Raw genomic sequence first — 72089 nt, forward strand, 5'->3', positions numbered from 1 at the left:
CTTCTTTTCGCCCTAGTTATGGAGCCGCTAGCAGAGGCAATTAGGGAAAATATAGGAGTCCAAGGCCTTCAGATACATGATACCCTGCAGAAGGTAGCGCTTTTCGCCGATGACCTCACCCTCTTCTTAACAAACCCGCTAGACTCTTTGCCCCCTCTCCTTGAAATTATTGATACCTTTGGTAAAATATCAAACTACAAAATTAATGTCGCTAAAACAGAGGCCTACACGATATTTGTTGGAGAGAAGGAACAGAGACATCTTAGGAGGTCTTATTCATTTAAGTGGTCTACGATCGGTATCAAACACTTAGGGATATTTCTGTCCCATGTAAAGGACACAGTGATACAGGAGAATTATGCAACTCTACTAAAGAGATTAGACCCTAAGCTGAAGTCTAAGAAATACGAGGAAATCTCATGGATGGGCAGAATAGCTGCCCTTAAAATGATGATCCTCCCCAAATTAACCTACATCATGAGGTGCATCCCCATCCCAGTCCCAGAACGGATCTTACGCGGTTTCCAAACCTTATTCAACTCATATGTTTGGGAAGGCAAGAGACAGAGAGTAGCGGCAGCCACGTTGCAGGCCCCAGTAACCAGAGGTGGGCTGGGCCTACCTAACGTTCAGCTATATCATCAGGCGGCCATGCTTACGCATGTCTCAGCGTGGGGACCTACCTTACCTCCTACTAGGTGGAGGGAACTAGAACAAGCTTCCCTCCCGGCATACATTGATCTTTCAGACCTACTCTGGGTCCCCCAACATTTAGCTACTCGAATACCAGTCTCAAACCAGCTTATCAAAGGTTGCCAAACAACTTGGTTCCAACTGAGACACAACCAATTGATAGCCCCGCATCCGTCCCCCATTCATCCTGTCCTGTCACTCCTACGGGAACTACCTAATGTCAAGCTAGCTCTCTGGAGAACCCATGAGATTACCTCCCTGGGTGACTTTTACCAGAATGAAACCCTCCTCACAAACCAAGATATGATAGCCAGATTTGGCATCCCTCGTCAGCTAGACTTTGACCTCACGAGACTTAGATCCCTTATGAAGGCTTGGGGATTTCTGACTGACAAGATTAGGGCCCCCACCATCTGGGAGATAAGATGGAAAACTAACCAACAACTATACAAACCCCTGACTGCTCACTACCAATCTCTTCTAGGGCTCCCTACCCTTGTAAAGACAAGGCATATGATCTCCTGGGAAACTGAATTGGGATTGACCTTCACTCCGTTGGACTGGTCTAGGGCTATACAACTAACCAAAGCTGCTCTCCATTGTGTCACTCTATACGAACTTTACTTCAAGATCATTACCAGATGGCACCTGGTGCCGACCAAGCTTCGCACTATATACCCTAGCCACTCTCCCCTGTGTTGGAGAGAATGTGGCGAGATTGGCACACCACTACATGTGTGGTGGTCGTGTGATCGACTGAGACCGCTCTGGTCTAAGACCTCTGCGATTTGCGCAGCACTGGAGCTCCCGACACCTGATGCCCCGAGCCTAGCCCTTTTACATATAGGGATAAAAAAGATTCCGAAATATAAGAGATATCTGTTGGTCTACCTGCTGACATCTGTAAAGATGCTGATAGCCAGAAACTGGAAGAAACAACAGCCCCCACGATGGCAAGCAGTGGTTGACCACTTGCACTACATCAAATCAATGGAAGACTATGTCTTCCGCATACACAACCAATCTGCTATCTTTAGTCAGATATGGGAACCTTGGGAAACACTCCTTAAATTGGCTACGTAACTCCCCCTTCCCTTGGCCATTGTTGGCCTGTTCTGGCTGGGTCCCTAGTCGTCCTGCGGGATGTGCCCCGCTGTTACTGAGCTGAGATACCGAGACATAAAATTCCCCCCCCCCCCTCCCACCTCTGATTCCTTCCCTTTCCCCTACCCCCCCCCCCCCCCTTTTTCATGTGAGGATATATAGAGTAGATCCTCGCACTCCACCTATCATACATATTTATTATGAACACCTATTAGTTTTCGCACATGACTGTCAGACATCTTAAGTATGGCATACACTGCGATACTTTAATTAAAATATGAAACTTTAATGGTTCCTTAGAATGACCAAAACATCACAACAGATATATTCGGCACGCATTAGGCAATATCTTTATTATGTTTATGAGTTTTATCCTAGATGCATTGTTCCTGATCGTAACTCATTCCTCCTCTACTTGACAGCGTGTAACCTCATTTCGATTTATGTCAAATGCTATTTGTGTTGTTTTTTGGTTTATGTACCCCACTTATTAATAAAAACTTATTTAAAATAAAAAAAAAAAAAAAAAAAAAAAAAAAAATGGTGCAAAAGAGTGCAAAAATGTCCAAAATATTGCAAACAATCCCAATGGGTTTCCACAATGGGATAGGAATACATTGAAAAATTAAAAATACACGTGTGAAAAAATGAAAAAAATAAAAAAAAAAGATGAAAATGATATTAAAATGCTGAAATAAGTCAGTGTTGTAACTCCTGGTGTATATATAAAAAGAGTGAACAAACTTGTTTGTTTGATAAAAGTTATCCTCAAATAGGATCCTAAATGCTCCTTATGTCTTCCTATCCAATCCTAAGTGTCCCTATGGAAATAAAACCAATAGTGTAGATTGTACAGATATGAGAGATATTATTGGAGTAGTGCTTACCAGCTGGGTCAACGCGTTTCGGCCCTAAATCAGGCCTTTATCAAGACTGGTTTCTTACTATAGCTGGTAGATTTAAGTACTGTTTGTTTGCCTGATTAGCATAATCTAGGCACCTTCTAAACCGGATGTGTAAAACCGGAAATAATGAATATATTTTCTTAACTCCTCTAAGTGTATTTTGCTATATACATGTAACTTCAGTTTGGTGTCCTTAACTGTTTATGCCTTCATTGTGTTATAACCATTTGAACATCTTGGTTAATATGTATTCATCTGCTCTGTGTGGTTTGTTATGGTCTTACCATATGTTTTTGTAGATCACTCAATCAGGATCGAGTGTATGTTAATCCCGTATTTTCTCGATCATGATTCGCTAAGGCCCCATTTTGGATCTGTTACACAATTGGCTATGCATATGTGGCCGTCAATTCTTGTAACCAATCGGTTGATACCTACTATCAGCTGATTGCGATATATGTATACAGGTGGCCCTCGGTTTACGCCGGTTCAATTTGCGCCGTTTCAGAATAACAACCTTTTTTTCAGTCATGGGACTGCTATTGAAATACATTAAAAATCAGTGCACTAATTAAAATAGCCAGTAGGTGGAGCTGTCCGCTTGTGTTTCAGCAAAGTTAAGCTAGTTTAACAGTCTGAAATTGATCTGTGTACACAGATCAGACAAGACCTATCGAGCAAGATCTTGCAGCCACTTCCCTATTATCTTCCTGTCCAGCTGCTTGAGATGAGGGTGCCTAACTGCCTATTAATCACTGCAGATTGAAATGCATAGAATAGGTGCAGAACCATCATTATCTAAAATGCTAACAATGCAGAGAACTGATTGCAGAAAAATGCAAGTAAAAAAACGTTTTTGTTCATTAAACTTAGTTTGATGATGATGCAGTCTGTTGTGTGATTATTTTATTAGGTGATGTTTAGCAAATGTTTTTGTTCATTAAAGGGACAGTCTAGGCCAAAATAAACTTTCATGATTCAGATAGAGCATGTCATTTTAAACAATTTTCCAATTTACTTTTATCACCAATTTTGCTTTGTTCTCTTGGTATTCTTAGTTGAAAGCTTAACCTAGGAGGTTCATATGCTAATTTCTTAGACCTTGAAGCCCACCTCTTACAGATTGCATTTTAACAGTTTTTCACCACTAGAGGGTATTAGTTCACATATTTCATATAGATAACACTGTGCTCGTGCACGTGAAGTAATCTGGGAGCAGGCACTGATTGGCTAGACTGCAAGTCTGTCAAAAGAACTGAAAAAAGGGGCAGTTTGCAGAGGCTTAGATACAAGATAATCACAGAGGTTAAAAGTATATTATTATAACTGTGTTGGTTATGCAAAACTGGGAAATGGGTAATAAAGGGATTATCTATCTTTTAAAACAATAACAATTCTATGGTAGACTGTCCCTTTAAACTTAGTTTGATGATGATGCAATCTATATTATTAGGTTTATAATGCTGTTTAGCATTTAAAGTCTTCATTTCAAACCTTTAAAAATAATGTATTAGGTGTTACTTATGACAATTTTGAGAGGGGCCTGGAACCTAACTCCCTCACTTCCCATTGACTTACATTATAAACTGGGTTTCAACTTACAACAGTTTCGATTTACAACCATTCCTCCTGGAACCTAACCCCGGCGTAAACTGAGGGCTACCTGTATATTGTGCGGACCAAAATAAGTGGCGGCCGTCAGATTGGGTCATCTAATCATGATCGAGTAGGGGTACTAACATAATCATATGACCGTGATTGGATAGATGTGACTCCGAGGTTCTATTATTTAAATACTTTGCCTGTTTTTCTCTTAAACTTCTAACACCTTCCGACAATCAACTTTTAAAAAAAATAGGAAAAAATCAACCTGAGCGATGCATTTTAAATGCTTGAAATGTATATCATATGGCTAATGTGAATAGTCTGCATGGAATGTGACACTGATTAGGTTAAAATAGGAAAAGTGGCTGAGTAATTTACTTTGGTTATATTTGTGCCATCATTCTGCAGATAATTATATTTCTGCCATAGAGTGTAGAAGTGATTTACTTATGGAATATATCAGTATTCTTGGTCTGAAAGGAATGCTTACAATATCCCCAAGGTCTATATTTACACAGGGATCTGTTTGACAATCCTGTGAAAACTAGGCTGAACTATTTTTGGTCAGCTATTAGATACTGCTTCAACCTAGTGGAGAGTTGTCAAAAAACACATCTACATTTCGGTGGATTATTAAACGCCAAATACAGAATATTATTTAACACTAATAGCTTATTAAAGTGAACAAAAGAGGAGGAATGTGTTCGACAGCTTCTTTTTACATCAGCTATCATGGGTTAATTGATGTATGGTCATAATAGTCAAATCATAATTTATGTGCCCTTGTAGTGTTATATAGCTATAATCGGATATGGAAACTATTACTCTAAAGTCTAAATATCAGTAGGGAAAGGTGACCTAAGGAGGGATAGATAATGATATAATAGAGGGATGGTATGAATGGGAATAGCTAATCTGTCTGGTGTGGGCATATTCTCCTTACAATACCTTAAAGGGACACTCAAGTCAAAATTAAACTTCATGATTCAGATAGAGCATGGAATTTTAAACAACTTTCCAATTTCCTTTCATTAACAAAATGTGCACAGTCTTTTAATATTTACACTTTTGAGTCACCAGCTCCTACTGAGCATGTGCAAGAGTTCACAGCATATACGTATATGCATTTGTGATTGGCTGATGGCTGTCACATGATACAGGGGGAGTGGAAATAGACATAACTTTGCAATTTATTTTAAAAAAATCTACTACTCATTTGAAGTTCAGACTAAGTGCTATTGCATTGTCTTCTTATCATGCATTTGTTGATTATGCAAATCTACTGTATTGACTGGTCCTTTAAGGGGAGATTAAATAATATGGTATATCATCATATAGACATTCTACACCAAATACAATTATTATTAGTTTTTATTTTTCCTTTTTTTGATTTAGGAATCACTTGGACACATCAGGTACATTTTTATTCTTTATTTTTTCTATCTTTCATGGGGAGTGTAAAACTTTTTGGATATCCTTTTGGACTATTTTCTGGACAACTTTCCGATAACCCATTCACATTATAATCTTTAATTAATCATTTGTTTTTACTCATTGGGATCCCTTTGATTGTTTTAATAATAGTTTGTTTTTATGATAGTTCTTATGAAGATAACATTTCTTTATAATAAATATATTTTATGTATTCACTTGCACATATTGGTTATTTGTACACTTCAGCCCTTTCATGTGGTGTTCTTCTTATAGAACACACTTCTTTAGAGTATATTGTATCTAAATAACTGTTGTCACCCTTTACCTCCCACACATTTTATCAATCTCAATTGTTAAAGGTGGAACATGCAATTTTAAGAGAGTTTCCAATTTTCTTCTATTATCGAATTGTGCAGTTTTTTTTTTATACACTACTGAGCATGTGCAAGAGTTTACAATGTATATGTATATGAGTCTGTGATTGGCTGATGCCTGTTACATGATACAGGTACACATTGAAGGACTTTTTATACATATATATAAAAAATAAACTACTGCTTGTCTTATTATGTGTTTGTTTATTATACAATACTACTGTATTTAACAGCCTGTTAATCTGTTTGCTTGGACACTTAACATTTCCAATTGAACATTATTATACAGTTACTGTTATACAGCTATTATTTTCCTTATCAATGCTTTAAATTGTATTTATCACCAATTAATCAATAGTCAGTATACACTTATCAACAAAAACTTTCCAATTTTTTTTTTTTTTTCTAATCATCTCATCCTATGAACTATATTAATATTTGGTGAACTGTACTTTGCTAGGAATATTTACAGTGTTAATCACTGTCCTGTCTAGTTTCCCTTACTTTATCCTGAGGATCATATTTATTAAAGGGACAGTCTACTCTAAAATGTGTATTGTTTAAAAAGATAGATAATTCCTTTATTACCCATTCCCCAGTTTTGCATAATTAACTGTTATATTAAAATAATTTTTACTTCTGTGATTACCTTGTATCTAAGCCTCTGCAGACTGCCTCCTTATCTCAGTTATATTTACTGACTTCCATTTTAACTAATTAGTGCCAACTCATGAATAACTCCACAGGAGTGAGCACAGTTTTTATCTATATCACACACATGAACGAGCAGTATCTTGCTGTGAAAAGCTATAAAAATGCCCTGAGATAAAGGTGGCCTGCAGGGACTTAAACAGGCAGAAATTTAGAGGTTTAAATGTTATAAAGTATATTATTATAACAATGTTGGCAGTGCAAAGCTGGGGTAGTAAAGGTGTTATCTATCTTTTTAAACAATAAAAAAATTGAGTAGACTGTCCCTTTAACAATTTAAGAGCTGCCTCTGATATGTGTCAATGTTCTCTATAAGATCATAGAAATGGAGAGGTTTAGCTTACTCAAAAGATATTTGAATTATTTTAGGCCAGTTGAATGTCTGTTGAAATGTCATTAGAAATACATTTATGAAAAAATAAGCATATTTTTATTTATTGATCCATAAGAACCGTTGAAAATATTAGGTATCTGTGACATATTTTAAAAGGTAATCTAAAATCTAAGATTGTAGCTAATATCACCATTATAGTATAAACTATATTCATCTATAAAAAAAAAAATCTAAAAAGACTTGGGGGCCGAATTATCAAGCTCTGAATGCCCCAGTAGTTATAATAATAAGTAGCTTTTTCATGCAATTGCAGCATTTTGAAGAAAACACTGGTTACATAATTTGCTTTTGGTCTTTAATGCTTCAGAATGTTTTTTAAATATCAGTGCTATGAATGCTGTGTAGAACTGCTTTTAAACATTTTCAGACAGATCCCCCCTCCCCTGAATTTATGTTTCCTTCCTTGGTACATAAAAGATGCGTCGCCCTTTGAGTGCTATGTCTGTATGTTTGTTTGTTTTTGATGACTCACATCATCATAACACTGGAATAAAAGCGCAGAACGAAGATCTCACTTAGATTTAACCACTACCATATGGATTTTCTTGTAGCCTGAAAAGCTATGAGACTCTTTTTAAACTTGTAAACAGGTAAGTTAAAGAAATGAATTGAGATAACAAATACAGATGCATTGTCGATAGTGCAAGCACTTTTATTTGTTACTAAAACTGGTTAATGTTTATCACACATATTTTGTAATTTAAAGCAAAAGAGTAAACAATTTATTTTGCATGTGTAGAATATAGATTGAGTATAATGTTCCCCTTCAGTATTTTGATTTCCAGGTAATTAAATAGTGCAGGTATTTAGTTATTTTAGGTGAAAACAAGAAATACAATATTTGTATGTAACATAATATGACTTTAGTGTAAATTTTTAGACATTTATGTAACTTTTTTTTATTGAAAATTATTCTTCAGTAAAGACATTGCATTTTTAGATGTTCAGAAATACCCTTCTAGCATTATATGTTGTATAAACCACTTTGTTGTATTTTAACCATATTTTTATTGCTATATTGATTTGATTTTTTAATATGTTACTATTTTGTGTCATTTTCAGAAAAAAGGGATATCAGGTTTACATTACAAATAATTAAAGGTGAATGAGAATATACAATCAAATTACATGATGGTAAGTACATTGGATTGTTTATTTAATAAATATATTTTATTAAAAACAGATGCATATGAATTCATATAACAAGTAGAGTTTTTATTAAATTTCAATTTATTATAAGCCATAATTAATCTTAATGTTTTTAAAATTGTATCCAACCAAACAAAATCTTCACTGAGGTACAAAGAAAAACCAAAGATAGAGCTAAAGATGCTTTTCATGGCCAAATATTTAGTTAAATCAAAAAAATCTAAGCAATAGCATAACAATGTTTCATAATATCAAACATACTATGACAAACATATTATTTGAAACAAATTATCCAGGTCACTTTTTAAATAAGCATTGTCACACTATGAAAAAGAGAGGTTACAGATCAAATTGTTCTTAATTCATATTTTGACAAAATATAACCAGTTTTTGTTTTCAGAACGAATATGTTTTTCCTAAAATCAGTGTAAGTGTCAAGTCACAAACTTTCATGATATGGCTAGAATATGCAATTTTTAAGATTTTGCAATGTATTTCTATAATCAAATTTGCTTTGTTTGTTCTTGGTTTCCTTTGCTGAAGTGTTTAACAGTGCTACAAACATTTTGGAAACACTTCTGCCAAAGATTGCTGAAAACGTTTGCATTTTGATAAACTCATTAGCCAAGCAGATTTATTAACAGGATTTGTTTTGAAAGTCTCTTAACTTGTATGTTCTATCATAAAAGTTTAATTTGAACTTTACAGTCCCATTAAATGCTAAAATGGTGATATTAACATAAATTAGCGCTGGATTATCATTATTCAATAACCTGAAATTGCAATATATTTTACTTACTTGCAAAAATATTTTAAATAATGGAATTCATTTTTAAGTATTAACTGTAATAATGAATATACTTTAAACAAACACAATCTGCAATATAAAGATTCATAATTTAAAAGTTCACTCAAAGTCTAGTACAAAAAAACCTTTCATGATTCAGATAGGGCATGTAATTTTAAACAACTTTCCAATTTACTTTTATCACCAATTTTGCTTTGTTCTCTTGATATTCTTAGTTGAAAGCTAAACCTAGGAGGTTCATATGCTAATTTTTTAGACCTTGAAGGCCGCCTCTATTCTGAAAGCATTTTAACAGATTTCACCAATAGAGGGTGTTAGTTCATGTGTGTCATTATAGATAACACTGTGCTCATGCACGTTGAGTTACCTAGGAGCCAACACTAATTGGCTAAAATGCAAGTCTGTCAAAAGAACTGAAATAAGGGGGCATTTTGCAGAGGCTTAGATACAAGGTAATCACAGAGGTAAAAACATATATTAATATAACTGTGTTGGTTATCCAAAATTAGGCAATGGGTAATAAAAGGTATTATCTATCTTTTAAAACAAAAAAAATCTGGTGTAAACTGTCCCTTTAAATAATTTTCCCACCTACACCTGAGCATGATGAGTCATTCTGTAATTATGCCCCTAGTCAGTCCAGAAAGGCTAATGATTTAAGGAACACCAAATTCAAGATTGAAGCCCCCCCAGAAAACGTTTAATTCTGCTTATTTAAAATAAAATAAAAAAAATCTTTTATCTGTATTTGTAAGCTTTAATATATTTAACCTTTTTTTATGTCACTGCCTCCAGTGAGACAGTGGGTCCTGCAAGATCTAGAAAACTGACCACAGCATTCTACGCATTGATTTCTTGATCAGTGTAGGAGCTCACTAATAATTGTTGCTAATTGTCTAAAGTAAAAGGATATAACAAACTTAAAGGGACATGATATTTGCTTCATTCTGTTGGTATTCTTTGTTCAAGGAGTAGCAATGCACTACTGGGAGCTAGCTGAACACTTCATCTCAGCTAATGACAAGAGGCATATTTGCAGCCACCTATCAGAAGTGCATTGCTGCTCCTGAACCTACCCAAGTATGGTTTTCAACAAAGGAAAGCAAGAGAACAAAGCAAACTAGATAATAGAGGCACATTGGAAAGGTGACAAATTGTATGCTCTGTCTGAATTATGAAAGTTTAATTTTGACTTTCATGAAAAGAGGCTTTTCAGGGATATGTCCCTTAACTGCAAAACAAAGCAAAGATTAAGGGCCAGATTATAAATGGAGTGCAAAATATCGCTAAAGTGATATTTGCGCTCTACTTTGTAATACCAGTGCACGCAAATGTGCGCTGGTATTACAGGTGAAGTCCAAACACGCAAATTTGCTTATTTGTGGGCACGTAAAAATTTAGTGCTCCACTTGTAATCTAGCCCTAAATGTTTATAAAACATTTGTTTTGTATGCAGATATTTTGTAATGCAATGTTTTTAATTACTGATATATACTGTGTATGTGTGTGTCTGTGTATGCATGTATGTGTCTGTCTATGTGTGTTTATGATTGTTAGTGTGTGTGTGCATATGTGTGTGTGTGTGTGTATGTATGTATGTATGTGTGTATTTGTTTGTGTGTTTATGATTGCATGTGTGTATGTATTTGTGTGTTTATGATTGTGTGCATGTGCGCGTGCGTGTCTGTGCATGTGTGTCTGTCTGTATATGTGTGAGTATGTGTCTGTTTATGTGCGCATGTCTGTGCATGTGCATTGTCTTACTTCATTGTAAATTTGTATTCACTTTAGTTTAGAGAAGATTGAACTGACTAGCTGATAGACATGACAAAAAGAGTTAGAACATTTGTGAAGAATCAGTGTTTAAAAGCTTTACTCAAATTGCTGTCCTCATCTGACAGCAGCCTGACATAACATAATTCTCCCTGTATCCTTTTCCTTCCCAGTCCATATCCATTTATACCTTCCCTTAGCAACCTAATTTCCTCACTTCCCTCTTAGTCATCAGTTTATTCTATTTCCCCATATTGCAGATAATATGTGATTACCAGTATCTGATAAGTGCATAGATAGTTCTACCTGTGCCCCATGCATATCGCTCTGTTATGGGTAGCTCTCCTTCCTTTTTCATTCTGTGCTCTTTATGTCTTTGTGCTTCTCATTATATAGGGTTGATTTATCATATGTCGAGCAGACATGATTTGCTATAGCAAATTATGTCCGCTCAACATCACTAAATGCAGACAGCTTAAGCTGTTTGCATTTATCTTTGCACAAGCATTTCTGGTGAAATACTTGCACAATGCAACCCCCTGCTCACTGCTGGCGGCCAACCGGCAGGGGCTGTCAATCATCCAGATCGGATCGGGATAATTTCAGAGCAGCCATCCTTTGACCGCTGCTTCTTAATTTCACTGCTTCATAAATAGGGCCCTATATGTTCCTCACTAAGTGCCCCTTCATGTTTTAACGTTTCTTTTTGTTTCCCTCTGCTGCCTGTATATAGATGTCTGTAACACACATAATTATACATTATAGCACAAAGGAGAAAGTATATACCAATTGTGTATTAAGTAGCATTCCTCTGCATTAACATATTTATTAAAGGGACAGCAAAGTCAAAATGTTGAAGAGTAAACCTAAATAGGATCAGAAGCAGCAATGTACTACTGGGAGCTAGCTCATCGGGTGAATAAACAACAAGAGGCACCAATTACCACCTAGCTCAAAGCAACCAACAAGGTTTACTATTCAACAAAGGATACAAAGAAAAAGTGTATCCTTTGTTGAAGAGTAAACCTTGTTTTTTTGCTTTAAACTAGGTGGTAATTGGTGCCTCTTGTTGTTTGTTCCCCCGATGAGCTAGCTCCCAGTAGTGCATTGCTGTTTCTGATCCTATTTAGGTTTAATCTTCAACAAAAGATAAAAAAGAACAAAGTAAATTTAGTAATAGAAGTAAACTGAAAAGTTGTTTTAAATTGCATGCTCTATCAGAATCATAAAAAAAAAATATTTGACTTTACTGTCTTTTTAAAGGAATAGTCTAGTCAAAATTAAACTTTCATGATTCTGATAGAGCAAGCAATTTTAAGCAACTTTCTCATTTACTCTTATTTTCAATTTTTCTTCATTCTCTTCATATCTTTATTTAAATGTAAGCTTAGGAGCCGACCCATTTTTTGTTCTAGAATCTGAGTAACGCTTGCTGATTGGTGGCTACATTTAGACACCAATCAGAAAGCACTACCCAGGTGCTGAACCAAAAATGGTCCGGCTCCTATGCTTACATTCTTGCTTTTTCAAATAAAGATACCATGAGAACGAAGAAAATTGATAATAAGAGTAAATTAAAAAGTTGCTTAAAATTCTATGCTCTATCTGAATCATGAAAGTTTAATTTTGACTAGACTATTCCTTTAACTAATGTTCATTCATTTAGTTTATAAAAAGAACCTATGTTCAAGCATTAAACATTGTTTTGAACTTTTAAACCTTTGTTAATTGTTATATATTGGAAAAACAGTGATTAACTAGAATACTTTCCCATCATATAAAACAAAGGAGTGAGTATAGGTCAAGCATGGCTAACAGAAGCGAAGACTCATCATGTGACAAATAAAAACTAATAATGCCAGTAAGGTAGAAAGCAACATGAAGAGAACAGCGTTAGATGGATTTGTAAGGGGGCAGGACATCTGTGCGCCCAGTTACATGAGAAAAAAAAGAAGGGGAAAAAAAACGCAGATGAAGAGCCCAGACGCCCAATCCATAAATGTTACTGTATCTGCACTGAAAAACTGTAACTGTTCTTGTCTGCAGGTTAAAAGGATATAACTGTTATTTTAATGTGGGTTTACTGGTTTTATCTGCTTCTTTGTATGTGGTGCTATGGGCTTCAAAAGTATAAGATTGCTAGGTTTTAACGTTCCTTGTATATCTGGGTGCAGGCTTGTGTGTGCGTTATCTATGTGTAGGGCCATAAGGTTTCATGTCTGTGTGATGCTGCCCCAATTTACACCAATTAGCATGACCACTACTTTTTTTTAAAGAAAGGTTCTAAACCTAGTCTTTGGAATAAACAAATCAGTTGTGCCCGTACAGCAAAATACCTGGTGTATCTGCGTAATTAATATTGGAGAAAACTATGTAATTAAAATTTTGTTTAATGGATTTAAGTGCTCTTGGGTTTTGGATATTTAGGCATAGATTGCGAGTGGAGAGACAAATTTCACTTTTTTGTGAGCGGGATACATTTGCGTGCACTGGTATTACAAGTTAGGCGCAATGCTTCCATAGCCTGGAAGCTTTCATAGGCTTCAATGGGAGCCTTGTTTTGAGATTGTGAGTCATGGGAGAGAACCTAGTGCGGCACAGGTGGTAAGTTGCGCAGTGTTGGGTAGCAAATTAAAAATATGGTATATATGTATATGAATGTATGCATATGCACATATTAACACATAAATATATATGTATATATGCATAAATATTTTAAGTGATAACACAGTCCCCATAGACCGCAATATAATGGCACTTTACGGGCGCACGTTAAACTAACGTTTCACTTGTAATCTAGCCCTTAATGTGTTTCTACAAGCTATACATCTGCCTCTTTGTATGTGTAAGGATACACTATGTTATAGCCTCCTGAGGGGTAGATTACGGGTGGCTCGCTAACTGTTGCGCATAAGCAATATTGTGTTTTTGCTCACGTCAGAAATAGTGCTTGTATTACAAGTTGAAAGTAATCACGAGATTCACATTTTATACTAGTCAGGTAGTGCTTTAAAATAAAAGTTACACCAAACACAACCTAAATAAATTTAAAATTACACTTGCCCTCATAAATACTATCTGATAAAAAATTATTCATATAAATATAAAAAAAAATTAAGGGTTCAAAAGGTATAGGGTACTGTATATATTACAGGGCCATATTGTATATACATTAATATGCATGTCTAAATATGTGTATGTATATATATATATATATATATATATATACATATATATATATATATATATATATATATATATATATATATATATATATATATGTGTGTGTGTGTGTGTGTACATATGTATTTATGTAGTTATGTGTTTTACTGTGTATATACTGTAGATATTTTACATTCCAATGTTCTTCACATACATGATAATGTAATTTTTATTTTTAATACATATTTGTATATATATATATATGTTCCTATAGCTATATAGGTATAGATATCTATTTTACATTAACATTATTACATTATCTAGCCCTATATAGGATTGAAGCAGAGCAAACAGGTTACTGGAGTATTGATGACCTATTCTTAAACTGCTCCGCCGCCCACTTAGTTCTGCAATCAAAACACACCCACTTGATAGTAATTGTATAATTTATACATATCCATAGCTTATTATACAGATTACAGCACCAAGCTCTTACACCTACCCCATAATATTGACAATACAAATCTCTGGAACACATTATGGGCATCTGGTTATTGCTACAACACAACATCAAATTAGGCAGACAAATAATATCTGAACCAATTCAATAATAATAATAATAATAATATATATATATATTTATATATATATTTATATATATATTTATATATATTTATATATATATATATATATATATATAAACTAAATGTTGGGTAGCATTTTATATGGTTGTCTATAGTCAGTAGAGGGTTAATAATACAGCAATACAATAACATTTATGTATACCATTATAATTAGAGGTAAAGCTTCCTAGACAGAATGGCATTGCCTTACATTTCCCAACCATAGAAAGTGCAATCTTGCCAACTTTGAATATCATCATTTGCAGTCATTTTTGATTTTCAGTTATATCACAGGAAGTATAGGGGGCGGACGTGCAAGGGCAGAGCTCTCCCGATTATAGGGAGATTTTGCACCTTATTTTCATTTATATACCCTAAAAGAACAGCCTACACATTTTTCCCTAAACATCCAACTTCTAAGTAAGGCAGAAAACTCAAACACGGAAACCGGGTTGCGGAGGGTTCCGTTGCGGACCTGAAGGTTCTTAAACAGTACTAGGAGATCGTTCTGAGGCTGGTAAGCCACACATCTGCTATTTCACAAGACCTTCTGCAGGAGATTGTTTCCCATTCACACGGCATAGGAGAGGATCATCTCTGACAGACTCGAGGACTCACTGCTTACCTGGGGCAGAAACTAAACCATCTTGAAGCGCCTCCGCAGTGAATATCCAGACAAGATCGCAACACTCTGATTCCAACAACCTGCCCACAGAACCCCAGCAGATCGCCTGCAAACGGTAAGCCCCCTGTATAGCCTTCACTAAAACTGTTGTCTCAGAGTGGGATCTTTTACTGCCTTGTACCTGTACCGCTTTCATTTTGGGCCTCCACTGGGATCATTACTAATGCCTCCAACAGCCCCAACGGGAACTACTGAGGGAGAAATTTTTCACAACACACAAGTCCTGAATGGCAGGGCAGAATTGTCTACCTAAGATTCACCCTCACTTTAAGGATTGCCACAGTCTGTCCTCACGGAGGCACATAGCCATATCTATATAACTCCATTGAGACTTTTAAAGCAGCACCACTGTTTTTGTTTCTCTGGTTGTTTTATATACATAAGACCCTTCAACTACAATATTACAGTATCTGCTACAAGGTTTCCTTGATTTTGTTCATGCCTCTCACATGCACGGAGGAACACTCTCCAAATAAAGTTTTCATCTTCATCAGACCCCTAATACATTTCGGTCCCTTAAACCTCTTCACTTCAAGTGTCCCATTATAAAACTAGGTCTGCCTTTCAGGGGTTTCATAAAGGGAATCACATATAACAAGCAAGTAGAAGAGGGGGAAGGCTGTAGAGAGAGGAGGGAGAGGGGAAGGATTAATAAGGGACAGCATGGAGGAAGCTGTGAAGCAGGAGAGAGGGAGATAAGACAGAAGGGAGAGGGGGAAAAAATAAAAAAAGAGAAGACAGACAACACTAAAATCTATCTTCTAACCTACATAAAGCACGTGGCTTTTCATATCCTACTGAAACCTAGGCTCCTCTCCTCCTTTCCCGCAGGACTTGTGTGCCTGCGGGTCATATCCCTACTCCTTTTACCGACTTTGTCTATTGGGGGCACCTCCCCAGGAGGGGAGCTACTCATATGGATGATCCCAGTCTACTGCAACCTATAAGCCACTGAAACTTTACTGGTTGATAAATTAACCTCCTTTTCTCACTTGGCCAACCTAACCTGGCCAGGCAGTGTTAACCACCGGAAGTAGGAGGTTCCAAATTCTCTCCCCCAGTCCCATCTCTACTGGGGAAGTCAAGTTCCAGAACATATATACATCTATTTTAACACAGGTGATAGACCAGTCTGACAAGATGAAGAAAAAACAAAAACACCAGGAGAACCCCAAACGGACTGTAGCAGACCATTTCAATAGTAAAAGTTGCTATGATCAAGAGACTTCTGACGATGACTCGAGAGACCCCACTGCCTCTCTCAAAGGCTCTCACAAAGCAGTTAATACAAGCATGGACCAACTTTCTCTCCCTCATTCATCGATACTTGATTCTATAAATGCTCTCTCCAACAAAATGGATACCCACTATACCTCCCTTAAGCAAGACCTCAGACAGTCAGTCAGTGAGCTTAAAAGAGACATATTCACCCTGGGTGAGCGCACGGAAACGCTGGAGAGGAAACACCCAGAGACGACATTGTCAGATTTTACAAGTAAGGAGAAAATCCTCAGAGCCTCCTTCACCAACAAAGCCTTGAGAGATCTGTACCAATCCATTCAAATCTTCCAGGACCTCTCGCCCCACACACTGGCTAAGAGACGGACATTACAACAGTTTACCCAAACTCTCCGACAGCATAGTGTGAAGTACAGATGGGGGATTCCCAGTAAAGGTCTTTGTTCAACATGGCGACCACTCTTACACTCTTTCCTCACTCGAGCAAGGCATGCAGCTTCTCCAGACTCTTGGACTGTCCCAAACTCCGGTTCTCAACAATAAGTCACCTGAGAACTCGGGGGCCCTCAATTCAGGAGCTCCTGTGTGGCAACCATCTCTCAAACCACCTCAACAGTTGAAAAGAAAAGACATAACCCACTCAAAGGACATACCTTGAACAATTTGTGCTGTTCTCTTTTCTCAAGTTTATCTCTTCCATGTCGTTATGAGTCATTAACTAGGATCAGTGAAGGCCTACGTAAGGGTACTCATCTTACCCTTTATTATTGGCAAATATCCTCTTCTGAGCTTTAATGATCCTATGAGAGACACTTCCATGACCGACCTTGCATTATCTAGTTTGCTAACTTTTTTAAAAAGGAAAGAAAAAAAGTCTATGCGCTGGAAATAGATCAAACTCACATAAATTGCAGGTTATCCCAAAAAACCTGAATAGTTACTATAAAAAAAGGGGGGGGGGGCGTATATGTGTGCGTCTGCGTGGTAACGCTGGCTTAAGATCTATATTAATGGCAATACTAAATAACAATATTAATATTGTTATTTAGTATTGCCATTAATATAGATCTTAAGCCAGCGTTACCACGCAGGTGCACACATATACGACCCCCCCCCCTTTTTTTTATATAATCTAGTTTGCTTCAATTGTTATTCTTGTATATCATGTGTTATTCAGTTCTTACAGGTTGTGATGATTAACTATCCAGTTCCTCTTAGATTTGGTTATGTATGTGTTTTATATCTCCCATCTAACCAAGCAAGTAGTGAGAAGGGTCTTATACTGAACTCTTAACTAACGCTCTGTTCTAGGAATCATCTCTCTTTATTCAAGATCAAGATACAGGTAATTGTTTTGAGGTTATACATGACTGGCCTTTACTTTAATCTATATATTTGTTGTGTCAACTGGTCAGTTGCACTACTCACCAGGGTCTATATACCCTACTGCACACATGCTCACTTCCCCTGTAATGTCGGTTCTACCTTAATGCAGTACCTTTTGGGCCCAATTCCCCCTCCCCGACCCCCCCCTTTAGTACCCCCTATTGATTGGAGGTAATACTCTTGAACCCTTCATACCTACACCATTTAGTCTCACGTCCCACATAAGTAACCCTAGACAGGCTAGAAATTGCCTCTTCATTTTTTTATCCAGTAGACCTGGACTACAAATAGCTCTTAGCAATTAACAGCCTTACATACTTATAGCATTCTTAACACTCCCCCTTTTCGTTGAGATTGTAGAAAGGGACAGGCCCTGCACAAAATTTAAATCTGCATTTATCGCCTGGTTGAAAATGTATGAGATAATTGCTGTTCCTCTTCTGTTTAATCTTGTTAGGCCTACATATGATCTGATTTAGATCGTGGATTCATACCCGTAAGCATGCTATTGTATCTTCATGTTTATGTTACTCATTTTGATTTTATTTTTTTTATTTTTACTTGACATCATCTATGCAACACCTGCATTCCCCATTCTCCACTCACTTTCCTAATCCAACCCTCCTAACTGTTCGATGGTAAACCCTCTCCACTACCTTATGCAGGGGTTCACATTGGTAAGACTTCCCTGCCCTCATATCTACAACATCTGTGATTTGGGGGGCACTCCCGGACGCCCCCCCCCTCTACTAACCCCTTGCCACTCTTCCAACCGCCTCACGATACTCACCACACTCACCACTACCCGTACTGCAGCATACGTAGGACACTCTACACTACTGACACTCTCTCCTAGCCCACCTTCCCATTATAAATAGTCTCTACAAAAAAAAAAACCATCACAAGGATGGAACTGAGTTACTGACCCCTCTCGCGACCTAATGCTGGTGCCAGTCACTCAGTACCTGTACATAACATTCAATCCCATTTGAGATTGCTTTTGTATAATCTCTTCATCCTATTTACCCTCCCCGTAACTAAAGCGGCTCTTGACCGCTAATTTCCCTAAATTAGAAAACTGACATACCCAAGTTACTATTACTCTATTTGAACACAAAAGGTTATACTAGTCTCTTTGAAAAAGCCGAAAGGCAAAACATGTTAGGGGCATTAGGGTACTGGTGAGGAGTCCTAGGAGCTCCTGTATTTTTAGTATGCCTTATGCAGCCTATAGTCTTTATTTAAATAATATATTTAATTTAACTATTAATGGAGTGGCTTGAAGCTGGGCTAATTAGAATATAAGATCGTGCAAAGACCTTTTTGTATTTTCCAATATTGAACCACTTTTTGTTTGCTGATAAACCGGAAGATATTAGTGTTCACTTTATAATATAATTTAGGGGGCATTAGGGGGAATTAACTTGCTTTCTATATGATAGTTGGTGGGTAATTATGTGGTTATATAAGTTGATCTGCCTGATACACTGTTAATACAGTTACACATGAGTATTATTATATGCACCAACATCGGAGCTACTATCTACAGATAGAAAAGCACATTAGCTAAGCCCTATCTGTTGCTGTGAGTTTGAATTGTGAGCCGTTGTGAGTGGAGTTTATAAATGCTAGTTACCGGTAGGGTATTAAAGTTGTTTTTACTTATTCTCAAGCATAGACCGAGCAGCTGATATTAAAATTAACGAGTAACTTTATTATTACTCTATTATTTACTATACCATTGGTCTATCACAAAGCCAAAATAACATAATACCGTTGTCTAGACCAGTTTATACTTATAGCAGGGTATACTATTTGATGCAGGCTAGTTTGGTACAATCCAGTATATACATGTGGAAGTATTAATTTTCATGACTCACTTGAGCACTGTTCAGATGCTCTCACTTTCTTTGTCCAATATACATACAGACACTTGAGTCTCAGACAGCACACGATTATATCCTAACTGTGATAAGGGCACAGATATAATTTTGCCTATTACACCTCTGAGTTAGTAAGATGACGACACTGTTTCGTTAAATCACTGTGTGCACATTACTGTGGTAACTAACTCTTTTAGTTCTGCTACAATATAATGGTATTTTATGTCAATGATGGATATAACTATATATCTACAATAAAGTGGTTCAAGTTTTGTCCCAACAGTTATATCCAGCTCCTATTTAATTAATATTATTATTTCATTTATAATAGGCTCCTAAGAGTGTTTTTAATGTGTTTTTTTCCTATTTTAAATTGCGCTTCCAATAAAAGTTATATTTTAACCTCCATTAGTTGTCATTCATAAGTCAAGACTGCACATCACTTGTCTGACATTCTATATAGTATCCCTTCTTGGACACTGTTACGCACATTTAACCCCTTGAGTGCTATTTATGTAGTCTTTTTCAAGTGTAGGCAGTCTTAGCCTCTCTTGTCAGTTGTGAAATTGTGCTTTTACTACATAGCACCAAACCTTCCTATTACCATATAAAGTGACACAGTTCACTTATTATACAAGGAATCATAGGGGTATAGTATTCTTTTACAGTAGTGCCATTGGTTTTCCTCTTGTCTCCAGTATACCCAGTTTACAAACCATTCCTACCCACTCTAGAACAAGAGAGCTCTCCTTTCTACTCTTATCACCCCACATTTCCCCTTTATAGTGTGATACCCTTCCTGGAGTGGTATCCCCGAGCTGGTACACCATTGTGGGAAACAAAACTAATAATAGTAACCATCTGTTATATTATATAAAACAAAATAAAAATAAAATAAGGTTCAACTTGATTGATTCACATTGGTTACACCTTCTGACTCCACCTTGCAGTATAGTATACTTTACACCTCTCTGACGCTGGCTGCCTGTTACACGCTGATTGTTTATTTTCTGGACTTTCCGTTCTTCCTTACTCTAACAGATAACTAGTGTTGATCGTCTATAATAGGCACCTGCATATAGCTTGTCTTAGAATGTATGACTACTTGTACCTTGGATATTGTAATTGTAAACATTGTGATTTTCATGTTGATTTTCCTATACCTCAATAAAAAAACTTTTCTCAAAAAAAAAAAAAAATTTAAAGTATAAAAAGAATCTCTTTACTTTAGAATTTGTACCAGTAAACAGAAAACAGTCTGCATCACTAGCCATAATGTATTAAAGTGTCTAATTTAAACACTACCAATTGCAGCATGTGCATATATATTTATAAAACCTTTACTATTAATAGTCATTAATTCTTCCAAAAGACCATAAAAATAGAAGCATTTGAAATTGTAGTACCAGTATTAAATTAAGTTTAATATTGTTATATGCCAAGGTATTTCCCTCAGCAATCTTATAGATAAATGTATTAATGTTTAATGCATTCTGACCATTACTACTACTGTTTTGAGATTGGTCCCCAGAACTGCACTCCATACTCAAGGTGAGGTCTTACCAGGAATTTATATAGTGACATTATTATGCTTTCCTCTCTTGCATCAATGCCTCTTATAATACATGCTAGTATCAACTTAGCCTTAGAAGCCACTGCCCTGCATTGTGCACCCATCTTTAGCTTGTTATCTATTGCTGCTCCCAAATACCTTTCCTCCTCTGTTTGGCGAAGTCTTCTCCCATTTAAATAATAGGTCGCCTGCTTATTCTTACTTTGAAAAAATTTAGAATCTTGCATTTTTCCATTATTAAAGGGACAGTAAAGTCAAAATTAAACTTCTATGATTCAGATAGAGCATGCAATGTTAAACAACTTTTCAATTTACTTATATTATCAAAATTGCTTAGTTCTCTTAGGATCCTTTATAAAATAAATTAAGGAAGGCTCATAAAAATGTGCACATGCATTTCAATGTTCTTGCTTCTTCTGAGGCAGCCTTTGGTAGGGTGTCATCCAGGCAGTTTTCTCAGGTTGATATATTTTTGCTTGTTGGTTATTTTTATTGCCTTTTTTTTAGGCTCTTTTAGGGTCGATTTATTTTTTCAGTGAAATGTTGAACCCACCCTTTTATGTTATTACTCATGGACTCCACAGCTTGGATCGTGGACTCTCATCACTTGTATGAAAGAAAACATAATTTATGTTTACTTGTTAAATTCAATTCTTTCATAGTGGTGAGAGTTCACGTGACCCAATCCTGTTTTTTTCTGGAATGTTATTTTCCTTTTGTCCACACATCTTTTCTCCCTGCTCCTATTTTGTTGGCTCTTATTACTTTTCCTTGCTCTTTGTGTTTAGCTATACGTTAGACTGAGGTACTGGTGAGGTGGGATTTTATCAAGTTCTTGGGGTTTGGGAATCTTTACCTCCTCCTAGTGGTCGGGAAGAGTAATTCCCAGAAGTAATGGATCATGGACTCTCATCACCATGAAAGAAATTAATTTATCAGGTAAGTATAAATTATGTTATTTAGGTATGAGTAGTAAAACAACTTTTCTCTATACTTTTTTTAATAGCCTTGATTCAAGCCCAAATTGGATCATCCAAATGAGGCAAGTGGTAGGTTGAGTTTGGCTATTGAAAAACATTACAGCATACAAGATGTTAATTTGTTTTAAAAAATTTTTAGACTTGAATGATATGTTGCTCTATGCAAGATGGCAGAAATGTCTTGTAATTAGGTGTTTACTGTCTCTTTAAAGGGACAGTAAAGGGACATTTTTCTTTTGTGATTTAGACAGAGAATGCACTCTTAAAAAAAAAGTTTTCAATTTACTCCTGTTACCAAATTTACTTTTTTCTTATGGTATTCCTTGCTGAAGAGATATCTAGATCAGTGATTTTCAACCTTTTTATTGCCACTCCACATTTTTTTATATTAAAAAAATCCTGTGACACACCATCATCCCAAAATTTTACAAAATCACACATTGTAGTCTTATACAGCATATATATATATATATATATATATACTGTGTGTGTGTATATACTGTGTGTGTGTGTATATATATATATATATATATATATATATATATATATATATATATATATATATATATATATATATATATATATATATATATATATATATATATGGTATTGAACTCAAAAGCAGAAACTACTGGGGCTCACGTGATCCTACTGTTAAAGTCCCAAAGCCTTGGGGGCACCAGAATAAGAGTTTCACAATCAGTGTAGGATAAGCACCAATTTACGGCGGCACACCTGACGATCTCTCACGGCACACTAGATAGGTAACTTGCACAATTCTGGAGCGCTACATGACAGGAAACACAATTATCAGGTAATTGTAAATGAGCATACAACTGAAAAAAGATTGCTCTCCCCTGGGTTTTTAGGTTAAAGAGTTCCTGCTTTAAAAGGATATCAACAATGATAATATATTGCAACTAGAATAAACACATTCATACTAAATCTTTATTATTTTATACACAAAACCATTCATACCAGCAACGTAAACTATTAACACTTGAACCTGAATGATCCACCAAAATGATAACTACCTGTATATGAGTAAATAAACTGTGAGAATACTACAGCAGACAAAGAATAAATATCAGCTAAGCCCCTTCAATCCGGGAGCTGCTTTAATTGTAATATTACAGAGAATATCTGAACTGCCGAGTATCAACTGCGCAAATAAGGATATACGTTAAATCATAGGAATCAGGTAAGCAAGTTAAAAATGGAGAGACAAGTCGTCTCCTAGTAACCCCCAACTCGCGTTTCACAAGAACGCTTCCTCAGAGGGGGTCCTCTGATAACCTGATAATTGTGTTTTTCTTGCTTACACCCTGGGGCATAAAACCTAACATTAATATAATTAACACCATATATTACCAATTGTTTCACTAAGAGGTTCTTTATGCAGATTGTCTTATTGCTTTCCCCCCATCCTTTGTTCTTTTTTCATATGACAGGAACCACTACTGCCACCTACTGTTCTTGCAAATGAATAACATAGTTATAACACTTCTGCCATATATTGTTCTAGTCACGTGCACGCTCCTCCCTACTTGCTTTTCAACAAAGGATACCAAATGAGCAAAGTAAATTTGATAATAGAATTAAATCAGAAAGGTTTATTTTACACTCTCTGAATCATAAAAAACATTTTTATGTCCCTTTAATTGATTAAATTTAAAAAAAAAAAAAAACAAGAAAAAAAAAGAAATTTGCCATTCCTTGAAGCTACAAAACATGCAGGACTTCTAAATTACAGTATATTTACAGTAAAAGGTTTTTGTTTATTTTTTTTAAAATATATAACAATTATGTGTGTATTCAGGTACATGTATCAAAGTGATATGTCTTTCTATTCCTATTTAACCAATGAATTATTACACAGACTGCACACCTGTTTCTAACCATCCTGCTTCTCAGATACCATTCTCACAAATATAAGAGGAAGCTGTGAGAAAAAAATGCATAAATCTGTCATTCATTTCCTCAAACTATATGTTATGTTGTGAATCTTGAAGGTTTTTTTTTACATTATAACGTAGATGTAGGGCCAACAAAAAAGTAATTTTTCACCTTGGCAAACTGTTCAATGACAACTACTAAAAAAAAAAAAAAGATACAAAAACACAGGTGTCTTTGTTGACCACATTTTGGGGGGAAATTGCGATTGTTATATATTCGTTTATCAAATGACTAAATGGAAAACCCTTTACTGCTGTGAGATATAAATTTTCACATATAAATGCTGACAATAGCAAGATTCAATTATTTTTATCTTTGCTCCTTCAAAAAGAGATAATTTTCTGCAGAACAGATGTTCATGTGATGAAAAAAAAAAATATTTTCTGGTTTTATGTTTGTGTCACAGACCACCAAGAAAGCTCTGGGTGTTGTTCATATCAGTCAGGTAGCAATGTCCCTAGAGAATAGTTGCACACAAGCATTTCCTTATAGCCAACATTCTCTAAAAAAGCAAATTCTGTAAAAACAAAAGTCAAAATTAAAATTTAATTATTCAGATTGGACATGCATTTTTAATCAACTTTATTTTATCTATTTATCTTGTTCTCTTGTTACCCTGTGTTGAAGCATAAACCTAGGAGCAGCAATGCACTACTAGGAGCTAAACACATCGAATGAGCCACTGACAAGAGGCATATATATGCAGCCACTAATCGCCAACTAACTCCCAGTAATGCACTGCAGCTCTGAGCATACCTAGGTATGCATTTCAACAAAGGATACTGAGAGTACAAGCAAATTTTATAATATGCATAAATGTGAAAGTTGTTTAAAATTACATGCTTTATCGTAATCGTGATAGTTTAATTTTGACTTTACTGTTCTTTTAATGTTACTTAAAAATAATAATGTTCAGTTATTGTCATATAATGAAAATAAATCAATTTAACCCCTTCCCACCGTTAGAACGTTTCATGCTGTCTTAACTGTGCTGGGCTTTAGCGCCATTAGGACGGCATGGAACGTCCTATTGTCCTGAAGCCATAGAGGCTTGGTTAATGGAATCGTGGGCTGGAGGGCATGCCTAGCGTCATAGGCACTTCCCCCAGACCCGATCCCATCACTGAAATCACACAATCATGTGATTTCAATTTGTTTACATCGGAAAAGGTTAATTGATATACATGTTTTTGTTTTTTTATGTAAAGTAAACATTATTTGCATATTTACATTTTGTTATCTACCCTGGTTAATAAATGTATTCCAGTTATTTTCAATTTGTATAAATTCATTGTAAGCAAAAACACTAACATTCTATTTTTTTTTGTCTGCCAAGTAACTGAGACTTTCACTACCTACTTTTCAGATTGCATCATTGTGCCTTAGATGTGGCATCTTCACCTAACATCTGTTTCATCTACAGCGTTTCAACCATATTGATAACAAATAGATAGTCAGCCCTAAAAAAGTGTTTTCCATTACGTACATAAGAGATTTGCATCTCTGACACTAAAAGCAAACAGCTGCAGAGTGAACATGGCAACTGATAATTGTGTGCCAATTTCAATACGACCACAGACACATGACATACAAACAAAACCAAGATACAGAATCTTTAGTTTATACTAAACTTCACTAGATACCGTACATACGTAATACACTTGCGATATGCAAACTGTATAGAATAAAATGTAGTTTCTACGTCTGGCAGCTTATATGTAAAAATATAGCTGCTGGGCAGCACATGGCTCAGGATTTCAGAATGTCTGTTGCAGGCATCTAATTGGATGGGCTAAAACAGAGCAAATGCTCTGACTGGTGATTACTTTGAGAGTGGCTTTGCCTCTTTAAAAAGAGGTGTCACTTGCCCCCATTGTAGTGCTTATTTTGGGGTACAATGGCCCCTTTTACAGGTGATTGCTACTTCTATGAAACCACTCATTTGATTATGGGCAATCCTCTTTTACATGTGAGAGGTATTATGTGTATGGGCCGATGATCTAAAAGTCTCTGGGTTGGCGAGATTATATAAGAATACTCACCAATTCTTCTATTTCCCTGGTGGAATTCTATAAAGCCACTATATTACCCTGAAAACAGGGTGTCCAATTTTCTTTTTCTTTTTTTATAATATATTTGATTTGATTTTCAAAGTAAATAAACAGTGATGCACCTTACGGTGCTCAACACATCGCATAAACTTAGAAGCATAATAAAAGAAAAAAGAGCAATAAAAAGAATGCTAATGTAACCCGCATCTGGGTTAACTCATTACCTCTGCCACAAAATAAAGTAATACACAGGAACAGAGGTAAGAAACAATAAGAATATGAGAAGATATATAGATGTGTTCCAATTGGGGGTGGGGGGAAAAGGGAAGGGATGAGAAGGGGGTAGGGTGGTAGTGGGAGGCTCAGGGGAAGCAGAGGAGTGTTGTCCCACATTCTATCAAAGATAATCTGGAAGTTTTGAGCTTAGTAGTAGTAATACTCCTTGTATATAGGAGAATAGGGGCATGGGAGATTCCCTTAGAGCTGGATGTGGTGATCCCTATGTGTCTAGGCTCGGAAGCCAGTGGGTGTCAAACCTGGATTTCCACTCAGCCCATATTATTTCAAATAAGTCTACTTTTCCAACGGAAAAGAAAATATTCCTCTCCATTGAGTACATGTATGCCATAAGCTTAACTATATCTGACCATGGCGGGGGGTTCAACTTTTTCCAGAATCTAGCTATCAAAAGTTTTACTGCAGAGAAAAGGTAGATACATAAATATCCTTGATACCTAGGCAACTTACATGTACCTATATGAAGTAGGGCTATCTCCAGGGCTCTACGTAATACTATTCCAATACTGGAAAGTAGGGAGAAACAAGCGCCCCACAGTGGTTTAACCTTGGGGCAGCTCCACCAAATATGTGTCATATCACCAATCTGACTGCAGTCCAACATAGGGGTATGGTTGAGGGGAACAGTTTGGCTAATTTGGTCGGGACATATTACCAATGGGTGAGGAGTTTAAAGTATGTCTCATATATGGTGACACAATGAAGGGCTTGTTTTGTGAGTGTGAACATGTGCTGCCAGTCTTTACTAGGTATGGATATGTTAAGTTTTTGTTCCCACTTTAGAATATGGGAGGCTTTATCGTCTGGTGTGGCGCCATCCATTAAGTTATAATGGACGGACATAGGTTTCCCCAGTCAGAGCCCCTGCTTCCACCTAGTCTCCCAAAGAGTGAGTTGGCGAGTTGAAGAGGGCCGGAACCTCCAACTAGATAGCAGACTTGTTACTCTGGTGTGTGTGGGATTGGGACTGTGGCTCTAAGCTGGTGTAGTGTAGTAAATGAGTCTGCCTGACTGGTTGACCACATGTCTGCCACCCTCAAAATGCCCATGTGGCAGCATGTGAATCGGGTAGACCCATTAGGAGAACAGAGATGGATGTGATAGGGGAAGGGTGGGGTGCTATATGTTCATAGTGCCTAAGTTGTTCCCATGTGGTCAGACATTCTTTGAGGATAATGTTGTCTATTGCTAGAGTCCTTCTACAGTGTGGGGGGTCCATATAAGGTCTTTCAAGGACACTTGGTGGGGTAACGAGGCCTGTTCTAATGACCTCCACTTGCTGTTGGAATCGATGACCCATTGTGAAATGTGTGAGCATCGCTGCCTCAAATTATCGGGTTATGGATGGGGATGCACTCTAGGGTATTGGAGGGTTTTATGCACAATCCTAGGGGGCTTGCCTTGCCATATGTATCTGGTACATTCACTTTGAAACTGAAGTAGGCACCTAAATAAGTAAGTCAGCTTGGGGAGAAAGCTAATTTTAAGGGCTGCTACTCTCCCCAGCCATGATACAGATTTGCAGTTCCATTTATGTTTTAGGGATCTAAGTTCCGACAGAAGAGGCTGATAATTAGCTTTAACATTTGTAGGGATTTCATGTGACAACTCCTAAGTGTGTGAAATGGGAGGTCCTGATGACAAACATATTGATCTTGTATACATTTGGCCACTTCATCGGGAAAACCCCTCAGAAATACCTCTGTTTTATTTTGGTTAAGTTTAAAGTGGGAGAGACTACCAAACTTCTCTAAGGTTTCCAAAAGTCTAGGGATGGTTTGTAAAGGTTTGGAGGAAAAGACTGTCGTGTCATTGGCAAAAAGTGCCACCTTATGGGCCATTCCATGAATGGTTATTCCCTCAAGAGCACCGTCTTTTCTGATTTGAGCTGCCAGTGGCTCTATCGCTAGCGCAAATAGCAGACGAGAAAGGGGGCACCCCTGTCGCGTCCCTTTGGAAATGGGGAAGGGGGTGAGCTGAATCCCAGTCCTCTAATCGAGGCTATAGGGTGAGAGTAAAGTGCCTTAATGGCCTGGATCATTCGTACAGGAAACTGAAAAGTTTCCAGGAGCTTCCATAAGTACTCCCAACGAAGCCGGTCGAACGCTTTCTCAGCATCGAGGAAAATTACTTCTATGGGCCTATTTAATCTATTAGATTCCGTAAGAATATTTAACAGTCTCCTGGTGTTATCTGGGCCCTCCCTAACCGGAATAAATCCCACCTGATCGGAATCTATGAGGTCAGGTAACAGGTTAGTAATTCTGTTTGCTATTAATTTAGAGTAGATCTTAACATCCGAGTTGATCAATAAGATCGGTCTGTAATTTGTGCAAAGCACTGGGTCTTTATCTGGTTTGGGGATGGTAATTATGGTCGCCTCGAGGAACTCTTTGTGAAAAACGCCTTCAGTGTTTGCTAGATTGAAAAAACTAAACAGCAACGGGGATATTTCCTGTATGTAAGTTTTCTAAAAAATTGCTGTATACCCACCAGGTCCGGGGGCTTTAAGAGGTTTTACATTTTTAATGACACGTTTTATCTCTTGGAGTGAGAAGGGGCTAGTAAGGGACTCTTTTTGATCTGTGTTAAGGGAGGGAAGATGTAGAGAGTTTAAGAAAGAGCTTATAGCCTCAGGAGAGGCAGGATTAGTAGGCTCCTTATGTATATTATACAGTGATGAATACTATTCACTAAATTGCTGACCTATTTTGGGAATGGAGTCTAAAGCTCTGATCTCCTTTTTTAATAATGTGGATTCGAGAGGCGCCCACCCGCTGACTAAGTCTGTTGGCTAGGATGGTATCAGCTTTGTTACCTTTGGCGTACATGGTTTGTTTTAGTTTGAAGAGGTTAGCTTGGGTCCTTTTAAACTCAATCTGACTGATGTGGAGCCTAATTTCTTTAATTTTGTCCCTCAGGCCTAGTGTATCAGATGTACACTGTTGTTGTTCTAGTTCCCTTAGTTTGCAGTACACCTGTGAGAGAGATAGACTTGCCTGTTTCCGCAAGGACGCTTGTTTTTTTATGATGAGGCCTCTTATGGTGGCCTTAAAAGCCCCCCCATATTGTGTCATCCCTAAGCTGGGGGTTTCTTATTTGTCCTAATGGTAAATACAATTTACTTTCTCAGTTCTTCCCTGAAAGGGATGTCTGAGAGAATGTGGTGGGGGAGTCTCCAAGGGGGCCTGGACTGGGCTGTGTCAAGGGAGTGTATGTCAATCAGGAGTTGGTCATGATCCGACCAGTGACAGATAGAAATGGTGGCCGAGTTTACCAAATCAAGAGCATCCGCATGGGAAAAGATGTAGTCGAGTCTCGAATAGGTGGCATGCAGGTGAGAAAAGTGGGTGTAATCCCTCTCCGAAGGGTGAAACGACTGCCATATATCAAAGTAACTGTATTATGTCATTAAAGTTCTGAATCTACCACTTGCACCACATAGGGTGTTTTGTTTTGGCAGGTTTAGCTTTCCTATCTAATTTGTCATCCCATACCATATTAAAGTCTCCTGCTAGAATCACTCTGCCCTGTTTGAGTTCTATGTTCCCTAGAATTTTCTTCAGATATCTAGGCTTGAGTGTGTTCGGGAGGTATGTAGATATTAGTGTGTATGGGACAGGAGATGCATACAATACAAAAGTGCACAATGAAAATCATACAAAACAAATAATTTAACCATTCGCACAAAAATATGCAGGACAAATTTGTATTGCTATGGTGCATAATAAATCGTAACAGAACTGTTAACAATTTTGTGTAATTTGAATACAAATTTTGCGTTTTTCATACGATTTTTTTTTTATCTGCCACATTAATCTCCTGATTTCATAATCCACAAATCAAATGAGTATGATTAACAGAAAAAAGGCAATTTTCTGGGTTTAACAATTACATAACAGGTTGAAAGGCCTGTACGTTGATTTATCCCTATTAATAGTGTGTAGTGATGCTAATAGATTACGTGTGTGCAGTTAACCGGTTGTGCTGCATAAGCATAGTGATACTTGTGTATTCCTTTATAAGGGTTTTTTAATAATATCGGTATAGTGTGCATGGGTGCTTGGTATGTTGAAAAGTGTGTGGGGTTTATCATGTCAATTTGTCTGTGAAATTCAATAACTGAAAAATAGACCGTAAATGTATTAACTATTATAACTTTGGATTGTGATCAGAAAAACAGGACTTGCACACGTTAAACAGAGGACTGTTGTTAACGGAAACAATAATAAAAAAGTGCTGCCAATAAAAAAATTAAAATGGCTCTTTGTGATCACGTTAAATAAAAAAAAAAAAAGCTCATATGCAGCCATCAACTTACCACTAATTGTTATAAATTAGACTGTGATCAACCCCATAGTGACCATGTGACCACTTATTTGAAAGGGCAGACTCCCCTATTTCAAATGAGGGTTCACTTGCGCCTCTAGCCAAAGCAGAGAGGATAAACAGATTCTTAATTTTTTACAGCAATCATCTGCAACTTACAGGGGCATGCACACCTTCATTTCAAATGAGAGTCACTTGTAAGTCGCCTAGGGACTGAGATTCAAGCTTCCAAAGCCTTTTCCCTCAGCCCTGCTTTAGCAAGTAGTCATGCCCCTTGTGACATCACACAGTCTGCAGTGCAGAAACAGCAAATGGGAATGTAGTCTCCTTTTCCCCATATGCAGTTAGGGGTTCCCCAGGATCTGGATCAGAAGGACTTTCCTGGATAGTGAACCTGTGTTAGTTATCCTCACTGCAGGACAGATGTGCATGATGAGAATGCCTTGTCATGCACATCGATGAGGTTTTTAAAACACACGCTCTCTCATCTGAAATCTGTATCTAAAACTCACTTTAAAATATAAATACAGCCTCTATAATCTCAACCAATATACATAATATACCTTAGAGCCCTAGAATGTTCTTAATCCTACTTATATGAGCAGTCTCTGTATATTATACACCCAAAAATATCATAGAATAATTTTATAATCCCATTAGAAAAAACATAGTACAACAATACTTTTCTTCAGATACAGGGTTTAATAGTATACAGTATATGATGTTACATTTTAAAGGGGACAAATAACTTTTCCTATCTATTTAGGTGTATAATATACAGAGACTGCAGAATAATACATTTTGATCATTGGATTTATTTTATTCATTTTGTTGTTTTTATTGTTGTTGTTGTTTTAAATCTGTATATCTAATGAGTGACTTTATATTTGTTCATAATTACTATTTAGATGTCTTTGCTATTTAGTGCCTACACCTAAATACTTAGTTCAGACTGTAATAGATGGTTTGGGGGCATCAGTCTTGATCCAGGCAGCACAATTTGTTCCTCTACTAAAAATAAACTAATACATTTATATTTAAATCATCCTAGTAAAGGTGTAAAGATATCTCTATGACTATTTAAATCTCATTTGGTAATTATGTATCCAGTGATAGATAGAACTGTAAATGCATACTGTACACATGCATCTACATTGATTATTATAGTTTGTACATTGTGATATTTGCTGCCCCTTATGTAAAATTCCTATAGATGACAATGAAATCAATGGGGCTTTGTAAACATAACTCCTCAAGCACAAAAACCATTACAGAAATGAAACTCAAAATTAAATTCCAATAAACAATTTAATCATACATATCTTTAAAAAAAAAAAAAAAAAAAAATTATATATATATATATATATATATATATATACAGGTGGTCCTCGTTTTACAACGGTTCAATTTACACCGTTTCAGAATAACAACCTTTTTTTCCAGTCATGTGACTGCTATTGAAAACCATTGAGAAGCAGTGCATTTATTAAAATAGCCAGTAGGTGGAGCTGTCCGCTTGTGTTGCAGAAAAGCCAAGCAAGCTGAAATTAATCAGTTTAACCACACCTGAGCTATCGAGCAGATTTCAAAGGAACAAGATCTTCCTGTCGATAAATCAGTCAAGATTGGAATGCATAGAAAGAACTGTTTGCAGAAAAATGCAAGTGAAGTCTGTGTTGTGTGATTAATTTATTAGGTTTATAATGCTGTTTAGCAAATGTTTTTGTTCATTTAACATAGTTTAATTATATATTCTGTGTTGTGTTATTTTATTAGGTTTAGCATTTAAAGTTTTCATTTCAAAGCTTTAAAAATAATGTATTAGCTGTTACTTATGACAATTTTGAGAGGGGCCTGGAACCTATCTCCCTCACTTCCCATTAACTTACATTATAAACTGGGTTTCAATTTACAATGGTTTCGATTTACAACCATTCCTTCTGGAACCTAACCCCAGCATAAACTGAGGGCTACCTGTACACAGAAAAAGTACATCAAAAATAACCCTAAAGATTCCTGAAATAAAAACAATAGATGAATAGGTTTCCCCAATCATTATTACTAATGCAGACAGAACACCCAATATAAAGGAAAAATAACACTATCAAAAAATTAAAAACAAGATAAGAATAAATAAAATTATTATTACTTCTTCTACTACTACTGCTAATAATAATAAAATTAATAATAAAAAATATTAATATAGTTTAAGCAGAAATGAACCTCTAATATACCTATTAATAAACAAAATGGTTTACTAACCTCAGTATCATTGCTTTTACATAGGTATAATTTTTAATTTTTCTGTAACTTGTTTTTTTTTTTATTTCAATAATAATAGAAACACTGAAATAAGTCAATTTGCATTTGTATAGTATGTATAGATATAATGTATTTTTGTTTTACATTTATTTTTCAAGATGATTATATAATATAGTTTAACACCACGCTCTCAAATTTAGGAAACCCAGATCCTAACAGACGCAGAAAATGAAGACGGTTACATGCTTGTTACACCGGACTACTTTTTGGATGACCCAGGATCCTTTTGTGAGAAAAGTTTTGTCAGAAACTTTGCTGCATCTTTTCTGCCTCCAATTTATTGGTGTGTATTTTTTCTTGGCCTACTTGGAAATGGCCTGGTAATTATTATATATGTGTATTACAGAAGGTTAAAAACTATCACAGACACCTACCTTATAAATTTAGCAATCGCTGACCTCCTTTTTCTAGTAACTCTGCCTTTCTGGGCAATATCTGCTTCACATGACTGGATTTTTAAGACGGCTCTTTGTAAAATCGTTAACAGTATGTATACAATAAATGTGTACAGTGGAATGATGTTACTAGCCTGCATTAGTGTTGATAGATACATTGCCATAGTCCAGGCTACAAAAGCACAAAAACACAGAACCAGGAGAATTTTCTTTAGTAAATGTATATGTATTTTTGTATGGACTCTTGCAGTAATTCTAAGTCTACCTGAGATATTATATAGTAATGTAAAGGAAGACTCATATTCCAAATACTATTGTACTATGTCTTATCCTGTTGAGATACGCAAGTCACTAAAAGTCATTGCTCTTGGTTTGAAAGTCACAGTTGCCTTTTGCATTCCCTTTGTGATCATGATATTCTGTTATTCAATGATTATTCCAACTCTTGTACAAGCCAAAAGTTTTCAAAAGCATAAAGCACTTAAAGTAATTTTTGCTTTATTAACCGTATTTGTACTTTCTCAGCTACCTTATAATAGTCTGCTTATAGTTAAGGCATGGGATGCTTCAAATGCCACAGTTGCAGATTGTATGATTTCCAAAAATCTAGACATTGCATATAAAGTGACTCAGAGCATTGCTTTCCTTCATTGCTGTATGAATCCATTTATTTATGTTTTTGTGGGAGTTAAATTTAGGAATGATCTTTTCAAGATTTTAAAAATGTTTAGCTGCATTAGTGAAGACCAATGGAAAAAAATTCTTAAAGTTGAAAAATCAAAAGCACTTTCTGAAATGTTAGAAACAAAAACGGGTACTCTATCTTTGTAAATGTATGAAACAAAATACTAAAAAAAATGAAAAAAAAACTATGGCCTTGAAATGTATATATCTTTAAAATTAATTTGATTGAAGAAAAAAAAAATTAGATATGCAAAGTAGAGCCAAAATTGTGAAATAAAATATTTTCGTCTGTGAACTACTGCTGTACCTAAATTAAAATTGTCCTTAAAAGAACAAACTGGGTTAATTTTAAAAGTTTTATAAAATTAAAACTAACCATGAGAATTCCCCCCCCCCTATATTATGATATAATTTTGTACATAACAATTTGTTTATATGTGATAGCACTGTAATAGAAATGTGTGCTATGTAAAAGCATTTATGGAATTGTTTGTTTGTTTTTTATTCATTATCATTTGTGTTGAATAAAATTACATTTCATCTTTCCAATTAAATATTGGAAATTGTGTCTGTCTTAAGTATGTTTCATTTTTTTTCTATGAATCTTATTTCATTAAACATATTCATGTAAAGTATAGTTGCTGAAACTATGTATGAACAGAAAATCTATTGCTCCTATAAACCTCAATAAAAGTCACTAAAAGTTCAAATAAAATAAAAGATTTACCGTCTAGATTCACTAACAATGGTGAAGCCTCTTAAATTTGAGAAGTCCTTTGTTACGCTATTTAGACCATGGGTGCCAAACATTTTTGTATGGCCCGTGGAAGGGGACGATAAAGATAATACCTTAAAAGAAAATTATATTATAAACAAATGTGTAGTTACAACACAGTAGGTAGAAAATTACTGCTATTAATTAAAGGGACACTGTACCCAAAAATTTTCTTTCGTGATTCAGATTGAGCATGAAATTTTAAGCAACTTTCTAAGTTACTCCTATTATCAAATTTTCTTCATTCTCTTGGTATATTTATTTGAAATGCAAGAATGTAAGTTTAGATGCTGGCCCATTTTTGGTGAACAACCTGGGTTGTCCTTGCTGATTGGTGGATAAATTCATTCAAGTGCTGTCCAGAGTACTGAAACCAAAAAAAGCTTAGATGCCTTCTTTTTCAAATAATGATAGCAAGAGAACGAAGAAAATTTGATAATAGGAGTAAATTAGAAAGTTGCTTAAAATTGCATGCTCTTTCTGAATTACAAAAGAGAAAATTTGGGTACAGTGTCCCTTTAACCTAACTGTAAATACTACTCAGATTTATAACACTTATTATTACATATACACATTTAATTATCCAATGAGAAATGTACAGTTGCTTTTTTGGCAACAAATTAATAATGTCTGTTTTTGGTGCAGTTAGGCTCGGGGCCACACAAAACCCTTTCGGAGGATAGTATGTGGCTCCTGGTCTGTAGTTTGGTTGGATCTTCTATAGACACATGTTATGTTCTGATGGATATCTATAGCCGTGATTCAGACACTACTGACAAATATATTCAGAACTCATTATTTAATCTTTAAATCATCTAAGTGTTTGACCAAAGTTTCAGATCAAAAATATATTCGCTTATTAAAAAAAACGTAATTGCCAAAAAGTATTTAATTATGTGTAGAATAAAACATAATTTCACTAATTTTCGTCAGCTTTTCATATCTTTTATCTCCCAAAACTGTGTTTTTTTCCCACATTGAGCACTGGAATGTGTCTTGCAGTGTTAAAGGGACATAAAACCCAAAAAACTTTCTTTCAAATTTCAGATAGAACATACAATTTTAAACAACTTTTCAATGTACTTCTATTCATAAACTTTTCTTTGTTTTTTGTTATCCTTTGTTGAAAAGCAGCAAGGCAAGTACAGAAGCGGGCACGTGTCTGGAGCATTATGTGGCAGCAGTTTTGTAATAATGTTATACATTAACAAGAGCACAAGATGGCAGCACTATTTCCTGTATGTAGTGCTCCAGACATGAACACGCTACCTATCTAGATATCACTTCAACAAAGAATAACATGAGAACAATGCAAATTTGATAACAGACATAAATTGGAAACTTTTTTTTTAAATTGCATTCTCTATCTGAATCATGAAATATTGTTTTGTTTGTTTTATGTACCTTTAAGAGCATTGACAATGCAACATTCTACACGATTACTGCTTGATAAGTGCATGGGCTCATTTATTGCTCTCTCTTATTGGTTACAGAAAAGAAAATAAGATAAACCATTTTCAAATTACTAATGTTTCTTTAACTAAACCTGAAATGCAATTTTCTTTTCTGTGTTGCAATTTTTTTTTTTTTATGAGTAATAGCAATATAACTATTTTATTAAAAGGAATAATAATGTTAAAGGGACACTGTACCCAATTTTTTATTTTTTAATTTAGAAAGAGCATGCAATTTTAAGCAACTTTCTAATTTACTCCTATTATCAATTTTTCTTCGTTCGCTTGCTATCATTATTTGAAAAAGAAGGCATCTAAGCTTTTTTTTGGTTTCAGTACTCTGGACAGCACTTTTTTATTGGTGGATGAATTTATCCACGAATCAGCAAGGACAACCCAGGTTGATCACCAAAAATGGGCCGGCATCTAAACTTACATTCTTGCATTTCAAATAACGATACCAAGAGAATGAAGAACATTTGTAAATAGGAGTAAATTAGAAAGTTGCTTAAAATTTCATGCTCAATCTGAATCACGAAAGAAAATTTTTGGGTACAGTGTCCCTTTAACTTTAAAAAAATTAAAAATAATTTTAAATCCCACATTCTCATTTTAGGCTTGATCCTGTACACTGTGGAAGGTGTCCCTATCAGCCAATCAGCCCATTTATTTAACCATTCCCATACAAATAAATATATTATTGTTCTTTTTTTGTAGCTTTCTGTAGCTAATTAATACATTTAAGCAACATATATACACACATGTATCCATTTTTTTCACAGCTATGATTTTTTTTTTAATTCTACAATCTATAATACAATCTTTAAATAGTATCTCTATAAATGCAAAAAAATAAACAACAATATGATTTTATTTACTTTTTACATTGATTGTGATACTATGAAGAAAAAACAACTAATTTAAAACATTTTCACACATTTTATTCGATTGGTGGAATTACATTTTAGCTAGGAAAATAAAATAATCCTTGGGTAAATACATTTACAAACCTTGTGGGTAAGAAGCCAACAGTGTCCTTTTCTTCAAATTCAATCAGATCCCCAGCTAAGCTCTTTCATGATTAATAAAAGAAAACAAAATATCTATCAATCATAACTGTGAAACAAGTTATAAATATAGTCTTTATCTGCTACTACTAAAACATTTGCTTTATTACAAAGCAAAGCAAGCAGTGCACTAAATATTCAGTTTACAAGCTTTTTTATCTGTATTGTGTATTTATATAGAAGCCACAACTTATAGTGTGAGAAAAGATACAGGTTCAGTATTCTGCACGCAACTTGCTTTCAGTTTTACATACAGTTGGTCAAAAAGTTTAATTCACATGATTATTTTGAGAGTAACTCATTTCCATCAGATTGATGTGGTTATAATTGTGTCCTCTTGTTGGTTTAATTTTATATTGTGAGGTAGAATTTGACATTCTGACCCCAGTTTTCTGACTCATATCTTATGGGATTTTTCTAGAGATTTATTTTAATGTGGTATCTGAAAAACAGACTTTCTTTAGCTACAGGTTAATAGTTCACACACATTTTAAAGAATATTTTAATGTTACAGAAAATACATTTGTATCATGTTTACTGTATGTAAAATTAAATGATGGTGTATCAGATGTATTCATAATTAATATATTTTGAATTGAGGTTCAGTATATTAGTGCACTTCCAGATTATCACCCTAGATGTAACTCCAATTTATATACAACAAATAAAAGAACAAACTAATCAATTAAAGGTTAATAATGTCATATTATGTGAAATGTTATGTCTCGATAAACATTCTTTTTTTATGGTAAAAAAAAGTGCAGTAGACATTAAATATATAATAAAAGAATGTGGGATTTGAATAATCTATAGCTTTCAATGTTCAAAAAAAGCATACACAGTATTTAAAAGGGATCTACATTGAACCAAGGAAGTTTCTAACAAACTGCACTACTTGGGAGAATTGCATGACATCATCAATGATAACTGATGACATCACACAAAATTATTATTATTATTACTATTATACTTTATTTATAAAGCGCCAACATATTCCGCAGCACTGTCCATGGGTACAATTCATCTAGATGTTATACATTTTACAAACACATACAGGAGGAATTAAGGATCATATTCCCGTGGGAACTTACAATCTAGAAGGGTAGGAGGTTGAGAAGCAGGAGGTGAGGACTGCAAGATTGAGAAAGATGTTAATGCAGAGTTGCATGAAGGGAATGTTAGGTAAGTGAAATTAATTTATTATTGAGTTGGGTGGTAGGCAAAATTATGACATCATCACCAACATAACTAGTGACATCAGCTATGATATATAGTATAATGTGCACCATCAAAGCTTACTCTCCCTTACATACGCCCCTGGTCACCTTTTCATTCACCCTCTCCCTCCCATGGAACCATCTCCTCATCCTTCCACCTCACACAAAATCTCCTCCTTACACTCTCTCCTCCATTTCCCCCCACAAAAAAAGCATGTTTCTTTATCTCTCATTCCACTCATTTATCTTCTTGGTAAAGACACACTCACATCGTGCTCACCCTCTAAGTCAGGCACGTCCAAAGTCCGGCCCGCGGGCCAATTGTGGCACGAGTACCGGACTGATATGGCCCCACAGATAATTTATACAAATATAGATGATACGGCCCCCCAGTGAGTCCCCGAGCGCCGCTCAGTGAAGTTCCGAGCACCGCTCAGTGAGTCCCCGAGCGCCACTCAGGACTCCTGGGATCTCTGGTTTGACGTCATCAGCCGGCACAGGAAGAAGGGGAAAGCCCATATCTCGCAAGATCTCGGACGCATAGGAATCTGGCCAATTTTAATAATAGCACCAAAACGTCTCACAGGAATAAGCAAGGAGAGATTATTTCAAGGTATAAAAAGTTCAATTTATGTCATCCAATGTAAAAAAATAAAAGGCACAGCATAACTGTTATTATATACACCCCTGGCATAACAGATGATACAGCTTTTTCTTGGGAGAAACGTTATGAACATTCACATACCCTGTGTTTAACCGCATTAGTGGGACTCTGAGGAGAGTAGTATTCACAGGGTTGCATACATAATATCTATTACATACACATAGTTATAAATAATACTGGACTGTATCCAATTTTAATAATGGCAACTATAAATAAGAAAAGAAAAGTTGACAGTGAGGGACACCGCTTCCAGGACAGGTGGAAAGTGGAATATTTTTTCACTGAAATACAGAAAATGTAAAAGTATGCAGTTTTCAATAAACTTTGCATAAAATAGTTAACTTGCATTTATTTTAAAATGGTTCAAAGAATGTCAGGCAAAATGGTCGGCCCTCGCACATGTTCACTTCATCAAATCTGGCACTCTTCCAAAAAAGTTTGGATACCCCTGCTCTAAGTCTAACTAACCCTCGGACATCAGCTTCTGTTCATCACTTTACCCCTCGTTCCTCAAACACAGCTGCCTCATCAACCTATAATGTATTATTAATTTGTAAATATAATTTACTTAAATAATAGTAAACTTGCAGTGCTCTTGTGGCTGACATGGAACTTAATTGTGAAATACCTGCCAGAGATATGCTACAGACTTGCAGTACTCTTGCTGTTGACTCGACAGAGATTTATAACAGACTTGCAGAGCTTTTGCTATCAACTTGTCAGACATTTGCAGTAGACTTGCAGGGCTCTTGCAGTTCATTTACCATTTATTGGCAACAGACTCGCAGACCTCTTGTTGTCGACCTGTCACAAAATTACAGATTCCCTGTCCTCTTGCTAGAGTCTTGCCTGGCAAAATTGCTTCAAGTTGAAAACCAGAACTTTTGCTGCAATTATGCTGCAAGTGAACAGACTTGCCAATAAAAACTTGCAGCAAGTTAGCAAGACTTACAGTGACAATTTGCTATAGGTTTGTGGCAATTTATCCTTGCTATCTGGGTATCTTCCTACCTCCCTGATAACATATTAATTTATATTAATGCCAGGTGCTCCCCTGTTAACCTCATTCTCTCCTGTGAGATTATATATCCCAGACATGGGAGTAGGAACTGGGGGGGGGGGGGGGAGTTCCCCCCAGATAATAATGTGGGGGGTGGGTACAAAAATGGATACATTCACCCCCACATATTGCAGTTAGGGATTGGGAGAAATTAAACAAATACTAGACTGAGATCAGTGTAGTGCAAACCACTCCTTCCCCAAAATCTTTTGTTGCACCCTCATTGTAAACTGCAGTTAAGAAGTATAATTTTGGCATTATTATTATTATTACCTATGCTGCTTGCAGGAGCTGCATTTTAGTGGGACTCCTACTGGAACTGCCTGAAATTATTTGTAAACCGTTTTGGCACCATCAACAGTATCATCTTCACTCTAGCTGTTATCAACAGAGCTGTAAAGGATCATTGTGGGATATATATATATATATATATATATATATATATATATATATATATAATATATATAGATAGATAGATATCTTTGCAAAGGATAGTTTTGTATTATTTTTTTATCCTGTTCATTGCAAACTTTTATAATCGGATAGAGCATGGCACACCTGACACATCTGAATCATGAAATGTTGGTTTAAAGTCGCTTTAAGGAAATAGTCTAGACAAAATTAAACTTTCATGATTCAGATAGAGCAATTTTAAGCAACTTTCTAATTTACTCTTATTATAAATGTTTCTTCGTTCTCTAGGTATCTTTATTTGAAAAAGCAGGAATGTAAGCATAGGAGCAGGCCCATTTTTGGTTCAGATCCTGGGCAGCGATGTCTGATTTGTGTCTAAATGTAACCACCAATCAGCAAGCGCTACCCAGGTCTGAACCAAAAATAGGCCAGCTCTTAATCTTACATTCAAATAAAGATACTGAGAGAAGAAAAATGTATCAAAGGAGTAAATTAGAAAGTTGCTTAAAATTGAATCATTAAAGATTAATTTTGACTAGACTATTCCTTTAAGGATTTCTCAGTGTTGAGATTTTTATGAATATTAATAAATGATTATAGTAAATATGTTAAATAATATTTAATCTCAAATAATAACTAAGGTCTGACAGGTGTAAATATTATAGACACAACAAATATATGTATGCAGTAATCATAATAATTAACTGATTTGTTAAAATATTTAAATATAGAACAAGCTATATAAATATTTAAATTAATTAATATTCAAATAAATCTTCTGTTACCCTTTGGATATGGACACTATAATATTGGAAAACAAAATCTTGACCCAAAATGAATTGAACTTTGAAATGTCGAATATCACAGATTTACTAGAACAATTCAGAATAAGCCAGTAGCATTAACCAAATACACAATAAGGCTTATTTAGCAACAATTGGTTAGTGAAAGAGTCACAAATTACAATTAAAATCTAAACTATGATTCAACAGGTTAACAGTACTCCCAGGAAGTACAATGTAATTGTCTGTCTGACTGAATAGCCTATATAAGTTCAGTTCAACAATCAGACAGCTTTATACAAAGTTAACAACCCAACACATTAAACAATTAATAGAAAGAGAATTACATTCAAATATGATCCTTAAAGATGCCTTAATGTATATTAAAAATAATTCCACAGTAATTACTAAATAACCCTTTTATAATAAATACACATTCCTTATTCAGTAGTTTTAAATTAACCTAACCCCTTAAGGACCGGGCATTTCAGACAAAAAAATCCCCAAAAGACCAGAGCATTTTAAGCATTTTTGCCATCACTACATTTGATTTAAACAGAAATAGAGCCTTTTTTATATTTACCTATCAAAACTATACATATTTTTTTTAGTAGACAACCCAAAGTATTGATCTAGACCCATTTTGGTATATTTAATGCCACCATTTCACCGCCAAATGCGATCAAATAATTAAAAAAAAACGTTAATTAACTTTTCACAATTTTAGGTTTATCACTGAAATTATTTACAAACAGCTTGTGCAATAATGGCACAAATGGTTGTAAATGCTTCTCTGGGATCCCCTTTGTTCAGAAATAGCAGACATATATGGCTTTGTCATTGCTTTTTGGTAATTAGAAGGCCGCTAAATGCTGCTGCACACCACATTTGTATTATGCCCAGAAGTGAAGGGGTTAATTAGGTAGCTTGTACGGTTAATTTTAGTTTTAGTGTATAGATTACACTCCCACCTGACACATCCCACCCCTTGTTCCCTCCCTAATCCCTCTCAAACTGCTCTCTTCCCTCCCCCACCCCACAATGGTCACCCCCATCTTAAGTAATGGCAGAAATTCTGCCAGTACTAAAATAAAAGGCTTTTTTAAATATTTCTTTATATTTTCTGCAGTGTAGGATCCCCCCTTACCCCCCAACCTCCCTGATCCCCCCCAAACAGTTCTCTAACCCTCCCCCCTCTACCTATTTGCTGCCATCTTAGGTACTGGCAGCTGTCTGCCAGTACCCAGTTTGCTGCCCCTTTTTTTTTTTTTTTTATTAAAAATACCCATTTTTTTCTGTAGTGTAGCTGCCCCCAATACCCTCCCCCCCCCAGATAATTTTCGCACCCTTTTATCCCATCCCTCAGTGTGATAACCAGATTCCCCCACTCCCTGCCGCTCTGTTTTTTTTCTGTAGCCTTAGCAGTACCGCCCTCCTCCCACCACCCTCCAGGGATGGGCCGCCCACCCGCCTCCCTCCTTACCCTCCCACCCACCAACGATCAGAACCACTGCTGCATTGGTACCTCTACCCCTCTATTTCTGCACTGCCCCACTCGTGGGGTGTGCAGAAATAGTGCAATCTCGCTACTTTTAGCAAGATCGCGGCAGAGAGAGAGGACCAGGACAGCAGTGTTATACAGGGTACGATGCTGGTCCTTAAGGGCTTAACGAACACACTTTTAATCACAATAATAATATAGAAGTTTTAACTATAGTGACCATTACAATATTAAATTGCTATTATACATTATTGGGTACCAAGTTTATATTCAGTAAGAAAACAGGTCTCTGAGTCTTTTGGGCCTTTGTGAGTATATCCCGCAAGCAAAAGGTTACTTTAGTTAGCCAGGTAGGCAGGTAGCTGGAATCTGAGATTTGTTTTTAGCATCAAAATTTTCACTATCAGAACAGGGGTTTTCAGCCACATTTTGCAGGATTTAGCCAGACAATCAGACTCCAAAGATGAGACAAAGATTCTTGTCTCTCAACTCTGTGACAGCTATATTCTCTCTGGCATTCCTCAACCTCTTTTGCTAATCATCCACTGAAAACATTTAGGATGTGAGCGACAGCTCTCATTGGTCAAGCCTTGCCCCCTGTTGATATTTAGAGTTGAGAGTTGCAGGACAGGGAATTTAAGTATAGTAAATTTTTATATATGATGCCTTTAAAGTGTTCTAATATTTGATTATTGTATACGCTTTAAAATATATATGTGGGTCTTTATATATACTTTTCAAATAATGTTTCTTGCTATATTCTGGTGAGTTTATTCAATACAGTGAAATACATTTTTTTTAAATTAATTTAATTAGCAGTAGACATGTTTTATTAAAGCTGTTAATCATAATGCTACATTGGTAAAATCTGGTCTCCTTCCTGTCAAAGAGAATTTATATCTATATATATATATATATACATACATACATACATACACACACATACACCCATATACATACACATTAAAAGACATTGGTAATTTCCAGTATTAGGCCATGGGTTATGCAGGTGGGTTTTGGTGAGGTAAATGGCTAGATTGCCTTTATGGTTCTTAATTATTATTTCTTATTTTTATGATGTGTGTAATGTATTTCTCATATCTGGTGAGTTTTAAAGCAACATATGTTATACATTAAATGACCCAGAATTCCTGGTACATCATGTCAGTATATGGCCGGGTTATAACACAATATATTTAATAATTTTTCTTTAAAATAAACCCTTAATCAATATGCATATACTAGAAACCATAAAATTCATATAAATTCCTGAATTCTTTTTATTAGTTGATATTTATAGACACACTGAAATATATTTGTAAGAACCAGAATATGAGTCAAATTATATAGTGTTTAAACTGTTGCAATACTCTTTACAAGGCAAACCAAATTGTAACTTTTTAACTAGCCTTATTCACAATAGAACTTCATTTAATTAACACAATGAGATTCCAAGATATTTAGCTGCTAACATTCAAGCAATACAATTAGCTATTTAGCCACAATTTATCCTATATAATTCCAATTTAAAACATCAGAAATAGTATCTATTATTTGTGCCAATAACCAAACTCTATGCCAATTTATCCAAACTGAATTAAATTCTTAGTTATCTACAGTTAAGACAATTCTAGAACATATATATATGTAAATTTTCCAGGATAAATTGCTTAGCACTAATGATTAGTTTAAAATACACAGACTATGAAATACTAGTTTTAAAATACACATATGCTCTTTAAATTTATTTACTACAGCAACAAGGAATGCTTATCTTAAATGTTTACCTATATTTTATCAACCTTTAAATACTTTACCAAAATGAACACCAAATCGATAAGTCAGTTTCCAAAAACTTCTTGTTTCATCTCAGAAGACAAAATAAGTATATTTTGCAATTAATGAGAAAAGTTAGCCCAGCTTTGCTATAGTAAACTGTATTTCAAACGCAGCCAATGTCCAGTTACAAGTTAGCTCAGCAGCATGTCCTTTTCCTATTTTTCATTGACTTATATATGTTTTAATCATTAATGAAACAAATGGGTGGCCCTGGGGATCTGCTTTGTGATTGGATAATTTTGGCAATGTATGTTGCTAGGGAGATGCATCTTTGTTAACAACCAATTGTCTTTTGGCTGTAATTCTTGCATCGCAACACCGGATTTTGGCCATCGGGGGGCAGCATGACAAACAAACAGCAATACATTTAATCATTTCTAACATTTATCCCACACTGCCAATCCCAATATCTTCCCATATAATGATCATTTAAACAATACTTTAACATTTCATTAATCATTTACAATATTAATTATAGATGGGGTAGTATCATATAATTTTTCTGATTATTTTAATATAAAACATCAGTATTCTTTTTAATATCATATTACATCAAAGTAATTTATACTGCTAACTATTTCAAAATCCATTTAAAATGTCACCAGGTCATTTCTCCACATTTATATACAAACACAGCATATTTCATATTCAGTACTGCACTGCATCCCAACATGAATATAATATATTTCATATTTCTAATAAATCCTAAATGCATGAATCTTGTCTATGCAGATCTGAAATAAAAATAATAATGTTATTAATCATTGCTTTTTAGGTCCACAAATCTCCATATTCATATGCTTAAAAAAAACACAGAGGCTAAGACATTTTATGCTTTTTGTCTGAAATATGTTTTACTGAAATCTAAGTACAGTTATTTTAAACAGTGAAATTTTAAATTATAATGCAAGCCATGTACTTTTGCTGTGTGTTATCCCCCCCAGACGTATGTCTGAATTACGTATATTCAAGTGTCAGCAGTTATGAGTCTTTGCATCTCATTTGGCTTCAAACGATTTAGTGAGCCATTGCATTGTTATCACATTTGTCTGTTAGCATGTGTTTCTCTTCAGATTAGAAAGATTTGGTGAAGGATTTCAAAAGACTCTTGAGCTATCCTCCCCCAAAGTACAGAACATTGACTCTACCAACCAAAGGGTTCCTGTAACTTAGGTACTATGTTTATCTTTGTTTGAAAAGATAATTGAGTTGCAAAAGAAATCCAGCTATTTCTCTGACATTGTGGTCATATATATCCCTGCATGGGGTTATCTATCTTATAATCTGGTTCTCCTATGTCCTGTTCATCAGGAAGGGGAATCATCACGTTTGATCCAAGATTTATAATATACAAAATAGACATGGCCATTCCTTTTGAAGCAATTTAAATGCTATCTTAATTAGGAGAAGCGTATCTTATGTCTGATCTAAAACCTGGAATATATAGCTATATAGATTGACCATCTCTTATTGAAGTTTTTGCCTTTGAAATGGTTTAATGGTCCTATTCTAATTTAAGCTATAAAACTCTGCTCTTTCTCAAAATCACTTTTACAACATTCCTTTTTAAGTGACTTTGTGACCCATCCTGTGTAATCACAGCAGTGGGGGAGGATTGAATATGGGTTTCAAGTCAATTTTAATGTCTTATGAATGAATGAATGAATCATTTGGTGCTGATAGACCAAATATATATACAGGGAGTGCAGAATTATTAGGCAAGTTGTATTTTTGAGGATTAATTTTATTATTGAACAACAACCATGTTCTCAATGAACCCAAAAAACTCATTAATATCAAAGCTGAATAGTTTTGGAAGTAGTTTTTAGTTTGTTTTTAGTTATAGCTATTTTAGGGGGTTATCTGTGTGTGCAGGTGACTATTACTGTGCATAATTATTAGGCAACTTAACAAAAAACAAATATATACCCATTTCAATTATTTATTTTTACCAGTGAAACCAATATAACATCTCAACATTCACAAATATACATTTCTGACATTCAAAAACAAAACAAAAACAAATCAGTGACCAATATAGCCACCTTTCTTTGCAAGGACACTCAAAAGCCTGCCATCCATGGATTCTGTCAGTGTTTTGATCTGTTCACCATCAACATTGCGTGCAGCAGCAACCACAGCCTCCCAGACACTGTTCAGAGAGGTGTGCTGTTTTCCCTCCTTGTAAATCTCACATTTGATGATGGACCACAGGTTCTCAATGTGGTTCAGATCAGGTGAACAAGGAGGCCATGTCATTAGATTTTCTTCTTTTATACCCTTTCTTGCCAGCCACGCTGTGGAGTACTTGGACGCGTGTGATGGAGCATTGTCCTGAATGAAAATCATGTTTTTCTTGAATGATGCAGACTTCTTCCTGTACCACTGCTTGAAGAAGGTGTCTTCCAGAAACTGGCAGTAGGACTGGGAGTTGAGCTTGACTCCATCCTCAACCCGAAAAGGCCCCACAAGCTCATCTTTGATGATACCAGCCCAAACCAGTACTCCACCTCCACCTTGCTGGCGTCTGAGTCGGACTGGAGCTCTCTGCCCTTTACCAATCCAGCCACGGGCCCATCCATCTGGCCCATCAAGACTCACTCTCATTTCATCAGTAAATAAAACCTTAGAAAAATCAGTCTTGAGATATTTCTTGGCCCAGTCTTGACGTTTCAGCTTGTGTGTCTTGTTCAGTGATGGTCGTCTTTCAGCCTTTCTTACCTTGGCCATGTCTCTGAGTATTGCACACCTTGTGCTTTTGGGCACTCCAGTGATGTTGCAGCTCTGAAATATGGCCAAACTGGTGGCAAGTGGCATCTTGGCAGCTGCACGCTTGACTTTTCTCAGTTCATGGGCAGTTATTTTGCGCCTTGGTTTTTCCACACACTTCTTGCGACCCTGTTGACTATTTTGAATGAAACGCTTGATTGTTCGATGATCACGCTTCAGAAGCTTTGCAATTTTAAGAGTGCTGCATCCCTCTGCAAGATATCTCACTATTTTTTACTTTTCTGAGCCTGTCAAGTCCTTCTTTTGACCCATTTTGCCAAAGGAAAGGAAGTTGCCTAATAATTATGCACACCTGATATAGGGTGTTGATGTCATTAGACCACACCCCTTCTCATTACAGAGATGCACATCACCTAATATGCTTAATTGGTAGTAGGCTTTCGAGCCTATACAGCTTGGAGTAAGACAACATGCATAAAGAGGATGATGTGGTCAAAATACTCATTTGCCTAATAATTCTGCACTCCCTGTATATATATATATATATATATATATATATATATATATATATATATATATATATATATATATATATATATATATATTAGTCTTCACATATACCTTGACAATCAGGTACATGTAATAAAAATCAAAGAGAAATGTGACAATAGTACACTGTGCACAATTCTACAAATACAATACAAACCTATTTGTTCTCTTGCTATCTTTTTTAAAAAGCAGGAATGTAAAGCTTAGGATCCGGCCCATTTTAGGTTCAGCACCATGGATAGCTATTGCTTATTGGTGGCTACATTTAACCATCAATAAGCAAGTGTAACCCAGTTGCTAAACCAAAAATAGGCTGGCTCCTAAGCTTTATAGTCTTTTTAAATAAAGATAGCAAGAGAACAAAGAAAAATTAATAATAGGAGTAAATTAGAAAGTTGCTTAAAATTGTATGCTCTATAAAGAAAAGATGTGGGTTTAGTATCCCTTTAACAAACAAGTTTACTTTATTTGTAGAATTGTGAACAGTGTACTAGTGTCAATTTTTTCTTTGCATATATATATATATATATATAATTGATAAGCACACATTGGTGTTATAGCAAGTATTTCACTACATGTAATAAACTTATTCTGAACATAATTTGTCAACAATCTTATATTCAGCATATTGGCTCAGCAATCATAAATACAAGTTATTTCAGAGTTGGTATTTTCTGAGAGTTTAGAGTGGTGATAACCCATTTTCTTATTTAAGAGACTATTTTATAAGTTAGTAAATAATACAGTACTGACGCACATTAAATATGTGAATATTACATACATAAATTATTTCATGTAACATGGTCACATTTGAAATCACTTTCCATAAGCAGTGTCTTAAAGTGACATGAAAAACAGTATGAACTACCATAAGTTTCTAAATATATAATGAAGTCCAAGCTTACCTGAAAAACAGTTTCTGTTTTAATCCCCATTAACCCCTTTAATTCAGGCATAGTTTTGTTTGCAGCAAGCTACCCCAGGGCATCTCCATATATTACATGGTTTCCAGGCCATACTGTAGCTTGTGCAGAATGCACTCGTACATGTTTATGGTAGGGACAGAGTCACATGGCACTTGACTAAAGCAGTGAGCAGTATAATGCTTAAGCTTTCACAAAACATGTGACATATTATCCCCATGGAAAAAAGCAACCTCTTGGCAACAAACAATAGCAGTATCTGCTGTCCCTCCTCAACCCCCTTATTTGCATAAGTAATTATCCTCACGTGCATACTTTGTTGCATGATACCACATGGTTTGGAGTAGGACACTGATAAGGGGGGTGGTGCAGGTTACAATAAAGTGTAAGATATTTTGCAGATATTTGGAAATTTTATTAAAATACTTATAACTGTTTTACCTCAGTTAACCCTTTTTATAATATGCACATAACTCAAAATGTTTTATGCTACTTTAAGGGTTCAACTAAGACTTAATTTTAAGAAAGCAAATGATTTAAATTGAATGACAACTTTCAAGAATGAGTGCCCATTTTTTTTAAAAAAAATATTAAAAACAGGGGCACTTTCATTCATGATAGTTTATATTTGACCGGTTTTGTTAAAATACATACCTTTTCTTCTTGAAGCCGGAGAAGCGTTTCACCCTCCTGCCGCTCGTCACTTCATACGTCAGCAATGATGAATACGGCATCCTCCAATCACGGCTTCCTGATTCCCCTGAGGGAAGCCGTAATTGGAGGATGTCGGATTCGTCATTGCTGACGTATGAAGTGACGAGCGGCAGGAGGGAGAAACGCTTCTCCGGCTTAAAGAAGAAAAAGGTAAGTATTTTACAAAACCGGTGAAATGTAAACTTTCATGAATGTAAGGGCCCCTGTTTTTAATAGTATTTTTTTAAAAACCGGGCACTCATTCTTGAAAGTTGACATTCACTTTAAGTAAACAGTTAAATAACATAAATTGGGACAAAAATATTATTTAATAAAAACACAGAGGATAAATGGTTAACATTTAAATCTTTGTTAAATAAATATACATATCAATATATACCAAGCCAATGTGACTAAATAAAAATGTGTTAGGAGAAATTAGGAAAAAACTCAGGGCATTTAGATTATTCAAAGAAAATAGTACAGACTCAGCATACCAGATATATAAAGAATGTAACAAAGCATGCAAAAATGCAATCAAATTAGCAAAAACTGAAAATGAAAGAATAATTGCAAAGGATTCTAAGTCAATCCCTAAAAGTTTTTTTTTAAAGTAAATAAATGGCAAAAAAAATCTAAGAAGGACAGTATAGGTACATTAAAATGTGTGGAGGGTAGCATGATTCAAGGCCCACAAGAGAGGAACCAATGGGAGATATTTTGAAACAAACTAGAACATATAAGCCCATACCATTAACTGGGTTATCTCTAGAGAATATCAGGAAAAAATGGATAATATTAAGGTAAATAAAACTCCAGACCCAGATAGAATACACCAAAGGGTTTTACAGGATTATAGCTCTGAAATAGACAAACCTCTACTGTTAATTTTCAAAACTCATGACAATGTTTAGAAATATTAGGCAACATATAGCTAGCCCGTTGTACTGTGAACCCTCTAAATGGCACAAGGCCACGCTTGGACATCATAGTTTTGCCAAAAATGTGAAGCTACAGAGGGCTATCATGGACACTAGGAGACTACGCTCTCAAAGAGAAACCTCTATTTTCTTAATTTATACATACTGTAACAGGAATACATTTAATCACAGTCCTCTAGGGCACAAATACAGCACAGGACAGTACATTGTAGTTTAAAGGGCTTTTATTTTTCACAGCAACAACAAACAGGCAGTTCAGTTTAAAAAACAGGGTAATCCTTCCTCTGCAGGAATGTAAAGTAACAGTACTTACAATCATGTCCCAGCACTTCACAGTGCTTTTGCAAGAATAATGTCCTTTTTACTAGTTCACAGAAACAAAGGTCTTTTAACACACACACCAGCTCCTCTAGCTGGTAACTCTCTCTCTCATAGGTATCAGTCAGGCTCCTATTTAAACTCTCACAGCTTCTAATTAGCCACACCTGTGATTAGCTGCTTAATCAAAAGCCTGGATTGGACAGCTTCACAGCTGTGTGGGATAATGGCCCACCCTTCTCCCAATTATCCCAACCCCAGGGATCTAGAACACAGTTTACCAACTGCACAATCAAATACACACACTCTCTCCGTGGGGTTTTTAACTGAAAGGAGAAATACCATGTATAATACTTGGTCTTACATATCTTCCATTTATAACAAGGGCTTACTTTCTGTCACATATCCTCCCCCCCATACCCAGTGGGTTGAGGGACCATGGACATTAACGAATGTACCCGAGACAAACCATCAGCATTGCCCTGCAAAAGACTAGCCCTGTGCTCGACAGTAAAATTGAAGGGTTGCAAGCTAAGAAACCACCTAGTAACCCTTGTATTTATTCTGGCTCATACATGTGAGAGGAGCATGATCTGTTATTAATTTAAATTGTCTTCCCAATAGATGGACCATTTTATCATAATTGGGGCCCTTGCTTTTGTGAGATCTGTCAAGGGTGCTATAAAAGTGTAGCGAAATTCGGGATGAACCTTCTATAATAACTAGTTATGCCAATAAAAGCTCTCACTTGTTTTTTAGTTAGAGGCTGCGCCCAGTTCTGTATGGCCTCTACTTTTGTTGTCTGAGATTTAACTAATCCTCTACCAATAGTATAAGGTATAAGTACGTAGCTTCCTGTAAACAAACAGTACATTTTAGCAGTTAACCCAGTGGATTGTATTGCATCAAGTACTGCTTAAACTTTTGGAAGAAGGGATTTCCAATCTGTACTATAAATTATAAAATCATCCAAATATGCTGCAGCATAATGAACATGGGGTTTCAGAATTCTATCCATCATTCTCTGGAATGTTGCCCCATGTAAACCAAATGGCAATAATGTATACTGGAATAAGTCCTCTGGGGTTGAAAAAGCTGTCTTTTCCTTCGCTTCATTAATGAGAGGCACCTGCCTATACCCTTTCGTTAAATCAATTGTAATGAGATAACATGCTTTTCCTAGCCTATCAACTCATCTACTCTAGGCATTGGATAGGTGTCAAATTTGGAAAAACAATTAGGCTTACGATAGTCATTACAGAATCTTAATGAACCATCCGGCTTTGAAACGAGCACAATTGGATTGTTCCACTAACTTTGTTAGATATGGTTTCAGATATATTCACCTCTGGTTCAGTGACAGGGAGTTCTGTATGTTTTAAGGCAACTAAAACTTCCCTATCTTTCCAAGGTTTTAACAGATTTATATGATATATTTGCTCAGGTTTCCTTCTCCCTGGCTGACTTACTTTGTAATTGACATTACCCACTTTCTCAATTATCTCATATGGGCCCTGCCAAGTAGCCAATAATTAATTTTCAACTGTAGGGACCAGAACTAACGCCCTATTCCTAGATTTAAAAACCGTGCCTCTAGCATTACGGTTATAACTGTACTTTTGTGCTTCCTGTGCTTTCCCCATATGTTCCCTTACAATGGACATGACAGCTCCCATACGGTCCTGCATTTGGGATATATGTTCACTAACACTTCGATAAGGTGTTGTCTCTTGCTCCAATGTCTCTTTAACTATATCTAGTTGTCCTCTGGGATGCCGCCCATATAACAGTTAAAATGGGGAAAAACCTGTAGAAGCCTGGGGAACCTCCCTGATAGAGAACATTTAAAGGGAACCATAACACCTGCTTCAAATATTCTAAACTAACTTGTTCTAATACTGCAAAATAAACTAACTAACAATTCTGTATGCAGTCTTCATCTTTTAATTCTGTTGTAGAAAACCAGCCTCATAATAAATAATTTAATAACAGCTTAATCAGCAGCCTAGCACCTTGTATGTAAGCTGCCATGTTATAACGTGCGTTCTACATCAGTACTGTAGGTCACGTGACTCACACGGCACCTCCTTTTTCTAATGCTGAGGAAGCAGAGCATGACTGCAGTGTCTAAGAAAAACGGCTTCAGGCACTGCTATGATTATAAATACCAAGAGCAGGGGAGGAAGGGGGAGGGAGACTCCTGAGACTGTGAGTAACTTAGATGAATGCAGATGTTTCTTTTTACATTTATATCTGCAGCAAGAGTTTGCGTTCTGTCTCCGGAGCCTTTCTTCCCCCTGTGCATTCCTCTCCCCCTCCCACTTCCTTCCCTACTCTTGGTATTTATAATTATAGCAGTGCCTGATGCCGTTCTTCTCAGACACTGAATGTGATCACTCTGCTTTCTCAGTGTTAGTAATAGAGGAAGGTGACGTTTTTGTCACATGACCCACTGTAGTGGAATGCAATCGCCAATATGGCAGCATACATAGCAGATTGTAGTCTGCAGATTAACATTCAAATTATAAAAAAAAAAAAAGTTAGTAAAAAACATTTCAAAGCAGGTGTTATGGTTCCCTTTAAGGGTAACAAAAGGTCCCAATCTCTCCCATCTGTGTCAATTACCTTTCTTAGCATACTTTTGAGAGTTTTGTTAAACCTTTCCACTAAATCATCAGTCTGAGGGTGATATACTGAGGTCCTTAGTTTTTTTTATGCCAAACAACTTACACAATTCTTTTGTAATCCTGGACATAAATGGAGTTCCTTGGTCTGTCAAAATTAGGTATCCCAACCCTGCTAAACATTAGCATGAGTTCTCTTGCTATGGACTTTGCAGAGCTGTTACGAAGGGGAACTGCCTCAGGATAGCGAGTAGTATCATTAAGGATTACTAAAGGGTTACGAAAATCTTTAGCAGGAGCTGTAAATTGACACTTAGGGCATGAAGCACAATAATCCTTGATGGCTTCAAATATCCCTGGCCAATAAAACCTTCTAATAAATCTCTCTTTTGGTTTTCTCAACTCTCACAATTCCCTCTAGAATGTGATTATGTGCAAGATTTAATACAGTGTTTCTAAAAGTCTGGGGCACCAAAAGTTGTTTAACAATGTGTGTTCCTTTCTTTTCTACACAATATACCAAAAATAACTGCTTCAAAAGAAGGATAGGGTAAAACATGTTCTGGCTGTGTCACAACACCATTTATAACCCTGATATTTCTTGCCTCTACCAATGTTGGATCCTCCCATTGGGCTTTTCAAAAATTACCAGGGCCACCAACCATTTCTATCAAATCATCAGTATTTTCTGAGCTAGTACTCAGTATTTCATTACTCTGAGAAGGTTGATCACCTACTAATACAGGCATAATCTTATTTTTCTCATTTTCAATGGAAACCCCTTCTTAATCAGTTTCAGAGAAAGGAAATTCATAACTATCAGTAGTTTGACATATTTCTGGAGATTCCCATAACTCCAGAAATTTTGGAAAATTTCTACCTATCACCAACACCTCATGGGCTAAATTTGGTACTACACCCACACAGTAGTTTAATTTACTACACTGTGTCTCAATCTCCACCTCTGCTGTAGGATATTCACGTTTATCTCTATGAACGCAGATACTTCCCATTTTTTCCACATAATTCAATACTGCATCAGGTACTATAGATTTAGCCACAAGTGTGACCATACTTCCTGAATCAAGCAAAGCCCTAGACACTTTACCATTAACCTTCACAGTACACCAATGGGAATCATCATTAACAGAGCTATTGCAATTGGACAATAGTGAATGTGTAACATTACAGTCCATAAGTTCATCTTTATCACAGTCTCTGGCAATATGACCAACCTCATTACATTTATTAAAACATCTTACAGGTTGGTTTTATTTAAATGTTCCCTTAATTCCTGGGGTAATGTGTCTGGTCTTTTGCATATACACCTGCTGTTCTCTTATCCCCTGAACAGTCTTACCAGTTCTTGTAGAGTTCTAGGAATTGGGACTGCAAGGCTGATCCGCTAAAGACTGTTTCAAAGCTTCTACTGAAGCTATAAATCTTTCAACCAACTATGTCAAATATCTTGGCAGAAACGGTAGATGTCATCTTGTACTGAAGATAATCTGCAAATTATCGACAGTCTGCACAGAGCAACCAATATTGCTACCACTCAAGGTGTTACCCAGAGACACACGCCCCCGTGCCCTATCCTTTTTATATTTTTATTAATGATTTGGAGGAAGGATTAAATAGCAACATCTCTATTTTTGCAGATGATACAAAGTTGTGTAAGGTCATTTGGTCAGGGCAGTATGAACTTGATTTACAAGGGGATCTACAAAAATTAGAAGAATGGGCAGGTAAATGGAAAATTAGTTTTAATACTGGAAAATGTAAGGTTTTACATTTTGGAAGTACAAATAAGCAGGTAATTATTTAAATAGAACTGGGCTTAGCAAAACAGTGGAGGAATGGTATTTTGGAGTAGTTATATATAACAAGCTAAAGATGGGCACACAATGCAGGACATCATCTTCTAAGGCTAATAAGATGCAAGCATGTATTTAAAAAAGCATTGATGCAAGGGAGGAAAACATAATTCTTTCCCTGTATAAATCCCTGGTAAGACCTCACCTAGAGTATGAAGTGCAGTTCTGGGGACCAATGTCAAAAAAGGCATTGCAGACATAGAAAAACTTCAGAGAAGGGCCACAAAACTAATAAGGGGAATGGATAATTTAAGCTATGAGGAGAGGTTAGCCAAACTGGGTCTGTTTTCGCTAGAAAAAAGGCAATTGAGAGGTAACATGATTACTTTATATAAATATATTCAAGGCCCATAAACAGAGATGGCAGAAGCTCTGTTTATATCAAGAAATTTGTTTGTGACAATAGGTCATAATTTAAAGCTGGAGGAAAGGAGATTTAAAGGGATAGCAAAGTCCAAACTAAACTTCCATGATTCAGATATGGCATGTAATTTTAATCAACTTTCCAATTTACTTTTATCATCAAATTTGCTTTTCTCTTAGTATTCTTTGTTGAAAGCTAAACCTAGGTAGGTTCATATGCTAATTTCTAAGCCCTTAAAGGCCGCCTCTTTTATGAATGCATTTGACAGTTTTTCACAGCTAGAGGGCTTTCATGTTTTTCATATAAATAACTGTGCTTATGCACGTGGAGTTGTTTAAGAGTCAGCACTAATTGCCGGAAATGCAAGTCTGTCAAAAGATCTGAGATGAGGAGGCAGTCAGCAGAAGCAAAAAGTATATTAATATAACAGTGTTGGTTATGCAAAACTGGGGAATGGTTAATAAAGGGATTATCTATCCTTTTAAACCATAACATTTTTAGTGTTTATTATCCCTTTAAATTCCTGCAATGTAAATGTTTTTTAACAAGTGCAATACAATTGTGGAACTCATTACCTGAGGAGGTAGTAAATGCTAATAGCTTAGATACATTTAAAATGGTTTAGATACAATTCTGGCTAGAAAAAGAATTCAGATAAAATTAATTTAAGCTCAACTGGAGCTTTTTTTGTAAATATATTAAGATTTGTATAGGTTGAACCAGATGGACTTCTTTTTCTAACATCATCTGCTTAGCTCTGCTTCTTAGCAAGGGGATCAAGCTAAAAAAGGATCAAATAAATAAGGATATTTGAGTTATTTCAGGGGTTATTCAGGGTTATTCAGTAGTAAAGAATACTTATATTTTTCTTATTGTTAAAGTGTTGCATAGTTTAAAATGTCTCAGATACAGTGCAATGGGTGTTTTGCACTTTTTAATCGTGCTACTTTTTGGAGATTTAGGGGCTGTCCTGTTTGTAAGCAGTTTTCCCTCTTAAGGGAGGAAATAGCTAAACTTCAAGCTAAGGTAAGTAACATACCTGTTACCTCTACAAAGCTGCCTCAGAAAGAAGCCCCTCTACCCCAGAGATCAGCAAGGAGAGGCAGATGGATCACTGTAGGCTCTGGAAGAATTAGAACAGTAGACCAGAAGCATTGCCCACAACCTTTGCCGTTGCAAAACTCCTATGCTGCTCTTGCCGAATACACTTGTGATGAGGAGATTGCTGTTTCTGAGCCCTCTGAAGCTGTAACAGGTAATTTAAATCTATTGGTACCTGATTCTCCAGGTAACATAACACAGGAAAGAACTGCAGATGTGTTTTTGAGAAAAAGACTGTTAGTGGGTGACTCTATTTTGAGGAATGTGTATTTAGGTGAAAGTAAAGGAGAAGCAAGGGAAGTTAGATGTCTTCCAGGAGCTACTGCTCACAGGGATAAGAATCGTATTTTGAGAATTGTTAAGGCAGCAGGAAAGGGAAATGAGTTAGATGTGATTGTTCATTTAGGAACAAATGATCTGGCTAGTAATCATGTTGCTGCTGTTCAGAAAGAGTTTTGTGACCTAGGTAATCATTTAGAGACTGTGGCATCAACTCTATCATTTTCTGCTATTTTACCTGTGTATGGCCAGGAAGCAGGAAAGATGGAGCGGATAACAACATTTAATTCTTGGTTAGATAAGTGGTGCAGGGAACAAGGATTTTGTTTTATTGGCCATTATAGCTCTGTTTGGAAAGATACTAGGTTATTTAGGAGAGATGGCTTGCATTTGGATGCTAAAGGAACAGAGTATCTGGGAGAGGAGTTCAAATACTTTATTAGAAATCATTTAAACTAATAAAGGGGGGTAGCATTAATATATCCACCTGCCCCCCACAGCATGCCAAAACTGTTAGTCCAAGTAACAATTCTAGAAATTCTAGTAGAAAAATTCTTCGTGCCATGAGCACAAATGCTCGCAGCTTAGGAAATAAATTACCTGAACTCATTTCAATAATGACTAGGGACAACTTGGATTTAGTAGCTATAACAGAAACATGGTACAATGATTTGCATGACTGGGACATAGTCATACCTGGATACAGGTTATTTAAAAAGAACAGAGTAGGGAAGAAAGGTGGAGGAGTTGCTTTGTATGTAAATGAAAATATAAAGGTTACTGAAATTGTAGGAACAAATGATGAGGTGGAAAGTATTTGGGTGACTTTGGAAATTGGCGATAAAAATGTTTTTAGAATAGGGGTTGTATATAGGCCTCCATTGCAGGATGAAAAACTGGACAATCTGTTATTAGAAGAAATAGCCAAAATGACCATGAAGGGTAAGGTTATAGTACTGGGGGACTTTAATTTTCCAGATATAGACTGGAAGATTCCTTCTGCTAGATCGGCTAGGAGCAGGTATATTCTTGAATCTCTGCTAGGGGAATCACTTGAGCAATTAGTCAAGGAACCAACTCGTAAGGAAGCTATATTAGATCTAATACTTACAAACAACAGTTTCAGATGTGTCTGTAGGTGAGAACTTAGGATCCAGTGATCATCAATCTGGTTTAGTATTCACGTGCAGGAACTGTCCACCCAGACTAAAACAAAAGTTTTAGACTTTAGGACGGCAGATTTTTCATTAATGGGAGAATACCTAAAAAACTATTTAAAGGGGAAAACTCTTCTTACAGGGGTTCAAGAACAGTGGGAATTTGTGAAAGGTGCCATTTTAGATGCAACCGCACACTGTATTAGACATGTCTGTAAAAGTAAAAGAAAGCGGAAACCAATTTGGTTTTCCAAAGAAGTAGCACATGCTGTTAAGACAAAAAAGATAGCTTATAAAAATTGCAGACATACACAAGCAGATGATGATATGAAAATATGGAGACTCCAACAAAAAAAGACTAAGCAGTTAATTAGGAAGGTTAAAGCTCATGCAGAAGAGAAGAGCACAGTCAGTAAAACATGGGGACAAAACATTCTTTAGATATATCAGTGAAAGAAGAAAAAATAAGGTAGGAATAGTAAAATTGAAATCAGTTGATGGTAGAATAATAGAAGGAGATAAGCAGATTGCAGACTGTCTCAATGATTACTTCTGTTCTGTTTTCACAAAAGATTGTGAAGATACAATGTCTACATTAAGGGATACTACGAAAAATAGAAACAAGCTTAACAGTAATCTTTTTACAGAGGATGAGGTTTTGTTAGCATTATCAAAAGTAAATGTTACAAAGGCAGTGGGTCCTGATAATATTCATCCAAGGGTTTTAAAAGAACTTCGATCAGTGCTAACTGTCCCATTAACTGATCTGTTTAATCAGTCACTATTAACAGGAGCTGTCCCAGATGATTGGAGAATAGCAAATGTAATACCTCTTCATAAAAAGGGCAGTAGAGAAGAATCTGGCAACTACAGGCCAGTTAGTTTAACTTCAGTAGTAGGGAAATTAATGGGAAGCCTCTTAAAAGAAAGAATTATGACTTACATAAAGACAAACAATTTAGAGGACCAAAATCAGCATGGTTTTACTTCAGGGAGATCATGTCAGACTAATCTAATTGACTTCTTTGATTATGTAACAAAAGTATTAGACAAGGGTGGAGCAGTTGATGTAGCATATCTAGATTTCAGCAAAGCATTTGACACCGTCCCACACAATAAACTTATTCACAAACCAACGGCTAGATTTAGAGTTCGGCGGTAGATGGGTTGCTAACGCCACGCGTGTTTTATGTCTAACGCACGGCATTGTTTAACTCCGGTATTTAGAGTTCAAATAAGACCATCTAACGATGCTCTTAACGCGTGTATGTCACACGCGTAATCCTGCCCGCGTTAGACAGTCTCCCATAGAGATCAATGGGAAAGGCAAAAAATAGCTTTTTTCACCTAACACTCGATCTCGCGAGAATACGCACAGCTCGGTCATATGACGCATACCACATCATGCACAACAATAACACGCCCCAAATGTCACAACAACAATCAATCAACAAAGCACACAAGCATTACACATTCACAAGCGGGGGAATTTGTAATAAAATTTAATACGGGAATACGCATATACTTTAAGATGCGGAAAATCGCAAAATAACAACAAGGATTAAAAAAGATATACATACACTAGAAAAAAAATCGCATTCAATATCACTATATATTATGACAAACATACATATACAACACTTCACTAAGAACACACCATCGCAAATTCACATTTAAAGAGAATACTATTGGACAATGTTAGAGAAAACGACCACTATGACATCATCGCATTCTACACATTCCACAAATACCAACTCAAAATGAGCATGCGCAAATTCACACACTTAATACACATTGCAATAATATTAATTGCTAATAAAGCACACCTGAACATTATTTACAACGGAAATTGGGACATCATTAAACATTTACACAGGGTATATAAGCACCACACAAGCAGGGCTTCTTTGACTGTGTTGCTGTTGGGTCTTTGGAGATTGGAGGTTTAATATTAGAGAGTTTGAGAATTTTTGAGAGTGAGTTAGTGTTAGCGTGAGAGAGTGAGTGAGTTAGTGGGAGTTAGTGGGAGTGGGAGAGAGTCTGTTAGTGGGAGCGTGAGTGAGTTAGTGGGAGTTATTAGTGAGAGTTGTTAGTGGGAGCGTAAGTTACTGGTAGTTAGTGAGAGTTAGTGGGAGTGTTTGTTAGTGAGAATTAGTAGTAGTGTGAGTTAGCGAGCGAGTGATTTTTCTGTACACTTAACACATTTACACGCAAACACATTCAATACATACATACACTTATCAATAACACTACATACACTCCATACCCCATTCCTTGTAGTCCCATTCCCTTTCATCCCATTTACTCTTATCCCATACCCCATACCCATCCCCTAGTTACATTTAGTTTACATATCCTCCTTTTAGTCTTATTCTTCTTTTGGTTTATTTAAATACTCCTTACCCTCTTTGTTTTTTTACATCCCTCTCACACTTTAAGCACCTTTTTTGTCTTTTTACTTATTTATTTTGACCCCCTTTCATTTCATCACACTCACTTTTTGTTTGATTATTTGGGGTTTAGTTTAGGGAACAGATGGAGGCCAGGCAGGGGACAGGTAGAGGGGGGAGGAGAGGGAGGGGGAGAGGAACAGGGCAGGAAGGGGAGCAGGAAGGGGGGCAGGAAGCGGGGGTGGAAGCGGTGGGTGGACCCAGCCACTTGGTTCAAGATGACCAAGTGGCTGGGCCCAGTGGCGGTCAGAGTAGGGCTTCACAGTCCGGGAAACAGAGGGCATCATCACAGGGGAAGGCCAAGGCGACTAGGGAGGCGAGGTTTTCGATGGAGGAGAAGGAGGCCCTCGTAGAGGCCTATATGGCCAGGCATAGGAGGCTGCAGCACCAAAAAACAACCCCGACTGACAAGAGGAGGCTCTGGAATGAGATCAGGAATGCAGTCAATGCAGTGGGTGGCCGGAACCGAGATATGGATTCGATCAAACATCGCTACCGGGACTGTAAACTGGAACTCAAAAAAAAGTTAGGTCTGGAGGCACGACATGCCGCAGGAACCGGTGGCGGACCTGCCCTTGAAATCGAGTACTGCCGATGGGAGGAAATGTTGCGGCCCAGCATCTCCGAGGTGGAAGTAGTCGGTATCGGAGGAATTGATACCGGGAACCTGCCACTCTCATCTGACGGTAAGCTCATTGAACAATAATTTCACATACGAATGTATTTCAATGGACACTATACGCAAACATTTACTTTCATGATTGAGGTAGCGAATACAATTTGACAAAACATTCAAATGTACTTAAATTACCTAATTTGAATCCTTCTTGAGATATATTTTAAGGAAGAAATAGCCATGCACACGGTGAAACAATCACAGGAGGCAGCTATATTCAGCTAACAATCAGCATCTTATAAGCATATTTAGATATGCTTTTCAGCAAAGAATATCCAGAGAATTAAGCTATTAGATAAGAAAAGTACATTCGAAAGTTGATAAAAAATGTATGCTTCTAAATCATGAAAGATAAAACATTGTGTTTCATGTGTTAAGGATCCGATTAATGCTATAACGTTGTTTACACGCATTCAATTACTTTGCGGTTACATCAGTATCTAGGCTATAGGTTAGGTGTGCATTTAAACAGACTGAAAACAAACGCTAAAACATTCACATTGACCAGATATCACAAACACGGTTTATGAAAAAGCTGAAATCGTATTGATTGTTTGTTAGATTTCTAAGTGGATTAATGATTCTGCATTTGTAATTGTATCGTAAGCTAAGTCATTTAAAGCTTGATTTTCAAATATGCTAATATATACATTTTTTTATTTTTTATTTTTTTAATATACAGAGTCTGGGGAGGAGGCAGCACAGGAAACACAGCCTCATGCATCTCCCCGGGATGAGAGTGGTGGGGAGGAATTTCCACTTCGGAGGGAAGAGGCCCCCCGTGACGAAGAGCGCACGGGAGATGATGAAGAGGCCCCGGAAGCACAGGAGGATCCCGCGGAACCCGAGGCCCCTCAAGGACCCGCACCCCGCCGTGCACGGGTACAACAACAAGCACAACAAGAGGAAATAGCGGAGGTGCAGGTTCTACTGGACTACATAGACCAGATGCGTACCTCCCGGATAGAAAATATCGAAGGACGCAATAGAATACTTGATGGCCAAAATCAAATTATTCAAGGACAAAACCAAATCATCACCATACTCAATCGAATCGAAGAAGGACAAAACAGAATATTTCAGCTTCACCAAGAAATGTTCACTTTTTTCCGGGAGGCGCATGCTGGTCTACCTCCTGGTCCGCCTCTTGCTGCTGGGCCATCTCCTCCTGCCGGGCCATCTCCTCCTGCCGGCCCATCTCCTCCTGCCGGGCCATCTACTCCTGCCGGGCCATCTACTCCTGCCGGGCCATCTACTCCTCCTCAGCCATCTTCTCCTCCTCACCTTGGTCGTCCCAGTACTCTTCCTTCCACTCTTCCCACAACAGCTCCAAGGAGAACTCCTCGGAGTCGGCAGTTGCCTCTCCCAGAGCCTCAGCCCCGTGGGAAGAGGGGAAGGAAGAGGAAGTAAGTATTTGTTTTCATCTTTACTGGTTTTTTTAATTTAATGTGTAATGGATAGGTATGTGATGATATGGTTTTCATACACATGTGGACCACACTCTGTATATAATCGACTTCTATGGGACCGGGTCCATGGAGGCAGATTGTTTGCAGAGTGTGGGTTATAAGTGTGTGAAAACCACATCATCACATACCTATCCTTGTTCATGATATTGATTGGTTTCTGTGATGTGATGTCCAAACTGTTTCCCGAATCGCAAACAAAATTACCATTACAATTATCCATGATGGCATATTACTGTTTGAATGCCAATAACACAGCTTAAAGGGACAGTCAGAAAATTATTGATTACAAAGAAAACACTGTATTACGCATTATCAAGTTGGAAACAACAAAACATGGAGAAATACGTGTGACTTATGTGCTTACCCTTGTATCTATGACTATGAAAAATGACCACTTATTTGTTGTTCAGACATAACAACATTTTAGATATCAATGATCAATACATGGTCAATAATATGCTGTATGAGCACAAGGTTTTACATATACAAATGCTATCCAAATGCCCTCTAGTGCTCAAATTGTATAATGATTACAAGCACTCTTCAAGATCGAAGAAATGAGCACACGAACCTCATAGGTTTAGCTAGCAAATTTAAATAAACCCAGACAAATGATCAATTGTTGAGAAACATTTGATATCATTGCTATTACATAATTGACTTTTAGAATAATGAAAAACATTATTTGTTTTCGAAACTGTCCCTTTAACAAAATTACATATGCTAACACATATTTGAAGCTTGTTGGTATATCTACATGTACTTTGTGAAAAAATAAATATTGAAATCACATTTATATTGACGTGTTAAATAAAGTCTATTTTCTTAAAGAGACATTATTGTGTTAATATTTTATTGTAAAGACATTTGTTTGAACAATGAATATGGTTTAAAGTCCTTTTAGGAGTGGGGGGGGGGGTGAAAATATGCTAACAATAATATATTTGAAGATTAAACAATGTGGATCTCATACATGATACAAAAAACAACATTTGCATTCAAGGGACAGTATACTATATTTTTAACAGAACTGTATGTAATAGACACTACTACAAACAACAATATTAACATATACTGATATCAATATTACAAAGCTTCAAACACTTTCAAATAAAATAGGGTTAGCTATATTGAAAATATAGATGAACCCCCATTACAAACGTAAAACAAGACAATACCTCATCATTAACATATGAAAAGACCCTTTACACAAACAGGAGAAAGCTGGAGATGGTACTCACATGAAACTCAGAGGCTTTGCGAGGAGTCAGAAAATTACTTACATTTTCGTAGAACAGAAGAAAAAATAAACGTATTGGTTAAACAATGGACTATCTAACTAGAGACAAAATCAAAGCTTTTGATTTATAATGTGAGTGTCTAATGAACCTTTAATAAAATATACAACGAAATTACATTTAGAAGAAGTCGGCATCATATATTTAGCATATGATAAATATAAATGCATATTGATTACTTTATTCAAACACAATAGCGCATATTTATTAATTAGATATATTCAACATTAAACACAACAGTAATTTTTCACAAAAAGGAACATTGTTGACAAACATATTAAACATGGACTATAGAGATTTGCACTTGCCTCGAAATATCATATGCATGAAAATATTTTGCTTTCGTTCGTTTATTCAACCAGACATCCAGAAAAAGAGAATGTGTTGGTCTTTATCAGCTACGGGTCAACAATGTAACATGATGCAAATAATACATATTCGCAAGGTTTTTAAAATTGGCTGCAGTCACAAACGTTTTTAACGTGCACAAATATTGCGGGACTACGTAATCCAATCAGACTTTTTTTACCTTTGCATGTGACGTCTTAACATGGCGCTTCCTTGATCACGTAAGAACGCCATCCAATGAAAGGCACATTATTGATCACGTAAGAACGCCCAAAAAAAAGGCACATTATTGATCACGTAAGAACGCCCAAAAAAAAGGTGCATCCTTGATCGCGTCAAAACGCAATCCAATAAAAGGCACATTCTTGATCACGTAAGAACGTCAGTCAATACAAGGAATCATTGGACAGCCTGGCAGGTGACGTCTTAAGCAACATGGCGCATCCGACATCGCTGAAAAACCGCAGCCAATACAAGGACTCAGTGACATCTTGGCATATCACTAAGAAACGTATTTATAGTTTAGGAACTAGTATGTGTCTAGATTGCAATCTAGGAATGTCACCAAATCATGAATCATCTTTTCGGACTTGACTGTCCCTTGAACTATAGCTATGGTGTATATCTTTAACATTTAAAAGATACACATGAGAAAACATAATTTATGCTTACCTGATAAATTCCTTTCTTCTGTAGTGTGATCAGTCCACGGGTCATCATTACTTCTGGGATATTACTCCTCCCCAACAGGAAGTGCAAGAGGATTCACCCAGCAGAGCTGCATATAGCTCCTCCCCTCTACGTCACTCCCAGTCATTCGACCAAGGACCAACGAGAAAGGAAAAGCCAAGGGTGAAGTGGTGACTGGAGTATAAATTAAAAAATATTTACCTGCCTTAAAAACAGGGCGGGCCGTGGACTGATCACACTACAGAAGAAAGGAATTTATCAGGTAAGCATAAATTATGTTTTCTTCTGTTAAGTGTGATCAGTCCACGGGTCATCATTACTTCTGGGATACCAATACCAAAGCAAAAGTACACGGATGACGGGAGGGATAGGCAGGCTCTTTATACAGAAGGAACCACTGCCTGAAGAACCTTTCTCCCAAAAATAGCCTCCGATGAAGCAAAAGTGTCAAATTTGTAAAATTTGGAAAAAGTATGAAGCGAAGACCAAGTTGCAGCCTTGCAAATCTGTTCAACAGAGGCCTCATTCTTGAAGGCCCAAGTGGAAGCCACAGCTCTAGTAGAATGAGCTGTAATTCTTTCAGGAGGCTGCTGTCCAGCAGTCTCATAAGCTAAACGAATTATGCTACGAAGCCAAAAAGAAAGAGAGGTAGCGGAAGCTTTTTGACCTCTCCTCTGCCCAGAGTAAATGACAAACAGAGAAGACGTTTGTCGAAATTCCTTAGTTGCCTGTAAGTAAAATTTTAGAGCACGGACTACATCCAGGTTGTGCAGTAGACGTTCCTTCTTTGAAGAAGGATTTGGGCATAAAGAAGGAACAACAATCTCTTGATTGATATTCCTGTTAGTAACTACCTTAGGTAAGAACCCAGGTTTAGTACGCAGGACTACCTTATCCGAATGAAAAATCAAATAAGGAGAATCACAATGTAAGGCTGATAATTCAGAGACTCTTCGAGCCGAGGAAATAGCCATTAAAAATAGAACTTTCCAAGATAACAACTTTATATCAATGGTATGAAGGGGTTCAAACGGAACGCCCTGTAAAACATTAAGAACAAGGTTTAAACTCCATGGTGGAGCAACAGTTTTAAACACAGGCTTAATTCTGGCCAAAGCCTGACAAAAAGCCTGGACGTCAGGAACTTCTGACAGACGTTTGTGTAACAGAATGGACAGAGCTGAGATCTGTCCCTTTAATGAACTAGCAGATAAACCCTTTTCTAAACCTTCTTGTAGAAAAGACAATATCCTAGGAATCCTAACCTTACTCCAAGAGTAACCTTTGGATTCACACCAATATAGGTATTTACGCCATATCTTATGGTAAATCTTTCTGGTAACAGGTTTCCTAGCCTGTATTAAGGTATCAATAACTGACTCAGAAAATCCACGTCTTGATAAAATCAAGCGTTCAATTTCCAAGCAGTCAGCTTCAGAGAAGTTAGATTTTGATGTTTGAAGGGACCCTGTATCAGAAGGTCCTGTTTCAGAGGTAGAGACCAAGGTGGACAGGATGACATGTCCACCAGGTCTGCATACCAAGTCCTGCGTGGCCACGCAGGTGCTATTAGAATCACTGATGCTCTCTCTTGTTTGATTCTGGCAATCAATCGAGGAAGCAACGGGAAGGGTGGAAACACGTAAGCCATCCTGAAGTCCCAAGGTGCTGTCAGAGCATCTATCAGGACTGGTCCTGGATCCCTGGATCTGGACCCGTAACGAGGAAGCTTTGCGTTCTGTCGAGACGCCATGAGATCTATCTCTGGTTTGCCCCAACGTCGAAGTATTTGGGCAAAGACCTCCGGATGAAGTTCCCACTCCTCCGGATGAAAAGTCTGACGACTTAAGAAATCCGCCTCCCAGTTCTCCACTCCCGGGATGTGGATTGCTGACAGGTGGCAAGAGTGAGACTCTGCCCAGCAAATTATCTTTGATACTTCCATCATAGCTAGGGAGCTTCTTGTCCCTCCCTGATGGTTGATGTAAGCTACAGTCGTGATGTTGTCCGACTGAAACCTGATGAACCCCCGAGTTGTCAACTGGGGCCAAGCCAGGAGGGCATTGAGAACTGCTCTCAATTCCAGAATGTTTATTGGCAGGAGACTCTCCTCCTGACTCCATTGTCCCTGAGCCTTCAGAGAATTCCAGACGGCACCCCAACCTAGAAGGCTGGCGTCTGTTGTTACAATTGTCCAGTCTGGTCTGCTGAATGGCATCCCCCTGGACAGATGTGGCCGAGAAAGCCACCATAGAAGAGAATTTCTGGTCTCTTGATCCAGATTCAGAGAAGGGGATAAGTCTGAGTAATCCCCATTCCACTGACTTAGCATGCACAGTTGCAGTGGTCTGAGGTGTAAGCGTGCAAAGGGTACTATGTCCATTGCCGCTACCATTAAGCCGATTACCTCCATGCATTGAGCCACTGACGGGTGTTGAATGGAATGAAGGGTGCGGCAAGCACTTTGAAGTCTTGTTAGCCTGTCCTCTGTCAGGTAAATCTTCATTTCTACAGAATCTATAAGAGTCCCCAGGAAGGGAACTCTTGTGAGTGGAACGAGTGAACTTTTCTTTTCGTTCACCTTCCATCCATGTGACCTTAGAAATGCCAGCACTAACTCTGTATGAGACTTGGCAGTTTGAAAGCTTGAAGCTTGTATCAGAATGTCGTCTAGGTATGGAGCTACCGAGATTCCCCGCGGTCTTAGTACCGCCAGAAGAGCACCCAGAACCTTTGTGAAGATTCTTGGAGCTGTAGCCAATCCGAATGGAAGAGCCACAAACTGGTAATGCCTGTCTAGGAAGGCAAACCTTAGGTACCGATAATGATCTTTGTGAATCGGTATGTGAAGGTAAGCATCTTTTAAATCTACAGTGGTCATGTATTGACCCTCTTGGATCATAGGTAAAATTGTCCGAATAGTCTCCATCTTGAACGATGGAACTCTTAGGAATTTGTTTAGGATCTTTAAGTCCAGGATTGGTCTGAAAGTTCCCTCTTTTTTGGGAACCACAAACAGATTTGAGTAAAACCCCTGTCCCTGTTCCGATCGTGGAACTGGATGGATTACTCCCATTAACAAGAGCTCTTGTACGCAGCGTAGAAACGCCTCTTTCTTTGTCTGGATTATTGACAATCTTGACAGATGAAATCTCTCTCTTGGAGGAGAGTATTTGAAGTCCAGAAGGTATCCCTGAGATATTATCTCTAGCGCCCAGGGATCCTGAACATCTCTTGCCCAAGCCTGGGCGAAGAGAGAAAGTCTGCCCCCCACTAGATCCGATCCCGGATCGGGGGCCCTCAATTCATGCTGTTTTAGGGGCAGCAGCAGGTTTCCTAGTCTGCTTGCCCTTGTTCCAGGACTGGTTAGGTTTCCAGCCTTGTCTGTAGCGAGCAACAGCTCCTTCCTGTTTTGGTGCAGAGGAAGTTGATGCTGCTCCTGCTTTGAAATTACGAAAGGAACAAAAATTTGACTGTCTAGTCTTGGCTTTGGCTTTGTCCTGAGGCAGGGCATGGCCTTTACCTCCTGTAATGTCAGCGATAATCTCTTTCAACCCGGGCCCGAATAAGGTCTGCCCTTTGAAAGGTATATTAAGCAATTTAGACTTAGAAGTAACATCAGCTGACCAGGATTTTAGCCACAGCGCCCTGCGTGCCTGAATGGCGAATCCTGAATTCTTCGCCGTAAGTTTAGTAAGATGTACTACGGCCTCCGAAATGAATGAATTAGATAGTTTAAGGACTCTAAGCCTGTCCGTAATGTCGTCCAGAGTAGCTGAACCAATGTTCTCTTCCAGAGACTCAATCCAGAATGCCGCTGCAGCCGTGATCGGCGCAATGCATGCAAGGGGTTGCAATATAAAACCTTGTTGAACAAACATTTTCTTAAGGTAACCCTCTAACTTTTTATCCATTGGATCTGAAAAAGCACAGCTATCCTCCACCGGGATAGTGGTACGCTTAGCTAAGGTAGAAACTGCTCCCTCCACCTTAGGGACCGTTTGCCATAAGTCCCTTGTGGTGGCGTCTATTGGAAACATTTTTCTAAATATCGGAGGGGGTGAGAACGGCACACCGGGTCTATCCCACTCCTTAGTAACAATTTCAGTAAGTCTCTTAGGTATAGGAAAAACCTCAGTACTCGTCGGTACCGCAAAATATTTATCCAACCTACACATTTTCTCTGGTATTGCAACTGTGTTACAATCATTCAGAGCCGCTAACACCTCCCCTAGTAATACACGGAGGTTTTCCAGTTTAAATTTAAAATTTGAAATATCTGAATCCAGTCTGTTTGGATCAGAACCATCACCCACAGAATGAAGTTCTCCGTCCTCATGTTCTGCCACCTGTGACGCAGTGTCTGACATGGCCCTAATATTATCAGCGCACTCTGTTCTCACCCCAGAGTGATCACGCTTACCTCTTAGTTCTGGTAATTTAGCCAAAACCTCAGTCATAACAGTAGCCATATCCTGTAATGTGATTTGTAATGGCCGCCCAGATGTACTCGGCGCTACAATATCACGCACCTCCCTCTGAGCGGGAGATGTAGGTACTGACACGTGAGGCGAGTTAGTCGGCATAACTCTCCCCTCGTTGTTTGGTGAAATTTGTTCAATTTGTACAGATTGACTTTTATTTAAAGTAGCATCAATACAGTTAGTACATAAATTTCTATTGGGCTCCACTTTGGCATTGCAACAAATGACACAGGTATCATCCTCTGAATCAGACATGTTTAACACACTAGCAAATAAACTTGCAACTTGGAAATACAATTCAATTAGAATAATATTAAAGCGTACTGTGCCTTTAAGAAGCACAGAAGATCTATGACAGTTGAAAATTAATAAATTGAAACAGTTATAGCCTCAATCCTTGTAAACAACACAACTTTAGCAAAGGTTTAATCCCATTAGCAAAGATAACAAATTCTGAAAGCAGGAAACAAATTACAGAATAAACGTTTTTTATCTCAGTCAAACTATAATTCTCACAGCTCTGCTGAGAGAAATTACCTCCCTCAAAATAAGTTTTGAAGACCCCTGAGCTCTGTAGAGATGAACCGGATCATGCAGGGAATACAATGAGTTGCTGACTGAAATATTTGATGCATAGAAAAAGCGCCAAAAAACGGCCCCTCCCCCTCACACACAGCAGTGAGGGAGAACAGAAACTGTCAGAAAAACAGATTAAGCAACTGCCAAGTGGAAAAATAGTGCCCAAATATTTATTCACACAGTACCTCAGCAAATGAAAACGATTTTACATTCCAGCAAAAACGTTAAACATAATCTCTAGTTATTAAACAGCTTTATGTATTTCTTACAGTGTAATTCTAGTGAAGTACCATTCCCCAGAATACTGAAGTGTAAAGTATACATACATGACATTATATCGGTATGGCAGGATTTTCTCATCAATTCCATTGTCAGAAAATAAAAACTGCTACATACCTCTATGCAGATTCATCTGCCCGCTGTCCCCTGATCTGAAGTTTACCTCACTCCTCAGATGGCCGAGAACAGCAATATGATCTTAACTACTCCGGCTAAAATCATAGCAAAACTCTGGTAGATTCTTCTTCAAACTCTGCCAGAGAGGTAATAACACACTCCGGTGCTATTTTAAAATAACAAACTTTTGATTGAAGATATAAAACTAAGTATAATCACCATAGTCCTCTCACACATCCTATCTAGTCGTTGGGTGCAAGAGAATGACTGGGAGTGACGTAGAGGGGAGGAGCTATATGCAGCTCTGCTGGGTGAATCCTCTTGCACTTCCTGTTGGGGAGGAGTAATATCCCAGAAGTAATGATGACCCGTGGACTGATCACACTTAACAGAAGAAATACATATGCCATTGATGTTTTAAGATATGTTTGGATTGTTGTGGAATAACAATAGTTATACATGGATTGATTAAACGTGTCATTTATTCAAGTTTAATTATTGTCAGCCTACCTATAACCATATATGGGAGGAGAAGTATTTTGTTAACATATTTGTTAACAAATATTCATCATCTAAATTATTTGCATTACACACAGAGATTTATTTGGTTACACTTTTATAATAATATAGAATTGAAAATGAAATACATGTGCTGTCAACATTACAATAAGATTGTTTATTAATAAGATTATATGTCCTTGTTCATGTAAAAAGGACAAAAAACGCTTTAGAAATGGAAATACATTCATTAACAATTGTGCTCACCATCACTTAAAGGGACATGATTTTGTTTTTAAAAAGAGCATACACATAGACAATACTATTTCAATAAAATGAACACTTTACAGGGATTATATC

The 72089-nt window shown here is 36.7% G+C and overlaps 1 protein-coding gene across 1 annotated transcript; it reads left to right on the forward strand.

Moving 5' to 3' along the window:
• Positions 1 to 7687: 7687 nt before the first annotated feature.
• LOC128659424 (C-C chemokine receptor type 9-like) lies at positions 7688 to 34900 on the forward strand. Its single transcript, XM_053713062.1, has 3 exons — positions 7688 to 7810; positions 8283 to 8354; positions 33577 to 34900. The coding sequence occupies exons 2-3, from the start codon at positions 8349 to 8351 to the stop codon at positions 34660 to 34662; spliced, it is 1092 nt and encodes a 363-aa protein (XP_053569037.1). The 5' UTR covers positions 7688 to 7810; positions 8283 to 8348; the 3' UTR covers positions 34663 to 34900.
• The last annotated feature ends 37189 nt before the right edge of the window (positions 34901 to 72089 follow it).

Source organism: Bombina bombina, chromosome 5, assembly GCF_027579735.1.
Source record: "Bombina bombina isolate aBomBom1 chromosome 5, aBomBom1.pri, whole genome shotgun sequence".
NCBI lineage: Eukaryota > Metazoa > Chordata > Amphibia > Anura > Bombinatoridae > Bombina > Bombina bombina.